Here is a 60948-nt window from a genome sequence, read left to right as displayed (position 1 = left end):
CACTAATAGAATCCGAATCAGCTAAAGCAACAAAGGATGAAGTGTCCCCATGGAAAATCTCAACCTCATCGCCGATCCACTAAACAAGAAATTGATGCAAGGTAGAAGGAACGCACTGATTTGCATGAATCCAATCCCTCCCAAGAATCAAATTGTAGTTACCTTGCACTTCTGAGATGAAGAAAGCTGTAGCAAGCGTCTTACTCCCAATGGTGAGCTCCATGGAAGCAACTCCTTTGGCGCTAAGGGGCTCGCTCCCTCCAACGCCGCTGACTGTCATGTTCGTCTTGATCAAGTCTTCGTCTTGGCCGCCGAGCTTCTTGTACAATGAGTAGGGCATAAGATTTACAATAGCCCCACCATCCACTAGCATGCGAGTCACCGGCTTTCCGTTAATGTGTCCCCTCATGTAAAGAGCCTTGAGGTGATTGTCTTTCTCGCTTGGCTTCTGGAACACAGCTTCACGGGGACCAAACTGAAGATGAGCCATGTCTTCCTTCGGAACCACAAAATAATCCAAAGACAAGTGCACCACATTAATATCGAAATTGGTGCGCTCCGGAGACGCTTCATAATCCACCAATTCCTCGTCTTCGGCCGTCGGAGGAACTTCTGGGGCATCGTCAACAGAAGAAACCGAAACGAGCGGCGCCGATTCGGCTGCTGGCTCTGCAGAAGGCTCGACCGGTCTGACCGGTTGGTCAGAGCGGTCTGACCGGCCTGTCTGACCGGTCTGACCGGTCGGCTGCAGCGGTCCGACCGGTCTGGCTGGCTGATCAGCTGTCTTGGCCTTCCAAACCTTGCTCTGAGAGAACATGGGCATGTATCTGTTGAAGTCCTCATCCCTCTTCTTCTCTTTCTCCTGCTCCTTCTTTTCTTTGTTGCGAAGGCACTGCAATTTCCTCTTTTGTGTATGAGTTAAACCCGAAGGGCACCACCTAGGCTGATGGTATTTGTCCGCCGCGCTCTTGCTGCTACCGGCCTCATGATCATTGGCCATGACTAGCTTTTGTGAAGGAACGTCAACCGATGTATCTATATCCATCAGTTTCTTGCCCGTATCTTTTATGGGCACCTTGATTTCACCGATTTGAACCACAACATCGGCTTTAAGCTTCTCTGGGTCGGCCACAGGCTTCTGCTCCCCTTTCTTCTCCTTGATGCGATACTCGAACCTCGGAACAGGAGCTTGGTCCGGCCTCTGATGAGACCGGTCTGACCGGTCGGAGGTGACCGGTCTGACTGGTGCAGCCTGTTGCACTGGACCAGATTGGCGTGGTCCCAATCGGTCATGTACTGGTACTCTGGAGCTTTCCCCCTGATATGTGGAGGATAAGGCATCGAAAAACACTGCATCCATATCCCTTCATGCTCCCACACCGGATTTGTTGCATTTGACGCCGGTGGCATCCATGGCATGGTAGAATACATCTTCTGAGGAGGATACAATGTGACAACATCACCTTTGCGCCTGCTGAACTCCCTCCTCGGGGACGCTAGACGATCTTGGCGCGGTGGTGATCGCGGTCTCTTTTTGAGCGGCCGATTGTTTTGAATGGCCTTTGTGTACTTGTTCAACAACTGGTTGAAGATGGGCTTCTGATTAGTAGCTCTTCCCTGCACCTTCACCTCATTGGTCTTCCAAGTACCCACTTCCGGACATTTTGGCTTAACAGTCCGGGGACGGTCACTAGGGCTGTCAGACCGGCTGGAAGAACCGGTTTGACCGGTCGGAGACACCGGTCTGACCGGTTGCACCTGATCAGCAGACCGATTTTCTGGTGGAGAGCTTCCTTGCCCCCCCCCCCGAGTCTGGGATTTCTGACAATGATCTTCAAAGTATCCTTGCCATCATCAGCTTCTCTTTGATAACTTCCCGGGCAAGGATCTTGTCACTTGTATTCATCGGTCTTGGATCACCGATGACAACATGCTTCCCCTTAGCTCCTTCGGCTTGTTCCGGCCGAATGAGCACCTTTGGATTGTTCAATTCCAGCGTATGGACAGGGAAAGGAGCTTTGTCAATTTGCATCTCAGAAAGTACCAATCGTCCTTCATTAATGGCCGATTGTACCTGTCGATGAAAAACATTACAATCAGTAGTAGCATGAGATGTAGAGTTATGCCACTTACAATATGCATGTCGTTTAAGTTCGTCGGGAGATGGAATAGCATGTGACAATCGGATGTTACTATTCTTAAGCAATTCATCAAAAATCCGATCACACTTAGAAACATCAAAAATAAAATTTCAGCTCCTCTTGCCGATTCTTTTGAATCGGCTTGAGAGACGGAACCGAACCGGGTTTGGCCTTTGATGGCCAAACAAATTCAGCAGCATATACTTCCTTACTATCATCGTCCGAACTATCCGAATCATGATCAAGAACATGTGTGTTGGACTAATGAGGCTTGAAAGTATCTTTAGAATTTTTGTACTTAAATTCGGTGCCAATAGCTCGCATTTGCAAATGATTAATCGTAATGTAATCAAAACCTTCAAGTTTCTCCTTCAAATAAGAACGCAAGCCATTAAACGCTAAATCCGCCAAATCCTTCTCTGAAAGAGATGAATTAAAACACCGATTTTTTAAAGCTTTAAATCTTTGGAAGTAATCCAAAACCGATTCATCTCGGTTTTGTTTAATCGACGTCAAATCTAACAATCGAATTTCGGCTTCCCCACTATAGAAGTGACCATGAAATTTGCACTATAATTGATTCCAATTTAAAATAGATCCCGGTGCAAGCGAGGAAAACCAAGAGAAAGCGGTTCCAGTCAAAGACAAAGAAAACAAACGAACCCGCAAAGCATCATTAAGACCCGCTTCTTCCAATTGCAAGACATATTGGCTAACATGCTCCCAAGTCGTGCGAGAATCTTCACCATTGAATTTGACAAACTCGGGAACGCGCCAACCAGCAGGATATGAAATAAAATCAAACTCAGGAGGATATGGCTTTTGATATAAACGCGACCCACCTATATCAATCTCGAGTTTAGATTTAAGTACACCGGCCAAATCTTCTTTAAATCTATTAAAATCGGCCTGAGAAATACCATTGGCCGAAGTATACGAAGAGGATGAAACACGTTGAATGGTAAGACCGAAGTAAGCCACGTTAGTGTTAGGAATCGGTCCTCGATGAGGTCCAGATCCCTGCTGTGATGTAACATGGGGCCTGTATACATCACCATCTCATTAGTTCGGCTAGGGACGACCGAACTAGGGTTGGACGTGTGCGGCATAGAGGGCACTGGCTGCTGTCCCGTCAGACCGGTCTGACCGGTCGTGTAACCGGTCTGACCGCCAGCACCGGTCTGACCAGTCGAGGAGACCGGTGGGACCGGTGGCGCATGAACAGTAGATGGCGACGGAGTTTGCCCTGGGAACGAGTTCGGCGGCATCCCATAGAATTGATCTTGGGTAAAAGACGTGCCAGTCGAATCTGCTTCTGTGAATTGAGCGCCACTCTCGACAGTTTTACCCTTTTTAAGTGCTGCAATTTCATCATTAAGCCCAGCAAGAGTCTCTCCCGCAGCTACTTGCGCAGCAGATATTTTCGAATCTACCATGAGAGAGAATTGTTTAACTAATTCAGAGGGATCATTAGGAAGTACCTCGACCTTGTCTTGGTTTAACTTGAACGATGGCATCACGAACTCCCCGACCCTCTTGAATAGACCTCCTCGCTCCTTCTTGAAACCCTGAAGAAACTGCTCCTTCAGGTGCTCTTCAGCGATGAGGTAGGCCTTGCGCTCCTCTTCAGTGAGCTCCTCCATGGTTGCCTTGATGACATTGTCGTTGTGGATTTCACCATGAGTACCCATCTTCTCGGAGAATCTAGATTAGATCGGTTTTAAAACAAGATTAATCTGAATCCCCAGCGGAGTCACCAAAAAGTGTGTTGACACAGATTTGCGCCAACACACTCGAATGCGCTAGAATGCGCGACGATCGTCAAAACGATCAACACAGTGAAAACCCTGGGCGGACCGGTCTGACCGGTTTCGCCGACCGGTCTGACCGGTGTAGGCAGGGAACTCGCGAAAAACCTAGAACAGCGAGCTCAGGAGGGACCCCGTCGGAGCTCGTGATCGTAGGGTTGCTCTGAGGTCGGCAGGCCACTCAGAACGTCTTCAAATACCGCCGGGACGAAGGAAGAAAGCAATCTAGGGTTGGAAAAGGCTAGGGTTTGAGAGATAAAAGTAATGCGATTTTTTGTATTGATTCGATTGGGAATAACCTCAATCGGCTTTAGCCTTTATATTTATAGGCCGGGGAAGATGTACCCATTTACGAGTAGGATTACATGAGGACTCTTTATAAAAACCCTAATTCTACTCGGACTGTTCAGACCAGACCGGTCTGACCGGTCGGTCCGACCGGTCAGACCGGTCGACCTCAGCAGGTGCCAAATTTGCCTGTCAACAGCAGCTCCGGACCCCCCCGGCGGTATGTTGGTTCTACCCGCGTGGGAGGTCCGGATGGACGCGGGAGGCCCCGGACCCCTATGGGGGTCCGCTCCCTCGGCTGTTGGTTCGGAGCTTCCCTTCCTCAGGGACATGTGGCGTCACCGGACCCGTCCCAGAGCGGGGAGCGGGTCCGGGGCCGCTGGCCCGGTGAGGTAAGAGCCTGACCCGTGGGGCCCGGCTGCTCCGCCCCTTATGGCGTAGTTACGGATGATTACGCGAGTCCTGTCTTGCTGCAGTAAGAGTGGGTATCCCTACTACAGAGTACCGACATAACTGAATATATTAATTTTGTGGCTTATTTAAGGGATTTTAACTTAGCGGACGAAAGGGATACTATTTCTTGGAAACTACATAATAATTAATGGACAATTTTTAGTCCGTTCTATGTACCAAAAATTGATTAATCAACAGGTCCCGTTCTGACATAAATATATCTGGAAGTTGAAAATCCCGCTAAAAATTAAGATCTTCCTTTGGTACCTCTTGAAGAGGGTGTTGTTGACAAAGGATAACTTAGCTAAAAAGAATTGAGATGGTAGTCACAAATGTTACTTTTGTAATTGTAACGAGACGATCCAACACATTTTCTTTGATTGTCATCATGCCAAAATTCTTTGGAGAGTGGTGGCAGTAGCCACAGGCTTACCTCCTCCTAGTTCAGTTGCACATATGTCGTCTACCTGGTTGTTAGACATAGATCCTACACAGCGCAAACTTATCTTAGTGGGGGTTGCTGCCCTTTGTTGGGTAATTTGGCGCTGTAGGAATGACATTTGTTTTAATAATGTTAGATATACTTTTTTCTGCAGGCTTTATTTAGAGGGGCATACTCGTTGCGGTTCTGGGCGCTCTTGCAACCGGTAGGAACACAGGAGTTACTCCGATCTGTGAGCAAAAATTTAGAGACAATGGTGTTGGAGTTGTTTTCTAGATTTGGTTGGAAGTTTAATAACAGTCTGGGTTCCTAGTAGTCTTTTTTATTTGCTCCTTTGATGTCAGTCGGTAGACTGACGTTTATGTAATAAGATCAAAATACTGGCTGTGTGCGGTTGTAGAGGCCGGAACGTGGTTTCCATTATCTAATTTTTTTTTGCAATATCAACACTGTCCAAATGTGACCGCATTACTGTGAAGTTGAGTAAGGATCTCGCAGTGTAGTAGCAATATGATTCTTTCCAATGAACTGCACATTTTTTGTACCAAGTGTTTTAACCAATAGCAGCATCCATCATGCTTGACCAAATGTACCTGGACCGCATTACTAATGCACAAGTACTTCAACCAGAAACAACATCCATCATGCTTACCATTTTACCAAGTGTAGCTGGACCAGTTTCTCTATAGTCTATCCCAGCGGATGCAGAATTACCATGTCATTCAGACGGGCGAATAGAACACACATGGGTTCCGACGCACATCTAACAATTACATGTCCACATTTCAGCAGCTTCATACTATTTCCAATTAATGTGCATTCACTTTTCAGCAGCTTCATACTATTTCCAATTAATGTACATTCACTGAGCTTATTATTCATCTCATAATTTTACAAGCACAAGCATATCTGGCACTTGAGCAGCTGCCATTCTACAACATGGGACATCTGCCAATCTAATGGGATGATACAAAGAAAGCTAACAAACTAGCCACTATGCTACACTTTGCAATGAAAGGAGGACAACCTACAACCTCGTCAACAAAATTGTCTTGAATGGAGAAGCTCTGATTCTGGAGCACCTTATCATGGAGGAAGCTCCCATGCTTGACCATCTCACTGCACCCATTTCATCTTGGAACAAGAAAAATCTTCTACAGATACAGATTGTTTAGTTTACAGCAGATGCAGATGCTGAATGACGCAGCCAATGTACACAATTCGCCATTCCATCTTCATAGTAGTCCTGATCTCAATAACCACTTTCTTGTTCTTGCCGGCTTGTTGCGTTTGGGCTGTCCTCACTTTCTTGCCCCAATCTTTACATGTGAGGACTTCACTGGCATTGTTGCTGCAGCACTGATGCTGTAAGGAGTCACGGAATGCCATCGCCGGCACCGACAATCAAATCCCTAATTGATCTCAATCACCACTTTCTTATTCTTGCTGCCTTTGGGCCGCCCTCGCTTCCTTGCTTCAACCTTTTGATGTGAGGAATTCACTGGCTTTGCCACCGTCGGCGCTGGCGCTGTTACTGCAGGGGTGACCGGCACTGGCGCTGTCATGGTGGGGGTGACGGGAATGCCACTGCTGGCACCAACTGGCGAGTTGCCTTCCACAATGCCACCTTGTCCCGGCAATGGCAAGTATGGCCCCATTGGATAAAATCCTAGAGCAGAAGGGGCCTGATGCCCCGGGGAACTGACGGGTCCGGCGAATGCAGGGCCACCAGGGAACCCCATCGGGAAGAAACCCCATGAGCAGTAGTACATGTCGGTGCCAGGCACGATGGGCGGCGGTGTGGCCATTGCCGTGGCGGCGAACGGCCGGCCGCAGCTGGGGCAGAGCAGCGTTTGCGCCTCGTAGGAACGGTCGTACTGGTGTAGGTGGCAGCAGGAGGGGCAAGCCGTCCAGAACGCAGGCTGCGTTTTGGCAGCACGCGGCGGCCGGCCGCGCTTTGACGGCGGTGTGGCCGACACGGTCGGCCGGGGCTGGGGTGCAGGCGGTGGCGAGGTTGGTTGAGGAGGCGGCGGCTGTGGCTGCAGCTGATGCTGCTTCTCTGGAGAGGGAGCTGCGGGTACACGACCTGCTGCTGCTGAGGCCGCGGCGGCGGCTTTGGCGGTTGCAGCTGCGTTAGCGGCGGCGTCAAGGTCGGAGTCGAGGGAGGCTTTGCGAAGAGGATCCGACAGGAAGGCCCAGGCGTCGGCGACGAGGCGGGCGGCGTCGGCGAAGGCGAGCGAGCAGGGGCGGTCGGGGTGGGAGCGGTTGAGCAGGAGGGAGAGGCGGCGGTAGTGGGCGTGGACGACGTCGGGGTCGCGGGAGGCTGGGACGGCGGAGTCGAGGCCAAGGACGGCGTAGGGTTCGGGGGCCCCGGACGGGAGGCGCCGGCGCTGGGCGGCGAGGAGGGCGTCGGCGGCGGCGAAGAGGTCGGCGGCGCCCGGTGCGCGAGGGTCGGCGGAGAGGGCCTCCGCGACGAACTGCTTGCAGCCCTCGAGGTCGCGCGCCATCAGGAGCTTCTCAGCGATGCTCATGGACCGCTCCGCCTCCCGCCGCTGGGCGGCGGATGGATCCATTGGCTCGCCGGCGGGGGCTGAGCACAGTGGAGGCCGGGGATTTGACTGGGAGGAGGGGAACGGATCGGAGTTGTGGGAGTTGTGGCCTGAGGGGTTGTGGTCTGTGGGGTGCGTAAATAATAAGGTGGGCCCAATTATAAGGTCGGCCCTTATAGGCCCACCAGGCCTTCCAACCCATAGGTCGGTCCCACCAGTAGCGCTGAGCAATTCAGGTCCGGTCCAGTCTGTGGGAAGCGGGCCGAAAGACCTGAGTCCTGCCCACTGGTCACCCCAACCTCCTCCTCCCCGCCGGCGGCCACGGCAGCGACGGCGAGGAAGGCGGCATGAGCGTGTTCGGCGGCGACAGCTGGGCGCGTGATGCGCAGCAGCGGAAGCGCCGCCTCGACGACCTCATGCTACCGGCCCCGGCGTCCTCATCTCCCTCGACGCCCGAATCCTTCAGGAGGCTCCCCAACGGCAAGCTCGCCTGCCTCGTGTGCCCCAACCGCCCGGTCCTCGACTCCCCCCTTATGCTCTCCGTAAGCCAGCATCCCCATCCCTCAATTCCTCCTGTAATAGATTCTCCCTTTTAATGGGCTGATGAATTCCCTATCCCTATGTTTGCGTGAATGGTTGTTGGCCAATGCATTAGAGAGAATGAGCCTGTGTAACACCTTCTATTTCCCTTATCATTTGTTTATCTGGCTTGGAATATCATGAATCGGGTGTCCTGTCACGGAAAAGGTTTGGTGATTTGAGAGGGGAGGGGGGTAGATTGATTGGAGACATATGTGAGCTGGTGGGCGGTGGCTGTACCACCTGATTGGAGTAAATGCATTGCTCATATCAGTGGTCAAAACTGAATATCGGTTGTCAAAAACTCAAAATTGAAAAACTATATTGCATCTTGTCCAAAACGACATACATTTCTAAACGGAGGTAGTTTATCATGGAATACCAGTGGTTCATCTATCGATGTTGCGGCAGTTGTTTTATAAACTTTTGCCATAAATCTAGTTATGTACTAGGTCTCTTCTCTAGGAATATGTTTCTTATCAGAAAGCTAGCTCTCATTCTTAAGTATTTCTTCTTTTTTGTGCTTTGTCTTGTTAGACATTGTAGCTGTGCTTCTTCTGTTATTATTGCTTTTCTAATACCAACAATTTGGCAGATGCATAATAAAGGTGCACGGCACATCGCAGCAGAATCTAGGCTGAGGGAGAAAGAACTATCTAAGAAGCACGAAATTAACAAGAGAATGGCTCTCTCATCAGATGCTTCCCATTCAAATTCTGGTAATGCACACTCCAGTAGTAAGCCTACCAATATGAAAGAAAAGCCACTAATTGAGCAGACACGGAGGGCAATCCTGGAATCACAATCAAGCAGGTTCCATGATTTCAATGCCAAGAAGGTATCTCATGATTTGAAGTGGACAACAAATACTTCATCCTCTGATCCCCATGTTGCTCCTTCTGACGTTCCGATGGAAAAATTGACTGGAAATACTAGATCAATACAGTGTAACAGCAGTAAAGGAGAATCTTTTGCTGGAAATCAGATTCAAGGCAAGTTACCTTCAGATTGGCAAACAGAAGCCCGAAAACGCCAGGAGCAAGAACTTCAGTTCACGGCTTCTGGCTGGAAACGAGATGGCCATGGAAGATGGTACAGAGATGAAAATGTGCGTTACATAATTTTTGCACTATCCTGTGAACCTATTGCTATTAGACAGTATCATGAAGATTGGTTCTGCTTCTCTAATTCTCTGTATTATTGTGCCCCAATTTTAAACTGATTTTATCCATCAGGTGTGGATGTGCTGTGCTGTTCTGAAACTACACTTATCTACACTTGAAGTCTCCTAGTCTTAACATTAGTATACATTTTTCATGTTGACATAGAAGGTGGCATCAGTAGATTTACCATGTTACTTTATGACATGATGCCCCCACAAAAAGTGGCTCCTCCTTTACGGCAATGGTGTTATGCTTTATTTTATTGAAATTTGAATCAGTTTTTCTGTGCAAAGTACGAAGTGTTGTCCATTCACCATCCTATGCTGGATAGCAGGTTGAATTTGACTCGGATGAAGATGATCCTAACATCTGTCTCTGCTGATCATTTAAGAAGACATTCTGAATTGATTCAATCTAATGGCTCAACTGGGAAGATTGAATTCATCACAATGAGGCCCCTCTAAAAATGGTAGAATTGATTGTCAGTCTGTCAAGTTTTTGGTAAATGGCGACGGCACATTATGTCCCTGTTGAACTGATATTTGTTTTATTATGAACCAAACCTGTATAATGATACTTGAGAAAAAGTGTGTATTTATGTTGTTACTAATTACTTGGAGATCAAAGAATTTTTAAAGATGTCCATGCCTAGACCTTGCTATTGGCACTGTAAAGATAGGTGAGACATTTTTGTTTTGGAGCTTATTTTCAGACTTCCCTTTTTGGCAAGTGGCTTATGCTTGATCTTGGTATTGATTTGTGTAGTATGATGATACTTTCAGGACAATTTGTAAGGAAAAGAATGACAAGGAAGCAAAACATTTGCTGGGGCACCTACTTACAGAACAGATAGATTTTTAAAACTGGATTAAATGACAAATGTCATACCTCTTCATCTACCATGCATGAATTGCGTGTTACATAAACAAAAACAGGAAAACAAGGTCTGCAATAAGATTTCTCTTCCTTACACTCAACAGCCAGCCTAGATCTCATCCACTTTCTTGTCAACACACCCTGGTTCAGAGAAGTCAACGGACAGCACACATGCATATCTTCTTCAGTTTGGAAATCATTACAAATAAAAATCTTGACTTCTTCCTAAAATTTAGGAGAACTACATATCTGTAATTTGTTCCTTGTTTTCTTCTTACAAGCTTTTGAAGATAATGATAACAAAGGGTTGGATAATAGCAGACAGTAGTGTGGGTCTCGTCTATGTTTATTTTAGATTAGCTGGAAGATATGACTTCTACGTTCTTGCGAGCCACGTGTTACTCCAGCTTATTATGATTTCCAAACTTGCTGTTTTCTCTCTTTTTAGAACCATGATACGTATTCCTGATAATGGATAAGGATCTCTGTTTGTGTTTGTTTTTGTAATAATAAAATATCTCCCTGTATGCTGTACCTGTAGAGAATTGGGAAAACACTACACACCCAAAGGAGGGGGGTGACCTCTATTATATATTGCCGTATGGCTTGGAGTATAAGTAAACTCAATAAAAGGAAATACAACAATATATCTCTAATACCCGCCCGTAGTCGTAGGCGGAGCTAAACGAAGACCAAGACTAGTCCTAAAATCAGTGTACAACTGGACAGGAAGTCCTTTAGTCATGATGTCAGCATACTGATGAGAAGACGGGACATGCAAGACCCGAATCTCTCCCAAAGCCACCTTCTTGCGAACAAAATGAATATCAATCTCTATGTGCTTTGTGCGACGATGATGGACGGGATTAGAAGTCATATATACAGCACTAACGTTGTCACAATAAACAACGGTAGCCTTGGCGAGGGGAACATGAAGCTCCTGAAGCAACTGTCGGAGCCAACAACACTCAGCAACAATGTGCGCCACTGCCTGATACTCAGCCTCAGCACTGGAACGAGAAACTGTAGTCTGGCGTTTAGAGGATCAAGACACCAGATTATCTCCAAGATATACACAGTAGCCTGAGGTGGATCGTCCGGAATCAGGACATCCAGCCCAATCAGCATCAGAATATGCGGTGAGTGTGTCGACAGAGCCAACTCCCAAAGAAAGACCAGCGTCCAGAGTGCCCTTGACATAACGCAAAATCCGCTTGACGAGTGCAAGATGTGGTTCCCTCGGATCATGCATAAACAAGCAGACTTGCTGAACAGCATAGGCCAAATTAGGACGAGTCAAAGTGAGATACTGCAGTGCACCAACAATACTCCTGTACTCTGAAGGATTCGCAACCGGAGGACCATCTGTAGCAGACAGCTTGGACTTGCTATCAACTGGCGTCAAGGTAGAGTGACACTCGCTCATACCGGCGCGCTGTAGCACATCCGAGGCGTACTGTCGCTGGAACAAGAATAAACCCTCTGAAGTAAGGGTGACAGAAATCCCCAGAAAGTGATGTAGATCACCCAGATCAGTCATAGCAAACTCTGCATGAAGGCGACCAATAATGGAGAGAAGCAAATCTGTCGACGAAGCAGTAAGAACAATGTCATCGACATAGAGAAGCAGGTAAGCAGTGCTGGCGCCATCCTTGTAAACAAACAAGGAAGTGTCGGAGACTGATGGAACAAACCCCAACTGACGAATATATATAGCGAATCGCTGGTACCATGCCCGAGGAGCCTGCTTCAACCCATAAAGCGACTTCTGCAGAAGACAAACATAATCTGAATGTGAAGGATCAGCAAAACCAGGAGGCTGCTGGCAGTACACTGTCTCATCTAGATGTCCATGCAGAAATGCATTCTTCACATCGAGCTGACGAATAGGCCAATGACGAGATACAGCAAGGCTAAGAACAGTACGAATGGTGGCAGGCTTGACCACAGGACTGCAGGTCTCATCATAATCTATGCCATGCTGCTGAGAAAATCCACGGACAACCCATCTAGCTTTATGGCGTGCAAGAGAACCATCTGAATGAAATTTATGCTTGAAAATCCACTTGCCAGTAACCACATTAGCTCCAGGAGGCCGAGGAATAAGGCGCCAAGTACCATTATCAACCAGAGCCTGAAACTCATCTGCCATAGCTGCTCGCCAATTAGGATCCGCAAGTGCACTGCGATAATTGGCCGGAACGGGAGAAGCAACAACATGATCAGCAGACAAATTCTTGTAACTAACTGGCTGAATTGTACCGGACTGGAGTCGAGTAATGCGGCGAAGGACCAGCGGTGGAGGAGAACCACTCATCGGACATCGGGGAGGCTCAAGTGGAGGAAGCTCTCTAGGAGGAGCTTCTGAAGACCGCGCCGGAAGAGGGCCTAGGTAGTGGCCCTGCAGCTGTGGTAGAGGGAGCTCGCGAAGAGGGCGACCAGGCTGCGAAGAGGGCACCGTAGCAGCAGCTGGTCGGCGGCTGTACACTTGATCGAAGCGTCCAGGAACAGATGTAGTAGTAGGAGCAGCAGTTGGTCGGCGAGTGTAGACTTGACCGAAGCGCCCGCTAGGTACAGCACCACCAGGAGGCGCTCCAGGAGCAGGAACAGCAGAACCAGACATCCCAAAAGAAGCACCAGCAGGCGCACCAGAAGCAGCACCAGGCGCTCCAGGAGGCGCAGGTGGATCAGCTGTTGTTGTTGGCGCGGGAAGTGGGCTGGAATCCGTCCCGCCCGTAGAAGAAGACGCCGAAGGACCGGACGGGGGCACGAAACCACACCCGCCCGGAGAAGAAGACGCCGAGGGCCCTAGTGGGGGTTGAACACCGCTCCCACCAAGTGCCGAGCACGGTTGCTCAACGTCTATGGAAGACGGAGCAGCCGTAGGAGAGCCACCAGTTGCATGATTAGTAAACAAAGGTGCAATATCCAAGTCGCGACCGAGTAAGAAATCAAAGGAGCTGGTGGTGGGTGGAGGAGTCTCACGAGCGAAAGGAAAGGTGGACTCATCAAACACAACGTGTCTAGATATAATGATGCGACGCGTTGTAAGATCAAACCAGCGATAACCCTTATGATCAGGCGGATATCCCAAAAAGACACATGCGGTCGAGCGTGGAACGAGCTTGTGTGAAGAGGTGGCTTGTAGGTTAGGATAACACAAGCAACCAAAGACACGCAAGTGATCATAAGAGGGATAAGCATTATATAGGCGAAAATAGGGAATCACATTACTAATGGAGGAGGAGGGGCGCCGGTTAAGCAGATAGGTGGCTGCTGCTAGCGCCTCAGCCCAATACTTGGGCGGCATAGAGGCATGGATGAGGAGGGTTCGCATTGAATTGTTAAGAGTTCGAAGGATGCGTTCGGCCTTGCCATTCTGTGGAGAGGTGTAAGGGCATGAGAGGTGAAAGATAACACCATTTGCGCACATGGTGGTGTGCATGGCGTGGTTAAAAAACTCAGTTCCATTATCGGCTTGAAAGCACTTAACGGGAATGCCGAACTGAGTGCGAGCATAAGCAATAAAATCAACGATATGCTGATGTACATCGAACTTGTGCTTAAGCGGGAACGTCCAACAATAGTGCGAAAAATCATCCAACAAAACCAAGTAGTAGGAACAACCAGAAATACTAGCAACCGGCGAGGTCCAGACATCACAGTGAACTATCTCAAAAGGTGAAGTAGTTTGAGAAGTAGAAGTAGCAAACGGAAGACGTGCATGCTTGCCAAGCTGACATGCATGACAAAGCGAGCGATCTACTTTATTACATGAAACTAAATTGTTCTGTTTTAAAGTAGCTAAAACTGCTGGACCAGGATGACCAAGGCGACGATGCCACAAGGATGAAGAGGCGGCAAGCATGGCTTTTGCGGCTGCGGGGGCGACTGATGGGATGGTGTAGAGGTCGCCTGTACTATCGCAGCGAAGGATCACTCGTCCCGTCCGGATGTCCTTAACAGAAAAACCAGAGGCGTCAAATTCAATGGAACAACGATTATCGCGAGTGAATTGGCGAACAGAAAGTAAGTTGCGAATAATGGATGGAACGATAAGCACGTTGTTCAGAATGAATCTAGACGTATCTGTGGCTAGAACGGAAGAATCTCGGGACATGACAGGGATATGTGCACCATTGCCTACGGTAATCGAAGAGGAAGCAGCTGGGAGGCGAGAGAGAAGTATACCTTCCGAGGAGTGCATGTGAGTAGAAGCTCCAGTATCCATCACCCATGCATTGCCTTCGAGCGCCATCTGCTGGAGGGCAGCGATCAGGCCAGCCTGATCCCACGAAGGGGACTGAGTTGGCGCCTGAGGGGAGGTGATCGCCACGTGAGCCTGAGGAGGGGCGCCCAAAATGCCTTGACTGCCGCGCTGGAATTGTGCGCCATTGCTGCTACCTTGCGCACCCTGGAAAGCAGCCCATGGGTTGATGCAGACCCAAGGACCGCTAGGGTTAGGTGTGCGAGGCGACTGCTGCTGCTGCTGCTGGCCGCCGTTGGAGCGTCTGCCCCTCCTGCGATGTTGCTGCTGCTGACCGCCCTGCTGAGGAGGGCGCTGCTGCTGCGTGACGGAGGTCGAAGATGATGCAGATTGGCAGGAGGAGCCGCATCCAGCCGAGGAGGAGGCGATCATGGCGGAGGAGGCAGCCACCTTTGACTGATTTGCTAGGCGGAGCTCATGGAGGGCAAGCCGATCTACAGCCCTGGAGAAGGTCATGGTCGCGTCTCCTGCGATGATCTCTCCAGTGGTGCTGTAGCGAGAATCAGCCCCAGCGAGAAGGGCGAGAACCATCTCAGAATCGGCAACAGGCTTGTCGACGTCGCGAAGAGCATCAGCGGCCTTCTTGAGGGCTTGGGCATACTCGTGGACAGATATATCCCCTTGAGTTATTGCGTGGAACGCATGACTCAAGAAGATGGCACGAGGAGCTTTGTTCGTCTGGAAGTGGTTGGAGATGGCGACCCAAAGGTCCCGTGCTGTCTGGTTGGCGGCCATGGTGAAGTCGAGGACGTCCTCGGTGACGGAGCCATAGAGCCAGCTGCGGACGGCACAGTCGGCCTCGTTCCATGCATCAGTGCGCGGATCAGGGGGAGGGGCGCTGTTGATGTGGCTGAGGAGGCCGAACTTGCCGCACATGGCCTTGAAGAAGCTGCTCCACTTGGTGTAATTGGAGGAGCGGAGTTCCAGCTTGATCGGGACGTGCGCCTGGACGGAGACGGCGGCGTACGCAGCCATGGGGATCGGCGGCGGCTGGGTGTCGTCGACGAAGAGGGAGGAGATGCCGTCGAGGAGAGAGTCACCGTCGTCGATGGTGTCACCGGCGTTGGTGGAGGTGCTGGTGACACAGGACATAAACAGATTGATCTGTTGAGGGGAAGGGGGGGTGCGCCCTAGGAGGGGAGGGCGCAACAGGGAGGGGGCTGCAGCGAGAGGCGGCGGCCGGTGGTGTGGGTGGCGCCCTAGGGTGGGGCGCAGGGAAGGGGGAGGCGCCCTAGGGTTAGGGCGCAGGGAGGGGTGGCGCCGATGGGTGGAATCCCGGACGGCGGCTAGGGCAGCGGAGGAGAGGGAGGTGCACGGCAGGGCAGGAGGAGGGCCTGGACTCGTGATACCATGTAGAGAATTGGGAAAACACCACACACTCAAAGGAGGGGGGTGACCTCTATTATATATTGTCGTATGGCTTGGAGTACAAGTAAACTCAATAAAAGGAAATACAACAATATATCTCTAATAGTACCCATACTGAGTGTCAACCACAAAATTTTGTTTTATAAATATAAAACATAACTGCATTTATAAAACACTAACATCATTATATTTTCCATTCTAGAAGCGTAAGTTCTTACCTATTAGAAGCTGCAGGTGCATGCGAAGCTAATATGATGAAGAGGTAACATCATTATATTTTTTATTTGTATTTCAGACTATTTAAATTTTTTTCTTTTGTCTATTCTCTCACTTTAGTTCTTTGGAAACTTAGGTCAGGTACATTTCATGTCTTGTAAAGTAGCAGTTACGTTATTGCTTAATGCCATAGGCACCTTCCACTTGTGGTAAATATCCAAACAAATGCCATGATCCTTCGCAATGATCCATGTTGAGAACTAATAAATTGAGATGGCATAGGGATTTTGATACACAGGCTACTGGACAGCCACAATGGTCAAGGTTAGATGCAATTGCAAAGAACACATTGGATGGGGTGTTGTTTCTCTGCAGCAGAGTTTAAGGTTATTGAGTAAAATTATCGTGTCTGATGCCTCAAAATTGGTGAAATTTTACTGGAAGGTGTGCTATCTGCTATACATAATTTGTTGGAGATGTTGCCCTTTTAGTTGTATATTGAACATGCTAGTTTTGAATACAACTTTAAATATTGTATGCTGAATACACATGGCATTAATGTCATCTAACTAGAAGAAATTGAAAGGAATGACGACTTTGCTCGAGGATTAAATTAATCAGATTAGTTGGCTTTCCCCCATTAATTTGACCATGTGGAGGCAGCGTTGTTGCTTCTTCCTTGATTAATCCAGAGTCCTCGATATATCTCTATAAAAACCTTAATGGTCTGCTTGCTAGTACTACCTCCACAACATTCTGTTCCTTTTCATAACTCAGAAGTGCAGAGCTTGCTTTGTGCCATCTAAATCAAAAGATGGCAAACACTAATTCTGCAGAAGGGGCACAGCAGACCAACCCTGAAAAGGTCAAGCTGGTCACTGTTCTGAGCATCGACGGTGGCGGTGTTAGAGGAATCATCCCGGCCGTCATCCTTGCCTTCCTCGAAGAGAAGCTCCAAGTAAGTGACAAGTTCTTGCTCATGCATATAAGGTGCACTTGTACTCCATCATGTGGAACACTGCCATGGTATACTGTTCCTTCTTCATGCATATCAGGAGCTGATGTCTCTGAGTTCTTGGGATTTACCTGTGCAGGAACTGGATGGACCAGATGCTAGGATTGCTGACTACTTCGACGTTGTTGCCGGCACGAGCACCGGCGGTCTCTTGACGGCGATGCTCACAGCCCCGGGCAAGAACGGACGACCACTCTTCAACGCCAAGGATTTGGCGCAGTTCTACATCGACCACTCGCCCAAAATCTTCCCACAGAAGTAGTAACCATACATGCATGACAACTGCATTAGACTTGTTTTTCTTTACAGTTCAGAATGAAGAGACATTTACTCAGTACTACTACTGTGACATAAAGGATTTGTAATCAGTTTATTAATGTGAGCTACTAGATGATCGCCGGGCATTTTGCAGGAACTGGATCCTATCCAAAATCTTTAGCATGTTGAGGATGGTAAGGGGCCCCAAGTATGATGGCAAGTACCTTCATGCGCTGCTTCGTCAGTACCTTGGCGACTTGAGGTTGGACAAGACGCTAACTAATGTGATCATCCCAACCTACGACATCGCCATCCTGCAGCCCACGATTTTCTCAAGCTTTGAGGTAACTTAATGGTTCCTCCTGTGTATTGGCAGTAGTATCCTACCCCTACTATGCTCCTGAGCTCATCACCCAGAATTAAGCACCAGGCCTGAACAGCTACTAAATTGTCACTACCGCAAATGGAAATAATGTGAGGATAATCAGTTACACTAGAGCGATGGTTACCCCTAAAAGAGGGCAACAGGGATTAGGAAGGAGATTTAAAGGAAGATCTCAAAGCAAACCAGCGTGGAAAAGAGCTGTAGTCTCGTAGAATCATGCATAATAGGATCCCGGAAGAAGCAATTTTCTCTTCAGACTAACTCATTCAACTAGACAAGCCAGTGACTTGTTGACGCAGTCAGTATATAAAATAAAATACATGTTCATAATAAGCATGATAGGTTGAACCTCCTTTCCCCTCTCTAAACTACACATTTTGATGGTTGCCCATTTATGTGAATTCATAGAAATTATCGCATCTATATCACTGTCTGCTACTGTATGCAATTTGGTTATTCTGTCTGTCCATTCTCTGTAGCTTGCACTTTGGGAAAACCCAAGACATGATTTGATGGGTTTTTAACCAACTAACTAGTAGTTTTCTACATACCTTGGTCAGCCCTTATGATCAGATCCTATGTTACACGGATACTAGTACGGGTACCGGATACGATACGTATCGGATACGTAGATACGCACTTTTCCAAAAAACACTGATACGGGGATACGGCTATGATAATTAATAATTATATATAAATATCACATAGATATTCAGCAAGTGAGATTTTACTCTTGAGTAATTTCCCCTATACTCAGATGTGCAATACTTGCATGTCCATATAACATTACCTCTATAACTAGCCTTCTCTAAAAGCACAACTGATTCCACAAGGGGTTTTTCAGTTGCTGCTCATCTAGTTCTATTGCAGCAAGTTCATCATTTTGTATCATCTCTTACTACCAAAACAACATTTGGGTGGGCTGATTACTGCTTTGGGCTGTATCCCATCTGGCCCAAAAGTATTGGATACGCGTATCCAAGCAAATATGTATATGTTTTTTCAGAATACGGCTAGAAACATATCCGAGGCGTATCCGGGGCGTATCCGTATCCGATACGTATCGGATACGGATACGCTACCTCCTAGGAGTATCCACGTAACAGAGATCAGATCACCGTCATTAACAGCTAATGCTTATCTTCTATAGTCGCAATAATGTCAAATGGGGAATCTTTTTTTGGTGATTTCTCAATTATTAACTCGTTGCATGTGCGCTGCCTCTGCCCTGGTTTAATTTGATCAGCTTAAGCACCGGCCATATAAAAATGCACTGCTGTCTGACATCACAATCAGCACCTCCGCCGCTCCAACCTTCTTCCCGGCACACTACTTCGAGACAAAAGACGCGGATGGCAGTACCAGGGCCTTCAACCTCGTCGATGGAGGCCTCGCCGCTAACAATCCCGTAAGCACCTTGTTCGCAGCAGCATCACGCGCGCGTCGCTCGTGCCATGCTTTCACTGATCTCATGAACTGGCCTGCGTGTGCACAGACCCTGAGTGCGATGAGCCAGGTGTCGAAGGACATCATCCTTGGGGACCCCGACTTCTTCCCCGTGAAGCCGGTGGATTACGGCAAGTTCATGGTGATCTCCCTCGGCTGCGGGTCGAACCGGACGCGCAAGTACAGTGCCAAGGCCGCGGCCAAATGGGGCATCTTCAACTGGCTCATCATGGACGGCACGGCCCCCATCATCGACATGTTCAACGGAGCCAGCGCTGACATGGTCGATATCCACCTCTGCGTCCTCTTCAGGGCCCTGCACTCCAGTCACAACTACCTGCGCATTCAGGTACGCATTGGAAAGATCTTTTTTTTTCATTTGTTTTCTCCACATGCTGTGAGCATGTGACTAAAGAATGTATAAGAGCTGGCAATTTGTCGTGTAAATTATTGCAGTATGATCAGTTGACGGGCAGCGCGGGCTCCGTCGACGACTGCTCCAAGGAGAACATGGACAAGCTGGTGAAGATTGGGAAGGACCTCCTCACCAAGAACGTCTCCCGGGTGGACCTGGAGACGGGCCGGATCGTGGACATTCCCGGCGAGGGCACCAACGCCGAGAAGCTCGCCAAGTTCGCGAAGCAGCTCTCCGACGAGCGACGCCGGCGCCAGAATCTTCCCAAGTAGAACTAAATCTAATGCACAGCACAGTTGACTGCGTTTACAACGTTATCTAGATAGCTGCACGCGTTTTCGTGATTTTGTCGGCATTTGCATTCCATTCATTTCCCCGTGTTGTCGTCACGTACTAGTTTGATATGTATTGTAAATAAGCAGAAGAACGGGTTTATTTTACTTGTAATAAAGCAACTCTGGACGAACGTCTCGAATGTTGTTTTGAAAGATCTCATCATGCTTATATATTTTTTTTCACAAATCTGTGTACTAATAAACTCTCAAGTTCCAGCAAATTCCGAGTAGAGGACGGGCTGACACGTTCATTCATAGTCGTATTCTTTGCCAATTTTGATTGCCAGGTCAGTTTCAGTTTCAATGGGAATTTCATGAAAAATTTCATTGTATTAAATATCATTATTTTTGCTGATATGGTAAAGAGAAGGATAGTGTTTCATGGGATGTGAGGAGAGTTTCATCACCATAAAACTCCCACTGAGACTGGCCTAAGATCGCTTGGCCGGTACATAATAATGTAGCTGTGAAGCCTGTGATGCACATGTCTAATTAAACAAAGCTACATCCACGTCATTAGGGGAGTAATATAGTAGTTGCATGTAGCTAGTCGTGCAAAAGTCATTCTGCGCTCTTGGTGTGGTTGTCTCGTCGTCATCCACGGAAAGCTAGCACGTTCACGCCATTGATTATATTCTGGAACCTGGACTAATAATGGTATTATTACTATGCAGACCTTGATCCAGTTGATTACAGGCTGATGTGTCGAAACCTACTCATGTATTATCCAATCCTGATTGGTTTGACGTGGTAGCTGCACGATGCGTGGCAAACTAAGGCACATGATGACATGATACCTTCCCACGCAAGATTTGGAAAATGTGCTAGCTATAGAAGTCAAATATAAGCAGTGGTATATAGTATACAAAAAAGACTTATTTATGGGCTTCTATGGATGATCAGTATGGATCAATACTCTTTTGTCTTTTCGTTCAAGAGGGAAGAAGATACGCATCCGGAACAACAAGCGTTTAATATGGCATGGATATTGGATTTTAGTGTAATTATTATGCATATTCATTATATCACTATTTCCTTATGTGATGTTATGTAGACAGGTGAAGTGTGTTCCAATATTTGAGCATCAAGGTTTTATGGAGGGATATTTGAACATCAAGTTTGTATTTAAAAAATATGTGGTCCCTGTCTGTGTTTTTTTAGAATCGTCTCGCCTCAATTGCCACAGGCCGAAGAGTCGGTTTTGTCTTTAGCTCGGCCCAATTACTAGTTCAGCGGACCTAAGAGCCCAGCCCATGTAGACCAGGCAGATTACGCGCAATGCGAAAATCTAATCATCCGGATCCGGTCCAGATCAAGGCCATGGGTCAAATAGGGGTGGTAAAGAGCTCAACATTTTGAACTAGAAAATCTAAGGATCGGACCCTAAAAAAGCCGAGCTTTAAATATATATATTTTTGAACTAAAAATAAATTTTAAGGACTTTATTGGACTGTGAAAAAACCATTAGGGCTATGGCCCATTACCACCCCTGGGGCCAAACCACCAGTCCACCACCCCTCCTCGGCTCCTCCCGGCGGCTGCGGGAGCGGCGGCGGGGTAGCCGGCATGAGCGTGCTCGGCTGCGAGAGCTGGGCACTCCACGTCTCCGCGCCCAGAAGGTGGAGCGCCACCTCGACGAGCACGCCTGGGCTTCCTCGTCGCGCTCGACGCTTGATTCCGGCAAGTTCGTCTCCATCCCCAACCATCCTTTGCTACACTCACGTAGTCGCCTGCTGATTAGGGATTGCCTGTGCTAGGGTTAGTGGGAATGCTCGCTTTGAGGTATTCCAATTCGTCATCTATTATTTGTCTCTCTGGCTCTGATTGTCGTTATTGGGTAATGGGTATCAGGTCATGGCATATATCATTCTAACTATTGAGAAGGGAGGTTTTGGTGATTTGAGACATCGGTGGCTGTGTGCAACTACCAAGTACCAATGCGGGTTGGAGTTGATGTTTTCGCAGTGCGCAGCTGTCTCTCTCATACTGAGTTTTTTCTTTTCGTGCCACAATCGCTGTATCGTGCTGCATCTTGGTAAAATCCGATGAAACAATTATGTTGCTTGTAAATATTGTTATGTGCCACCTTTATCTTGTAAGTAGTATGCAGGAAGCTGCTTTATGTAGCTTCGTTTGGATTGTGGTACTGGTGAACATGTAGTGCACCTCTCGTCCACAACTTCTCATTCTGAACATGGCAAGTTCTACAAGAGAGAACTTTAGTTACTAATTTTTAACACAACAGTATTAATTTTACTCAATTTATATGCTGCTAATAATTGTGTTTGAATTCTAAAATATTTGAATGCATTTTGTCCACATCAACATCCATTTATATACAGACAAAGTATATGATACCAGCGCTTCACGTATCCATGTTATCTTTCAGTCATTTAATCTTTTTTTTTCCATAAATGTTGTCATATAGAATTATAGATCCTTTGTTCACCATGTGCGTGAATTTAATGTTGAATACTTCTTTCACAAATGTATTCTATAAGCGGATCGGAAACCTTGCAGGTTATGCTCTTTTGTTGTTTCACATATTGCCATGGTTGTTCATTTTTTTTATAATTTTCTAATGACAATAAATTAACAAATGTATAATAAAGGCACAAGACACATGGTAATAGATTCTAGGCTGAGTGATGAAGAATTGTCAAATCAGGACGAAATTAACAAGTCTGGCTCTTTCTTCAGATGCTTGTTCTGGTTATCCATGTGCTGGTGCTATACCTGGTAAACGACAGGAAAACCAATAATTGAGCATACCTGAATGTTTGTTCTGGAGGCGGACAACCACATCGAACTATTTCAGTGCTAACAAGTATCTTGTGATCAGAAAGAGGATATAGTTCAAAAAAAGAGAGGATATAGCAAATAGTTCATCCTGCAACTCTCATATTTCTGCTGGTTATCCGATGTAAACATGACTGGAAATACAGGATTAACCTAACAATAGGAGAGATTTTCCATTAGATATCAAACTATTAGAGATATATTGTTGTATTTCCTTGTATTGAGTTTACTTGTACTCCAAGCCATACTGCAATATATAATAGAGGTCACCCCCCTCCTAAGGGTGTGTGGTGTTTTCCCTAATACAAACTCCTAGGAAAAAGAAATTAAGTTAACTGCTTTGGGCTCGAAACATGGCTTCCACAGCAAACTTTATGAGATGGAAACGTGAGTTACATGTTTTTGTTTTTCTTTTCTGAAGAAAGTGCCATAGATTATATATTCAGAACTTATTCATTTGCTGTTATTGTTCTCTATATTACTTTGACAATTTAGGTTGATAGTATCAATAAAATGTGCACAGTTATCATATTTGTGTACACTCGAATCTTTATATTCTTAAGTATAGTGCACATTACATTTTCATTCAGACAAAGTGGTATTACAGTGTCAGTAAACGTAATATGTTATCAACTTTCTGACATGATGGTCCACAAAGAATAGCTCCTTCAACATCGTAAAAATATTCATGCTTCATCATGTGATCCAGATCTGTATCAGTTTCTTTAGTTTTATTTCTCAGTCATGCTATCCATTAAACATTGTATGCTGCTTGGCAGGATGAATTTGACTCATGAGGGTCGTCCTAATATCTGTCTCAGGAAATCATTGATACGACATTCTGAATCGATGCAGTAAGCAGGAAACTTCTAATTGTTTCATTGCCAGATGAAATGCAGCCAAGGCCCTCTCAACTTTGCAAACCTTTGCCGGCAAATCTGTCTGATTTGCATTATTTGGAATCAGCCAGTCAGCATAAGTAAAGAGACACCTGATGGCTCTGGTGTTTTGGAGCTTATATTTGTAGACGTCATGTTTGTTGACTGGCTTATTGCTTGATTTGGGAATCCTGTTTTGCCAGTCAATGTGAAGAAGCTTTATGAGCAAATCATTTGTAAAGGAAAAGAAGGTAAACCAAACTTTTACAGTTTTACCCTTGAAACTTGAAAGTAGCAGCCACAAACTTTTTATGTCGTGAGTGTAAGCATGACTGCTTTTGTTTACACTGACATCATTGTATACCCCTTCCTTGATGCATGGGCTGTTGCAGCCCGTTTAGAAGTTGCAGGTTCATGCAAAACTGATGATATGAACAGTTTGTTGCTTGTGTCGTCTTTGCATTCCGGATTCTCATCAGGTCATGGAATTAGTGGCGACACCAAATGTAGTGGTGGTTGCATATTGGATTCATGTGCAATTGGTGGTTCAACTTGCTGTGATTATTTGTTGTATATTGATGTGCAATTAATTGGTGGTTGCATATTGAATTGATGGTCCACATTGATGTGGAAAAGTTGGTTGCATACTGAATTGATTGGTGTGCAATTGGTGTTCTTGATGTCTGCTACTCAGGTCATGGATTTTTTTTTCTCGAATGCGCAGGAGAACTGCGCATCAATATATTAAGAAGAATGAAAAGGGGGGTAAAGAGCCCCCAAAAACAAAACTGTTACAAGATTGGGAGGGCCTGTAACATGCCCACAATACAAAACCTAAGGTGTTTGTTAAGAACAAAAACTAGGTAGGACCAGACCACAAGACCACAAGATTAGGATGCAGAAGCCAGGGCAAGGAGATGAGATACTCCTCTAGCCCCTGACACTGCCCAAAGATGTGCTTCCTCCTTAAAGGTCGAGATGACATGGGCCAAGTTAGGTCTTCCTCCATCAAAGAGACACGAATTCTGATGCTTCCAAATTAGCCAAGCCCCCAAGATAATGATGGAGTCGAAGCCTTTCTTTTCTTGACCAGAGAATCTGCTGCTTGCTTTCACCCACCAATCCACGAAGGTCAGATCGTCTAGCTGTGGAGCAGCGGCATCTAGCCCAAAAAGTTGGAGAATGCTGAACCATAATTGCCTGCTGAACACACATGATACCAATAAGTGATCCATTGTTTCACCAACCTGATCACATAGTGGACATCTTGGTGGATGATCAAGACCCCGACGTGCTAGTCTGTCAGCTGTCCAACATCTATTGTGAGTTGCGGTCCACATGAAGAATTTGCACTTCCCTGGAGCCCAACTCTTCCAGATCTCTTCCCAAGGCTTAAAATAGGTGGCCCCAATAAACAAGGCTTCATAGGCTGATTTAGTGGAATACGAGCCAGAAGCTGAGAATTTCCAAATATGTGTATCTTCCACATCAGGCTGCAGTACCACATTAGAAAGAAGTTCCCAAAGATGCAGGTATTCAACTAGAACAGGCACAGTCAATGCACCTTTTATATCTGAGATCCATCTCCCACCAATGATGGCATCAAAAACTGACCTTTTTCTTGCTCTAACTGTTATACAACTAAACAAGTGTGGCGGGGTCTGTTCCAAGCTCTGATCTAACAACCACCTATCTTTCCAGAAATGAGTGTTTTTCCCATTTCCAACCACTGTCTTAACAGCCATATTAAAGAAAGCTTGGACTTGAGCCTGAGCTTGGATGGGGAAGAAAGCCCAAGCTTTGTTAGGTTCAGTTTTCTGCAGCCACAACCATCTGAGCTTCAGAGCATACCCCAAATTTTGAAGATTAGAAATACCTAAGCCCCCCAGATTCCTTGACTCAGGTCATGGAATTAGTGGCGACACCAAATGTAGTGGTGGTTGCATATTGGATTCATGTGCAATTGGTGGTTCAACTTGCTGTGATTATTTGTTGTATATTGATGTGCAATTAATTGGTGGTTGCATATTGAATTGATGGTCCACATTGATGTGGAAAAGTTGGTTGCATACTGAATTGATTGGTGTGCAACTGCTACTGATTACTTTTTCTAACTACAGGCCATTGAAAACAAAAATGCTTCAGCTCGGTGCATAACTTACTGGCTTTATAAAAACCTTAATGGCCCCTTTCCTAGTACTACCTTGACTCCTGAGTGCATAGCTTGCTTTGTGCCACCAAAAAGAATCCGAGATGTCAAGTGCCAGTTCAGCAGAAGGTGCACGCTGGACATCCCCTGACAAGCTCAAGTTGGTCACCATCCTGAGCATCGACGGCGGTGGCATCAGAGGGATCATCCCGGCCACCATCCTCGCCTTCCTTGAAGCAAAACTCCAAGTAATTAAGAGATAAGTTCATCTGGTGTTTCTTATGTCAGGTGATGGTGTCTCCAGCCGACTCCATCCATTGTGCCTATGTGTAGGAACTGGATGGGCCAGATGCTCGGATTGCAGACTACTTCGATGTCGTCGCTGGCACTAGCACCGGTGGCCTCCTGACTGCGATGCTTGCAGCCCCAGACGCTAATGGACGACCACTGTTCGCCGCCAAGGACCTGGCGCGGTTCTACATTACCCACTCCCCCAAAATCTTCCGGCGGAGGTAGCCAAACATGCATGAAAAAATATACTTGACAACAGTTTGCTCATACACATGGTGGTGACTGTTCTAAGGATGTGGCTGTGGTCACCGTGCATTTTGCAGGAACCAAATCCAGTCCAAGATCGCCAACAAGCTGAAGATGGTGTGCGGGCCCAAGTACGATGGCAAGTACCTCCATGCGCTGCTCCGTCGGTATCTCGGCGACACGAGGCTGGACAGGACGCTGACCAACGTTGTCATCCCGACCTTCGACATTGCATACATGCAACCAACGATTTTCTCCACCTTTGAGGTAACTGAAGTATTGAGCAGGCTCCATCTGTTTGGTTACCTCGTTTTTTTTTTGAACTTTGTTGAGGGTACCACTAATCTAAGTTTACTTGAGGAATTTTTTTATGGAGTCACAAGGGAAAACATTTTGTTTGTTGGTCTAGTGTAGTACTGAGGGAAATTAAACTTACCTTGTTGATTCCTTCAGAACTTAAGGAAAATGTAAATTGACTTGCCAGTTTTGTTTAAACTCTCCTGTAGATAAAATTGGACATTTTTTTACGGCTACAACCATTAATATAATCAATCTTTTTTGTTGATGGGCTCAGTACCGACACGTAATAATATTAAACCTGAGGGGTGTTCCCAGATGGGTAAATCATCCCCTTTTTCTGATAGGTAATACTGAGGGTAGAGGTCACAAATACTTTTACACTGCAAAGTTTCCTTAATGACCACCCTCAGAAACTGCCATCACGAATATTTTTTTAGGGCTACCAGTTGTTAGTGGTTCTCAAAAGAGATTTTGTTTGTGCGTTAGTTAACTCGTTGCTTTCATGCTACCTATCCTGTTTTATGATCAGTTGAGGCACCAGCCGTCGAAAAATGCGCTCCTGTCGGACATATCAATGAGTACCTCGGCGGCACCAACCTTCTTCCCGCCACACTACTTCGAGACGAAGGACAAGGATGGCAGGAGGAGGGCCTTCAACCTCGTTGATGGTGGCCTCGCCGCGAACAACCCTGTAAGCTAGCTAGCGCCTTGCAGCATGCACCGTAGCTCACGTATACACGGTGCGCACCTGAAGTCCTGAACATTATTTGTGCTCGTGATCTCACGCCACGAGTGAACCGGTCACGCGCAGACTCTGTGCGCGATGAACCAGGTGTCCCAGGACATCATCCTGGGGAACGAGCACTTCTTCCCGGTGAAGCCGACAGACTACGGAAAATTCATGGTGATCTCCCTCGGCTGCGGGTCGAACCGGAACCGCAGGTACTGCGCCAAGGCCGCGGCCAGGTGGGGCATCTTCAACTGGCTCATCAAGGGCGGCACTGCCCCCATCGTCGACATGTTCAACTCGGCCAGCGCCGACATGGTCGACATCCACCTTTGCGTCCTCTTCCGCGCCCTGCGCTCCAGCCAAAACTACCTGCGGATTCAGGCACACGGACATAGATGAACTCCATCTCCACTTCGAGGTTTTCACTGCTGCTCGATCATGTCTAGCTTTTACATGACTGGCTGTCGTGCAAATGCAGTACGATCAATTGACGGGCAGCGCGGGCTCTGTAGACGACTGCTCCAAGGAGAACATGGATAGACTGGTGTGGATTGGGAAGAGGCTCTTGGACATGAACGTCTCCCGGGTAGACCTGGAGACCGGCCGGATCAAGGAGGTGCCTGGCGTGGGCACCAATGCCGAGCAGCTCACCAAGTTTGCAAAGCAGCTCTCCGACGAGCGGCGCCGGCGGCAGGAAGAGCTTATTTATTCCGAAGCAGGATTCCAAAATCATGCTTGGTGACAGTTGAAATGCATGCTGGTCAATAGATTTTCGACGTTATCTAGCTGTTTGCGTTTCGTGCTTTGGCCTATGTATTCCATTTATCGTGTGATATGTTATTATCAACAAGCTAAACGTGTTGTTTTACTTCGTTCTCGAAAGCAATTCTTTGGATTCCTGAAAGATGAACTGAGTAGCTAAGGACTGAAAGTTTGAAACGCCCTCCTACCCTCAACCTGAGAATACGAGGTAATTGTAATTTCAGACATGTACTCCTTGTGGGCAAGAATCAGGGGCCTTCGGAAGAGCACCCATAGGGCAGTGGCCGCGCCTCCGTTGACCAGGCCTTTCAGAGGCTTATTGTATCTGTCAGGGTGGTGCTGTCCGCTTGATCCTTTTACCTTTGAGATCCTAGGTCCTAGTCCAAGGGTCTTCGCTCTTCAGGCCAAGTTCCGTAGTCATAAGGTCTCAGTAAGCTCTTATTTCTTCATGAGCAATTCCTTTGGCCCAACAAGGCACCCCTTGGTATCCCGCGGGGATGCATATAGATAGATAGCCAGATGGGCGGCCCGACCCAGCACAGCGTGAGCCCGATTGGGCACGGCTACGACAAGGCACGGTCGGCGATTTGTGCCGTGCCATGCTGGCACACCGTCCCACCGCCGGGCGTGCCGCCGCCGCGGCTAGACACAATATGAAATGCGCGTGCCGGCACGATGCCACAGTCCGCCTGCGCGAGTCGTGCCGCCCGAGCTCGATGGCAGCTGCAGCAGGAGCGGGGGAGAAGGAAGAGGTGATGGCGAGGCGCGCAAGGGCCAGTGACAGCAGGGAGGCGCGCACGGGTAGGAGCCTGCGGTGGCGGCTCGCGTGATTTGGGGCGGCCGGTGGTGGCGACGGTGGGGGCGAGCCATGCAGGAAGGTTGGCGGTGGCGGCACGCATGCGGGGAGGTGAAGCGGCAGCCGCTGTGTCATTGAGGGAGGCCCGCGTGCGGCGACGGCGAGGCACACGGCGGCACCACCGGTGAGGCGTGGCGTGCAGGCACTCGGGCCAGATGAGAGAGAGAGCGAGAGAGAGAGGCTGGTTGCCTGGTTGGATAGAGGGGAAAAATGATTAGGACTAAGATAGGTGGATATATAGAGAGTATTTATATGAGGAGTGTACGGAATGAAAGTTGGTAATTGGCTGAATCGTGCCAGGCTATTTAGTCATGTTATGTCCGGATTGGCACTATGTGCCGAGGTCCTGGCCCAGACACGGCCCGATGCATCGGATCGATTTGGCACTGACCCTATTAATCATGGGCTAGGTTGGATTAGGGTTGGATTTTTTCATATTGTGCCTCGTGCGGTCCACTGGACCCCGGCCCATGTGTCCATCTATAGGGGTGCATGCCGTTGCCACATTGAGGTGTTGTGGCTACAATGATTTCTTGGTACTTTCCTCTGCAGCCTCATTTCCCTCTCTAAAGCTACTCATGTTTTCTCCATCTTTATTTTGAAGTGGTACACACACGACACTCGTGGCAAAATCAACCAAATCCAAGACACGTGGGAAGTGAAATTCCACTCAAGGAAATGTGTCCACATGATAGAGAGGTCAGAGAAGTTATCTGAACCCAGGAGCAGCCAGTAGAAATACTAAGCATGTGCCTTTTCAAATGTTAATTGTTAATCCATGGGTTATTCAGCATTCTATACCCTTTCTATGGTTTATCAATGCTGCCTTTTGAAATGTTAATTGTTAATCCATGGGTTATTCAGCTTTCTATACCCTTTCTATGGTTTATCAATGCTGCCTTTTGAATTGTTAATCCATGCATGCATTGTGATGGTGCTTAGCTACGTGTTGGACCAGGGTTATCTTTGCCTTTTTACAAGAAATGCCATCTTGGTAGTAGAATGCTTGGCTTGGAAAGATGCGAAGGAATGTTCCCCGAACCGAACGGTGTAGATTAGTCTGAAAAAGACAAGCTTTTCCGTGCAAAACAATGTGTCGCAGGCGGCGAGCTTTTAGGCTGCTAGTCACAATCACGCCTTGCATTGTCAAATACTAAAATCTTGCAGACAGCAAGCACGCACACGCGTGATGGCCAAACTAACCCCAATAGAACAAGGGTAACGACAATAAGGTCGTGCTGATGATTACTGATTACTGAAGCGTAGAACCAAGATCAAAGGCGAAGCCTCCTACCACATTCCTGAAAATAAAAAGGCAATAAAAGTGTAACAACTAGCTGTATAAGACCAGAGACAGAGCAATGAAAAATCAGCGGTCAGAGTTCAGGACTCCAAACTGTACCCCAAGACCGAAGCAAAATTGGACAGACGGATCGTCATCTGAAGCAACTAGTTCGTCGTCCCCATTCGCAGGGAGAGCATGGCACCAAGAGACTTCCAGCCGCTTTCGCGGCGCGTATTTCATCACTCGCCGGTCGCCGCTCGGCGCGCCTGCCCATACGTCCACCCATGTATACCGCCACCCACTGGCGGCGAGGGGCGGCCACACACAGCGGCTAAGTGGCCAACCATGCTGTAGCGTGGCGGCTGTTGATATAGGCGGCTGTTGACATAGAATTGCGCCAACACACTCGAATGCGCTAGAACGCGCAGGAGATCGTCAAAACGATCTGAACCAGCAGTGCCCAGGGCCCTGGGCGGACCGGTCGGGTGCAGAACGCTGCAATGACCTAGAAACACAAGCTCGGGAGGGACCCCGTCGGAGCTCGCGCGGCTAGGGTTGCCCTGAGGTCGGCAAGGCCACTCAGAACGCCTTCGAACGTCGCCGGGACGTGAGAAGAACAGCAAATTAGGGTTTGGAAAAGCTAGGGTTTGAGAGGAACAAAAAGTAGATGTATTTTGTATTGATTCAATTGGGAATACCTCAATCGGCCTTAGCCTTTATATTTATAGGCCGGAGAAGTCGTACCCCTTCTCCAAGTCGGATTACACAAAGTTTCCAAAAATAAAACAACTCCTACTCGGACTAAAACTAGCAGACCGGTCGGCCTCTGACTTGCCAAATTTGGCTGTCAACAGCGGCCTCAGCAGCCTCGCCGCACTTGCAACTCCCAAGCGAAAACAAATGTTCCTGGCCCACCCGTCGAAGCACGCCAGACTCCAAGTTAAGAAATTGGTGCGCGATCTTTTGATCCAACCGTTGCCATTTAGCTGCCGAGCTCACCATGGTTGATTGTAGGTAGGGTTTCGCCGAGGTCTGGAATAGATGGTGCAAGAACACAAAGATTTAAACAAGTTCGGTCTGCCGAGAGCGTAATACCCTAAGTTCTGTTAATGGTTTGTATTACCTTAGATGTAAGTTATCATCCGAGAGGGTCTCTACCCACCCTTATATAGGCTGGGGGATATGATTACATGGAAATCGTAACCAAACACTATCAAAGGAGTCCTACCCGATAACTATCAGGTAGTTTCCTTCTATATATTCGACTAATTCTACTCTTGTACGGGTAGTTACAATAGGGTAAGGTACATATCATCCGCTATCCCTTATTCTACAACTTTCTATGCCTGTGAGCAGTCCCACTGCCCCCGAGTCTGACAATACCCGAGCTTTTGGTAGCCGAGTATTGCAAGCATCGAGTACTTCTGAAAGCGTTTTCGAGTGCTTCTAGGGTCCTTTGAGTGCTCCATCGAGTAGTCTTATGAGTACTTCTTGGCTGCATCGAGGCTGTGAGGTACTCAAGCTCCAAAAACCTTCTTTTATATGGCATGTGATGAACTCGTGCTCCATATGGAGTAGCCCCCGATCCTTAGGTTGAATAACAGAATCAGGCTGAGGGTCAAATTAGTCTTTTCACCTTATCTTTCAAAAAATTGGAAAATTATGGAAGATGTATGTGCCATAGGCACGTATTTAATTTTTCTTCCATCAAGCAATGATGTTATTTATTTTCTTTCCAAAAATAATACACATCTTTTTTCTTCCATAAAACAATGATGTCAATTAATATCCTTCCAAAACCATCAAACAATGATGCCATTTATTTTTCTTCTAAAAATAATACACGTCTTTCTTTTCCTTCCATAAACAATGATGTCAATTACTATCCTTCCAAAAGAAAAAATAACGTGAATTATGTGTTAAAGTATGTGCAAAGGAAAGTGTGTATACTAAAGGAAAGTAATATGTTAATACACATTTTTCTTTTCCTTCCATAAACAATGATGTTAATTATTATCCTTCCAAAAGAAAAAATGACGTGAATTATGAGTCAATTTATGTGCAAAGGAAAGTATGTGTGTGCTAAAGGAAAGTAATACGTTGGTACAAGAGGTGGGTATAGGAAATTGCTAGTGTAAAAAATAATAGGATTTTGTGGAAAACATTAATGAAATCAATCTCCCCCTCCCTTTCGTCAAACATTTTGGCCTAACAAGTGGGGCCTTCATGAGCGGTATGGTGGGTCTAATCTTCGTAGAAAATGGTTTCAATTTTTATAGTATAGATAAACCACTGATGACACGTGCCCCGCAGCGCCCGAGCCTTGAATCGAAGTCCCAAGTTCTAGAATTACAGATCCAAAGTTGTGGCATATGGAAAGAATTTATTTTAATGGCATATATGGGTAGATTAATTCTGAAATCTTGAACTCTCCTTTTTCGGAATATAATCTAAAAAAATGGTCAAACAGACAACATCCTCAAAAATCCCTGAATTACCTCTCAAAAATAAATCAATATGGAGAGTAACGCTTGGTCCTCCGAGTTTTTACCAAAGTACCACCGTCCCTGATTTATTTAACCGTTCAGCAACTCCACTAACCTTCGCTTCTTGTTTTCTTACTTTCTCCACCTTTGTGAAAATAGATTTATTCTTATTTTATCCTGCCATTTCCACTTGGATCTGCTTCATAATCCCTCTCTAGGTAGATCCACTCTTCCTAAGTGCGCATCCAGTAGGCCCCGAGCATATGTGCGAGAAGCGGCCCATGAGACCAAGAATGGCACCGAAGAAATCGTCTAGCATGGGGAAGGAGAAAGAGGTTGCGAGTACTGAGGCCACACTTGATATTGTAATTTTTTCACTTGGAGATGGATGGAAAGCCAGTAAGTGCTAAGAATCCAACATCCTTTCTCTTGTCAAAGAATGCATTCTTCATCCTAGCGAGATAGTGCAGTGGTGTCCCTCTTTAGGCCAGACTGACCGTATGAGTCAACCAATCAGATTGTTACTTGCGTCTCGTTTATTTTTTCACGGTTTTCTTTTCACTGCAGGATTCAAGCACACCACTTGACCCCAAACTCTATTCTTCATATTGCCATCTTCGTCCACTTGTGCGTAGCTTTTTTGGGCATCGAGCACCATTTCAATTTGTTCCAGCATTTGTTTCATCTCAAGCCCCAACCCAGTGCCAATGAAATCACCGAATTTGTTTATCGAGTTTCTCTATTTTTCCTCTCTTTTTTGTCTCAGCCCAAAACAAACAAAGCAAAGGGTTGAGGCTAACAGGGATGATGATGGGGCAGGTACTGATGTACCCTCTGCCCCAGTGGTCCTGTCAAGTGGTACCGAAGCCACCCAACCGCAACCGAGCACACCATCGAGTGGTCAAGTTATGACACCGCAACCGCAGTCTGAGCTGGTGAGTGGTGTTGATGAAGCCTCCACACAGCACAAAATGCCTGGAGGAGGCAAGGGAGATGAAAGCGCCAAGCAAGGGCAATCAGCACCCTCTGCTGGCGGAAAGGCAACATCGAGTGCCTTGGTAGCCTTATTGGTACCAAGATTGCTCAAAACAAGGAAAATAACAGTGAGGAAGTCCAACTGGTAAACCTTCCATCTATTTCCAACTCCTTTGTTGCTTGAATTCATCTCGAAATCTTGCGTTAATGCTTAACTTTGCTGTGTTGAATTGTAGCAAAGCAGCCGATTTTGGGTTGGGGGAGCCGAGCAAGGCCACCGCTGCCCCATCCCCCAATCCTGTACCAGCACATCAGGCGCCAATATCGCAGGACCAGGTTGAAACTAATCGTAGTCGACTTGATGATTCTGCGACCATGGTGGAGGGGCCTCACCAAGGAGAAGCAATGGCAGCACCTGAAGGGGGTGATGCTTTGTTAATGGTTAAAGGACCAAAAATCCCAACATGTAAGCCCATTTTGCCGCCTCCTTTGGATTGCAGCCATATCCCACTTACTCGACTTGTGCACCTAGATGGGATATCAGGCGTATGAGGAATATGAGGAATGCCATAAATTCCTAGCTGTAAGTTTCTTTATCGAGTACTTATCTTTATGATTGACTGGTTAACAAGTGTGTTCCCTTGTATGCAGGAACTGGCCAACCAAGCAGCAACAAAAACCCAGGAACTAAAAGCAGTTGAAGAGGGACTCCTGCTAGTGGTCGACAAGGAGCTCCAACTTGATCTGGAGATGCAAGAAGTCATTGCTCTCTGCAGTGAACTTGAAAAGATTAAGCTTGAGCACGACCGAGAGAACCAGCTCTTGAAAGAGGAAGTATCGAAACTTGCAAAGGACAAGAAGACTCTCGAAGAGAGAAACAAGTCGTTGTAGGAGAAAAACAAATCGATTGCAAAGAATCACAAAGGTAAGTTTGTTAGCTTGTTTTCCCTAGCCTTGAAATAGTCGAATAGTATTCCTTTCATCTGTTCAGTTACTTATACTTGTCGTATGCACTCAGAGCTCAAAAAGTTATTAGTAATTAAAGAAAAGCTGGTAACTGATTTAAAGATACTTATATACTGTCACACAGATGAATTGGAGAATTTTGACAAGATGCTGAGAGATGCTGACAAACAGCTCATCGAGTCCATGCAACAAATCAAGACCATGGCCGAGGCTCGAGGAGAAGGATCTTCGGGACAAGGAACTTGACAAGCCGAAGGCTGTTGCACAGGCTATTGTCGACATGGTGGATCCACCCGAGAATGGCGTGGGGCAGGCCAAGACTCTGTTGGAGCGGCTGCAAGGAACTCCACAGAAGATCGTTAGTATTTCTCGGACACCACCCGGCAATATGTGTCACATGTACTAGGACTGGTAAAGACCTATTGGCTGCATGCGATCTTGACTCCGCTAGGAGAAGACATGGCATTGAATGCACTGAAGAGAAATTTGACGAGCTCCTAGAGGAGGTGAAACCTGTGGCCAATAGGATAGTTGACAGCCTGAAGCAGGATGCCGAAGCATGAATAGTTTGGTCGGACCAACTGTGAACTAGTAAACAATGATCTTATTGTACCATGTTTGTGTATACATGAATACAGTTTTTATGATTGTAGTAAACTCCTGTCGATGTGTGCAAAGGCCTATTTTGAATAAGTAGTATCTGCAATCGTAGGATGTAGAAGAATATTCATGTGTTATGACCAATCGTCGTAGGATGTTAGGATCCTTAGATAATGACCAAACACTTGATATAAATTTTGGGCGAATTAGTACTTTTGCGCATGTCGCAATGTACTGGAGTGCCCTAGGCCGGCAGGCCAAGGAGACTACTTGTTTTTTCTTTGTACCTTTTGACTTTGCAAAGCATAGAAAGGTTGAAAGATTCGAAGTAGTTGATAGGAGAATGTCCTAATAGGCGTGATAGCCTAATACTACTCGAGTTACCCCATGCCTTGACTTTGCGTGACAAAGAAAGTTTGGGTATTTGGGTACAGTGTCTTTCGCAAAGGCTCGAGTGAATCACATAGGACTACCCGGGATAGGCGTGGGAACCTAAGACTACTTGATTTATCCACGCCTTTGACTTTGCAAAGCGAAGAAAGGTTGGGCACTCGAGTTGTTTGATCTAACTCGTGCCTTTGACTCTGTGAGGTAGGGAAAGGTTGAGTACACAAAATGGACAATAGGGTGACACCCTGCCAGGCGAGGGAGCCTGGACCTTGAATAACAAAGAAAGGCTGGGCATTCGAATAATTTGAGGTATCTATAAAGCAGGTGTAGGTCACGTTTAAGAGGGGACTCAGGACCATAAACCCAAGAAAACAAAGGACTCGATTTCTGACAGGAATCAACTCTTTATTGATGATAGTCTTTGCGAGTACAAGATACGTAAAGGGTAACAACATATGAATACAATGTACCAGGGGTTTAAAACCTCCTAGTCATCGTAGTACACAAGACAAGTAAGCCCTGTTCTTGTAGATATGCGGTAAAGGGCTCTTAACTATGACCTACCCCTTGTTTAGAGTGGTATACTCTAAACAATGCTTATTTTGCATAGAGCAATAAAACATAGGTTAAAGTAATGTATGATAGATCTTTACTCCTGGCGAGAGCCATCATGCTTGAGATGGCGAGATGCGTTGTCGGGAAGAGGTGCTCCGAGGGCCCTGTGCAAGGCACGACACTCGAACGTCGAGTGCATGCCCTTTGGATGCCACCTACAACGTTCATGAAGGGTTTGGTTGAAGTGTTCTTGAATGAGAGCTTCCTTCTCGAGTTGCTAATTGCGGAAAATCGGCTGGTAACTAGTGCTAGTATGCAATCGCTTCCATGGCAGCTTCGAGTAGTTGATGTGGATGTAGTAGTTGGATGTGGGCCTGTAAGCCTCTGTCTCCTCCCGCTGCTGCCTTTTGGAGATGATCATGTAGTGTCGCGACCAATGTTGATGATGTGAGGTTGCTGTTGGAATATTTGTACGAGTTGCCTCCTATGTCTTGGTGACATTCTGCCACACGGTGACGCCATATGATTATGGATCTTCCAGAGTTCTCTCTGGTTGTCTTCCACATCAGCCTCTAGCTGAACGGTGACTGTGACACTTGGATGAGTGAATGGGGGGAGGGGTCGTGGTTGACATTGGTCTTAATCTCCATCATTACTATTGGGTCTGTATCCATGTTGTGTCGGAGAGGTACTCATCGATATCATTTGAGTTGTAATCGTCGAGGTTGACTCACTCTATGGAGTCATCATTCAATTCATGGATTCCTATGATGCGCACAATGAGGATTTCTTGGCAAAGATCGCCAATGTCTTGTGTTTCTTCATCTTTCGAGGGAGTTATCGGCGTGCCTTCCTGGAATGGGAGCTCGTTGCTCTGGAGGTTAGGGACCTCGAGAGATCGATTGTGGAGCCCCTTCTCTTCCAATGCACTGTCCTACACTGTTATGTTTATCTTATAGTCAGTGTAAGAGGGGAGTCCTGAGAGATTTGGTCTTCCTTGTCCGAGTTGGAGTTGACTTGAGCGGATGTAGGAGGCCTTTTGCAGTCCTCCCATTTTCCGAGTAAAAGTAGATCATCCAAGTCCTATTCCCAGTTGGAGAAGGAATCAAATTTGGTAGCTTCCCATCGGGGAGTCGTAGGATTGGAGAATCCACACCTTGATCGGAGAACCGCCTTCGATGGCGGAGGTGAGTCTGGGATTGGCAATCCCATCTCTACCCGAAGGGCAACGTCGGTCATCCACTGCATGTATTCTTCAGCTGGATTTGAGACATCGTGTCCATCCATGAAGTTGTCAAAATCCTCATTGAATACTGAGTTACCAGCACCTTGTGGTTGGAGAGTCATTCTTGCTGTGTTGTTGTAACCAACCCGATCGAACCCAGATAGGGAGCCGTCCGAACAATCAAGTCATGGGCTAGCCTTCTCGAGTTTCCGATGGGTATTCGAACTCGGTCGAGAACTTTCCTGCTTTTTGTTTTTTACTTGTTGCCAGAGGTCATCGACCAGATGTGGGTTGCATAATCCTTCCATGAATAAGTCATGTCATTTGACCACTCTTCGAGGTCGTCGAGTGGTTCCCGATGGTCCGGCCCATTGTCAAATTCACGATCAAACAATAGATCTGAATTTTGTAGTTCCTCAAAGTGTTGTTGTTGAAGAGTAGATTTTGACAACTTGATGCGGTGGGCAAGCGAAGAACCAACCCAATCAATCTCAGAGAAGATGTCGCCCGAGCGATCGAGTCGGGGGCTGGACTTCTCGGGTATCTGATGGGTCTTACTGTCGTGACATTAGAGAGCCGATTTAGTGAGTTCAATGCACCCAACGAAATTGCGTGAAACATGATCCACTCCATCGAGTAGTTCGGTATTGCCTATCCTTAGGCGCTTGATTGACTTGAGTTCCTTAGCGTAGTTTCTGATTAGATCGGAAAGTTGAAGTTCATCGACATTAGGGGTCATAGCTAGCTCGACTAACCCCAACAATGCGGGTTGGAGCTAGCTCATCCCCAGTGGCGGCTGAGTGGACCTGCTTCTCCTTCAGTGCTGAGCGAGATGCAAATGCAGCGATCCTCTGGTAAACAGAGGCCATATTGCGCAACCCGAACGAGAATTCGGTGCGCAGATTCTTGGCTCGGGTGGAATCTAAACCGGGAATGGGTGAAGCATGAGTCAAATTCGTGTCGGGGATGGACTCCTTCTTGCCTCCTTTGGGGGAAGCAGGAGGCATCGTCTTGTTGAGATTGTCGTCGCAATGGTCGATAGGGCGATCCTCCTTTGTCGAAGAGGTCTCTAGCTCACTAAGGTGGGCTAGTTGGCTAGTGTAGCCACTCGAGCCGTTGGCGGTGCAGACCCGGGAACCGAAGATGAATGTTGTGCCCTCAGACATGGTGTTGCGGTTGTTGAAACTTGTCATCAAGTTCGCTAGATGACCTTCGTTGAAGGCCCCTACTTGGCATGCCAGCTATCGGTGTTTAGCCGCCAAGCCTACAGAGGGATACCCCCGAGGTGGTTGATTGTAGGTAGGATTTCGCCGAGGTCTGGAACCGATGGTCCAAAGAACACAAAACTTTAGACAGATTTGGGCCATCAAGAGCGTAATACCCTACATCCTGTTAGTGGTTTGTATTGACTTAGATGTGAGTTATGACCTGAGGAGGTCCCTGCCCACCCTTATATAGCCTGGGGGCACAGAATTACATGAAAATCGTAACCAAACACTACCAACCATACACTACCAAAGGAGTCATACCCAATGATTTCAGGTAGTTTACTTCTATTAACTAATTCTACTCCTCTACAGATATTACAATAGGACTTTCTATAACTTTGAGCAGTTCCACTCCTCATGTGTGACACCCACCCCGGCCGATCCGATAATGGATGATCGTCTCCACGCCACCGCGTGCTCGGCGCCTCGGACGGACTCGGCTGCTGCTCTGCTCTGCTTGCCCTCGCGTTGGCCCCTTCAACATTTGACCCTTCGACCCGCCTGCCCGTACCGTACCCTCCCACTCCCTTCCCATCAGCTCCGTTCCGGGCACGGCGTCCTGCAGCCTTTCTTATATATAGAGCTAGCGCGCGTGCGCCACCAGAGCACAACACAGCCAGGGACAAGCAAACGAACGGGAGGCCAAGCAGGCATCTTACAAACAAAACAACTAGTCTTTGTTTAGCCCTAGTACGTACCACACTAGCTCTCGAGGCCCAAGGTCGGAGGTCGGTGGTGGTAGCAGGTTGCCGGTTACTGCTTGAGCTAGCTAGCCGCAGCCAGCCTTTGATCGAGGCCGTGCCCATGGCGTCCGCGTCGTGCACGCCCAGGTCGCCGGCGGCGGCGTGCGGGAGCATCGTCACTGTGCTCAGCATCGACGGCGGTGGCGTGCGCGGGATCATCCCGGGCACCATCCTCACCTTCCTCGAGGCGAAGCTGCAGGAGCTGGACGGGCCGTACGTGAGGATCGCGGACTACTTCGACATTGTCGCCGGGACAAGCACCGGTGGGCTGGTCACCGCCATGCTCACGGCGCCCGACAAGGAGGGCCGCCCTTTCTTCGCCGCCAAGGACATCAACGACTTCTACCTCCGGCACAGCCCCAAGATCTTCCCTGTCAAAAGGTGATTGACCGAGAATTTTTTGCTTTGGTTTGTAGCCATTGCGGACGTACACAAGATCAGTCCAGGCAGGCGTGATGAATGATCTGATCTGAATGCTGTGTCTCGTGCGCGTCGTGCAGGGGCGGCCTTCTGGGTCTCATCAAGAGCCTCGTTCTGGGGCCCAAGTACGACGGCAAGTACCTCCGCTCCATCGTCCGGGAGCTCCTCGGCAACACCAAGGTCAGCCAGGCGCTCCAGAACATCGTCATCCCCACCTTCGACATCAAGCTCCTCCAGCCAACCATCTTCTCCAGATACGACGTACGTATGAGCACACACATTTTTCTAAAAAATACACATAAGAGCTGCATATTAAGAATGAAAAAATGACTCACAACGTGACTGTGATTCCACGCAGGCCATGAACGATGTCTCCAAGGACGCTCTGCTCTCCGACGTGTGCATCGGCACCTCCGCCGCGCCGACCTACCTCCCTGGGCACCAGTTCGAGACCAAGGACAAGGACGGCAAGCCCCGGGCCTTCAACCTCATCGATGGAGCGGTCGCCGCAAACAATCCGGTGAGTGGCCCGCTGACCATGCTACGTGCTAACGGTAGCAACCTGCATATTGATCAACACAAAGAACACGAAACCTTGCCTAAATCAAGGCAAAATGGTCGTTGTCATTGTGCCGTGAAGTCCACGTCGTTGCACCACAATTGGATCAGCAGACGTTGAGCCTAGACTGATGACTTATTCAATTTGCTCGTAGACCAAAAAAAAAACTATGCATGGCTGCTGACTTTCTATGAAAATTGTGACCCTGATGGTGTGCACAAAAACTTGACAAAATCTCAGACGCTGCTGGCGATGACGCACAGCAAGCAGATCCTGTTGGCCATGGGCAACAAGAACCCCATCAAGCCGGCGGACTATGGCAAGTTCATGGTGCTGTCGCTGGGCACCGGCTCCGCCAAGGTCGAGGAGAAGTTTGACGCCGTGGAGTCCAGCAAGTGGGGGCTCCTGGGGTGGCTCTACAACAAGGGCGCCAGGCCCATCATCGACAGCTTCACCCAGGCCAGCTCCGACCTCGTGGACATCCACGCCTCCGTGCTCTTCCAGGCGCTGCGCTCCGAGAACAGCTACTACCTCCGGATCCAGGACGACGAGCTCACGGGCAACACCGCGTCTGTCGACGTCGCCACCAGGGAGAACATGCACCGCCTCGTCGGCGTCGGCAGGGCGCTGCTGAGGAGGCCGGCGTGCAGGGTGAACGTGGAGACCGGCAAGAACGAGCCGGACGACGACAGGGGCACCAACGAGGAGGAGCTCAACGATTTCGCCAAGATGCTGGTGGCTGAGCGCCGGGCCAGGCTCAAGAAGAAAGCCGACACGTCACAGTAAACACGGATGGGCCGGGGTACTAAATTAGGTCAAATTATTTGTGTGGGTAATATAAACATGAATACATGATAGCCTAATATATAAGCATGCTCTGTAATACGTCCAAAGTGTCTGCCTCTACAATACGGAGTACATGTAATACGCAATGAACTTAATTCATCATGTTGTTTTTCTGCCTGCAAAAAAATCATGGGATTTTTCTTTGCCGCCACTTAGCTTCATTTTTGTTGCAATGGGATCGGAGGTGGGGAAGTGAGAAGCCCGCATAAGGTTTGATTTTGTTATTTATTGTAACTACAATTGTATATGTCTATAAATAGGTGTATACATATTTTTTTCTGTAATGCCAGCGGTGAGTAATTTTAAAATAAAATATAGAGGTAGTTTAATTAACTTTTACACCAGTGGTGGGTAATTTATTAATCAGATAGAGGTATTTTGGATGTTTTCTCTTTTCATGATAGTGGTGGGTAACTGAGTATTTGTTTTTTCTTCAATTAATGTGATAAATATTTCTATAATTTAAATTTTCTGTCACTGCCATTATAAAAATAATTAACCTAAACTCTATTAACATGCATTTAATTTTTGAGTTAAAAGTTGCAACCCAAATATAATACACTTTTTATATAGAATATACAAAATATATAATGGCAACCGCTTTGACTAAGAGATGCTACCCCGTTCTATAACTGTGGAGGATGGGTGGATGGCAGCATGCATGGGAAAACATTGACACTAGGGATGTCACAAAAAAAGGTCAAGTAATCACTTCCTAGTTATTATATATAGTATCCAGGCCATTTGATAAAAATTTGGGATGGTTATCCTACTCTCAAAGATGGCGTCATTCATCATTAATTTATACAAGCTATCACGTTCATTTGATTATGGACTATGCAAACCTTTGGTCTTGTTGGTGGAAAGCTACTAATCCTCCCAGCAGCCAAGTCCTAACCAGCTACCATTGCAGCGCTAATTACTCGGCGGCACCATCGCCCCCTCCCTGACCCTTCCCATTCGGATCTCCATCACCACCCGCGGCCGGCGGCTCTCGCCGCCTCATCATAACGCCCCCAACCCACCGCTGCCACCCCTCTCAGCTTCTATTCTTCTAGTCGCTTGAAATCTTGAAGATTTCAGGCGAATCTTAAAGATTTCAGGCGACTAAAGAATTATTGGAGACGTGGTTTAATATTACCGCGTCCATGTTTAGTTTCTCTATGAATTGAATTTGATACCCTACTGACAACGCGATTAAATTATTTGATATAGTTAACAGGTTGGCCTACTGTTTGTCCGACAACGCTTGGTGGCCTGGGGATTTTGGACCTGAGCCATGCTAGCATTGCACTCCAATTCAAATGGCTCTGGCTGCAGAAAGTTGACCATGATCGAGCGTGGGCGTGGGCGGCGCTAGAGATTCATGTTGATCTAGATGTGTCCAAACTTTCTTCAAAGCCTCTATCTCGGTTTCCATTGGCAATGGAGAGTCAAGCTCTTTTCTGGACGGATGGGTGGTGTCTGGGAACATCAATCGACTGCCAGGCACCAAACATTGTGCGTATCGTGCTGACTAGATTCAGAAAATCGCGCACAGTCATCGCACATGCATTGCATGAGCAACGCTGGCTTCAAGACATCACCGGTGTTCTCTTTAGGGTATTATCGATGATCAGTTTTTTGGCGCTGGAGTACTGACGGTCAGTTCTCGGCCTCCTCGGCATCAGCAGGTCGGCCTGGGCATTCGGTTTAACCGAACCGAACCGATCGGTTCTTCGGTTTTTTAGCAAACTTCGGTTCTCCAGAAATGAGAACCGTTCGGTTCCTAGAAAATCTGAGAACCGAGCAATTCGGTTTCGGTTTTTTTCGGTTTCGGTTCCGGTTCCTACCGAAAGAACCGAGCGTCCTCGTCGTCGTAGCTTAGGCGGAGTCCGCCGTCGTCGCGCATCCTCGCCCACCGGCCGCCGCGGAGTCCGCCGTCACCGCGCATCCCCTCCTGCAGTGCATCCTCCTCTGCAGGGAACCAGGGACGGCTGGAGCCGCCGTCGTCTCCCTCGCCAAGGATTGGAGTGGAGGAGCCGCTGCCACCGGATCCCGATGGAATTGGAGGAGGAGGAGCCGCCGCGGATTTGAGGAAGGGACGACCCCGGCATGCATGCTGTAGCGGGGAAGCCTCGAGGCGGCACAAGCTTGCGAGGGACGAGGGGCGGAGCCGGCGTGGCCGTGTGGGTGGGACCGAGGGAGGCGACGGCGGCCGTGCATGGTGCCGCCGCACTGGTAGGGAGGGAGGGGGACGGGGGCGGGGCAGGGCGCCGCCGCGCCGAGACTCCGAGAGGGAGGGAGGAAGACTGGGGCGGGGCGGGGCGCCGCCGGCTGCCGCGCCGCGAGGGAGGGAGACGGGGCCGGGGCAGGGGCGCCACCGCGCCGGGAGGGAGGGAGGAAGACTGGGGTAGGGGACCACCGCGGCGTCGCCGCCTGGCCTGCCGGGGAGCTTGTCCGGCGCGCCGTGGCCTCCTGTGATGCGTCGTGGGCGTGGACGCGTGGTGCTACTGTAGGGGAACTCCAAGGGCGGCGGCGGGGGCCTGGGGCGGGGCGAGGGCTACTGGGCTAGGGCGGGAGCGAGGAAGGCCCGCGGCGGGGGAGGGGCCGTCGGCGGTGGCCGGGGCCGAGCGCTGGCCAGGGGTGGGGGCGGCGGCCGGGGCTCGGGACCAGCGCTCGCTGGGGCGGCGCTACGGATTGGGGGGGATTTGGGGGGGGGGGGCGGCGTGGGGGCGGGGTGGTCTGGTGGGGGGCGGCGGCAACGGGGCTGGGTGGGCCGGGCTGGGGATGCCGCGGGCGGGGGTGGGGTGTTTTTTGCTAGGGTTTGACTGTTGGGTTTTAGTGGGCCAAATGTCTACATGGGCTAAATGTTTAACAAGCTCGGTTCCTCGGTTAACCGAGTAAAGAACCGAAACCGAACCGAGTACTTCGGTTCCTGAGAATCAGGAACCGAAGAGGAACCGAAATTCTCGGTTTCGGTTCGGTTCGGCTCCGGTTCTCGGTTTTTTCAGTTCGGTCCTCGGTTCTCGGTTTTTTATGCCCAGGGCTATCAGCAGGATCACTGCCCTTTGAAGGAGCCAACCTGCTTTGGAAGACCTAGGCACTCATGAAAGTTAAGTTGTTTCTCTAGCTTACTACTTGTCAGAGATTATTGAATTATTGACTGCGACCGTCCTATTCACGCATTTACCACTTGCAAACTCTGCAATCAAGAAGATGAAGATGAGACCTACGACCACATTATATTCTTTTCCGGTGCTCCTCATCAATGCAGGTTTGGTGGCCACTCCTAAACAACCTGGGAATCAGAGGTACATGTATACATCTGCAGCTGCCGGCATGACCACAATGGTGCACTACCGGACTGGCATGGTTTGCCGAGTGTCGAATACACTCGGCAAAGGCCCTTTTGCACTCGGCAAAGGGTTTGCCGAGTGTGGCACTCGGCAAACCGCACTCGGTAAAAAAAGTGACGGCGAAAGCACCTTTGCCGAGTGTCAAAAAGCACTCGGCAAACTTTTCGAAACCAGATTAGAAAAACAACGTTTAAAAATAGCAAAACATTTTATTTTCACCCAATAATTAAATCGCGCGCTACGCGGCTGCCTTGATTCGAACCCGTGACCTCTTGCTTCGCGTGTAGCCTCCTCTACCACTCCAACCCTGTATTACATATGTCTAGATTCTGTTTTGATTCTCCACATATTATACTAATTCGAGATAAAATTGCTTGTTTGATGCCCTAAACGTGTTCAAATAAAAAACTTTTGAACTACAAAGTTCCATAACTTTTCGAGATCTACAACTTTGATGTTGTAAGTTTTTTGATCTGAGGTCGTTTGCAAAATTTGAATTTCAAATTTGAGAAATTCAAACACATATTTGAAATCCTAAATGCATTCAAATAAAAAAGTTGTGAACTACAAAGTTTCTTAACTTTTCGAGATCTACAACTTTGATGTTGTGAGTTTCTTCATCCGAGGTCATTTGAAATACTCCAAAAATTCTAATTCAAAATTCATCCGAGACGCTTTGCCGAGTGTATTTTTATGGCACTCGGCAAAGCCTCTTTTTGCCGAGTGCCAATAAAATACACTCGGCAAAAAAATTAAGTAAAAAAAAATTAAAAATACTAAATGGACTTGAAAAATTACCAAAATTTCACATTAAGCAATCTATGTTATCTATTGCCTATACAAAAAGTTTTGAACTCAAACAACAATTCGACCATCAATTTGACTCCAATTCTTATCGGATCATTCTCAACTCTATGATTTTTCTTCGGAGATGTATCGGTTTGTAAGCACGTACATGACAAAAGCGTGCGAAACTTTCTCAACTTTTTCTCACAACATACACATATGGTATTATGACATTTTGTCAAATCTCATAATTTTTAGACTTTGTTTGCTATTTTTAAAATTTTGCCGAGTGCCAACCTCTAGGCACTCGGCAAACAACCTTGTGTTACCGAGTGCCTTTTTTTGCCGAGTGTTTTCTCGATGGCACTTGGCAAATAGATTGTTTGCCGAGTGCTCGAAAAATTGTACTCGGCAAACCCCTTGGCACTCGGCAATGTTCGGGTTTCCGGTAGTGGTGGTGGGCTTCGCTGCATGGACAGCCGCCACCCTCGAAGCGCAAGGTTTCACACTCTCTTCGCTTTGGTACCTCGAGCTCGAAGGAACGCAACTAAGGATCAATGATGGTCACCTTTTAGATTATTAGTGATTAACAACGCTGGGTGGATTTGATGTATCCTTGTGATATGCAGGTGTCAGATGTGATGTGACAGTCGACGGCATGCTATGAAGGACGAGCTCCAGCTTGGATGCAATGGAACATGCGGTGATGACGAGCATGCAATAGGCTTGGCGCCAAGAGACCCGAGAAGTTCAGATGGAGTTATGGATGATTCACATGGTGCAAGATTAGAGCAAGAGTACATGAATGGCGAGATGTTGATGAAGACGGTGTTGGTCAACTAAAGAAGGAAGGCGATGGCAAGCTAGAATAGACTGCCCATGTAGCGGGAGCGTGAAAGACATGAATCATCAAAGCTTGGCCTGGAGCAGGCCCAGTATGTATCAAAGGTACTAGGCAGATAGGCGCGCTTACGCTGCGCCCGTTCTGAAGCAACAATTGTTTTTACTCGTCGATTACAATGAAAAAATATTACATGTAAATCGACTCACCATCGCTGTTCTTCGGCACTGTCTATCATCTCGCTCCCGATAGAGGTTTGGAAGTTGGGGCTTACGTGACCTCGTTGTTGTTGGTCGAATTGAGAACAACATCCAGTGAAAGAGGACCAAGTGACTGAGCTAGGAACGGCGCCAGCGGCGAGAGTGCGGCAGCCATCCGTCAGAGCCGCGAGGGCGTGGATGGGAACGGGCGACCTGCACGGAGAAGCAACGCGCAGGCCTGGTGTTTTCTTCCACGAGATCAAGGATGGCCGAAACGTTGGCGAGACACGGGCTACGCACATGATGGCCCAAGCCTAGCGATACAACCATCTAATGGGCCACAACACTAGAGAGGAAAAGTTTGGGCCCACAATAGGACACGTGTAGGTGAGTGATATGGTTAGAACGGTGAGTTACTCCCGTCGGACCTTTTTCTTCCGGCATAAGAGTAGACATATATATTCAGTTGAGTACCTATTTTTTTAAGCAAAAGATTTTGTATATGTAGTATATTTATTAAATATATGAAGAGTAAACAAAAAATGAACAACATGTCAGCACAATAGACTTGAATCAGTAAAGCAGAGCCCACCTCCCTACTAACAGCCCACGTTGCCCCCTCCCCCAGCCGGCCCACCTGCGGCCCATCCGGCCAACCCCGCTATGCCCCCTGCCCCGTGAGCTCAGGCCGACAGGCCATCACCCACCCTGCAGGCAGCCAGGATCGCTGCTCGCAGTCGCAGCCGGAACCCTACCGGCGGCGGCGCGCGGCACAGTGGCCGGAGGCGAGGGCGAACGCAGGCGGCGGCAGGGGCGCAGCCGCACAGCCGCGCAGGACGTAGGGGAGCCGCGGTCTACGGAGGCAGCCAGCAGGCAGGGGCTGAAGGCGCGGGCAACGGGCGGCGCGGCCGGTGGCGAGGGCAGATTGGCAGCGGCGCAGCCGTGCAGGCCTCAGGGGAGCCACGGTCCGCGGGCCGCGGGCCGCGGGCCGCGGGCAACGGGCGGCGGCAAGGCGGGTTGCCGGATGCGGGTGGAGGCTAGGCGCCTGAGGCGCAGGCAGGCAGCGCCGCGGCGGGTGGCGAGCCAGTGGCAGGAGCGGCAGGCGGCATCAGGGTACAGGGAGCAGGCGCAGGGGCTAACGTGACCAGCTGAGTGAGGATCAAGACTAATTGAGGTTAGTGAAAAGTTTTAGTTAGTCCATTTTTCCCTAATAAATTATCATTGCAATTTACAAAATTAATGAACAATTCACAACAATGCAATATGATGATGAGGAAAGTATTTTTTAATCGTAACTGATTATAATGTTATCTTGTAGTTTGTAAGCATCCTTATTAGTGACATTTGTTGTTTTAGAATTTTATCCTCTGTTTATTTTATATATTCTCACTTTGATGATCATTTAATACGTCTATTATATATATGTTGAACTTTGAGGTATAAAAAAAATTAGTACTACTTGAAATTTTAAATACCCGTACTCTTAAATCCTAGGTCCGCCAGTAGCCTCACATGTTCCGAATCGATTGCCGTGGTGAGCGATATCGGCGAGCTTAGCGGCGGGGAAATGCCTCAGCGAGCTCTGCAACCTACAGTTCGTACATATGGCATCCGTGAGGTTGCTCGGCTTGCTCAGATCAACCCTGATTGCATGCTTTGTTCACTGGACTTCCACGGCTGTTTGCTTGTGTTGGAGGGAAGAGCAGAAGAGGTAAGGGGAGGGGGAAATGACTTCAGTTCTGTTTTGTGTAATAATATACATGAGGAATATGAACTCAGTTTAGTTTTCAAAAAGAATGTGAATTCAGTTTGATGTCCAGTGTCAACAATCTTCTACCTTGAAGCCTGCAGTTCGTACTCAAGCATCCGCGAGGTTGCTTAGCTTGCTCAGATCATATGACCCTGATTGCATGCTTTTGTTCAGTGAATTTCCATGGAAGCTTGCATGTGTGTGGGGAAGAGCAGAACAAGGAAGGAAAAGGGGGAAGGCTTCATCTCTCTCAATGCCCACGATGGCACGGAGTGTTGTTGCACAACTTATATCAGTCTGTTCAGCTAATCCTACTCTATTTGCATCGAATGGAAGAACAAATTAATATTTTTCTTCATAGAAACTGTTATAGACAGTATGCATTGGAGAGGTAGTATTTACATGCATATTTATTACACTCTCTTTCCTCTAGACACCATCCATAGACGCCATGGGCCATCGATTCACACTAGCAGCTAACACGTCCACGCCACTGATAATAGACCGGAACTGTTACATACTATGCCAAACATCGATCCTGCTAGCAGTTGGCTACAGCAAGCAGCCATGACTTTTGGAAAGCTGCTCATGTTTTCTCCATCCTTATTTTGAAGTGGTACACGTACACACGACACTCGTGGCAAAATCAACCAAGTCCAAGACACGTGGGAAGTCAGTTTCCACTCAAGGAAATGTGTACGCATGATAGAGATGTCAGAGAAGTTATCTGAACCCAGGAGCAGCCAGCACAAATACTAAGCATGGTGCCTTTTGAAATGTTAATTGTTAATCCATGGGTTATTCAGCTTTCTATACCCTTCCTATGGTTTATTAATGCTGCCTTTTGAAATGTTAATTGTTAATCCATGCATGGTACGGTGACGGTGCTTAATTAACTTGTGGTACTCTCAGTCTCTCATAACGTGTCGGATACTTGGATAGCTTTCTATACCCTTCCTATGGTTTATTAATGCTGACTTTTGAAATGTTAATTGTTAATCCATGCATGGTGACGGTGCTTAATTAACTTGTGGTACTCTCTCAGTCTCTCATAACGTGTCGGATACTTGGATCAGGGTTATCTTTGCCTTTTTTATAAGAGAAAATGCCATCTTGGTAGTAGAACGCTTGGCTTGCAAAGATGCGAAGGAATGTTCCCCGAACCGCACGAGGTAGGCTGCTAGACATCACGCCTCGTCAAATACTCCCTCCATTTCAAATTGTAGGTCGTTTTGTCAAATCTAGATACATAATTTTTGTTATGTATCTAGATGCATAGTAAAAATTATGCATCTAGATTTATCAAAACAACCTACAATTTGGAACGGATGGCGTACTAAAATATGGCAGACAGCAAGCACGCACGCGCGTGATGCCCAAACTAACCCCAATAGAACAAGGGCTGGGTAACGACGACAATAAGGTCGTGTATGCTGATGATTACTGAAGCGTAGAACCAAGATCAAAGGCGAAACCTCCTACCACATTCCTGAAAAATAAGGAGGCAATGAAAGGGAAAATGCCTGAGGTCTGTATGCAGAAGTCGAACTCATTTTCCTAAACATTTGATCAAGCATGTGGGTGTGCGTACTCGGCACTTCAGTAGTGTGTATGTTCTTCATTCTCTTGTTTGAGTTGGCCTCCGGTTACCTGCATGTAGTCCATGCATGATTTCAGAACAAAAAAAGAAAACAAAGTCTAACAGCTAGCTATATATGACCAGAGCCAGAGCAATGAAAAATATATCAGCGGTCAGAGTTCAGGACTCCAAACTGCACCCCGAGACAGGAGCAAAATCCCACGAACCGATCTTTATCTGATGCAACTAGTTCGCTGTCCCCATTCGCAGGGAGCATTGCACCAAGAGACTTCTAGCCGCTTTCGCGGCGTGAATTTCCTCTCTCACCGGTCGCCGCTCGGCGCGTCTGCCCATACGTCCACCCGTGTATACCGGCGAGCCGCCGGCCGGCGGCTACCACAACCCACTGGCGGCGAGGGCGCGGCCAAGTGGCCAACGCCCAGTCGCAAGCGAAAACAAAATGTTCCCGGCCCATCCCGCCGAAGCGGAGGAGAACGGATTGGGGCCGGATGGCGGTTATGCTCTCACCCCACGAGAGCTCTCCACCGCCGCCGGGCACGTCGCCGACGTGCTCACCGGGGCTCCCTCGGAAGCCGGGGGAGGAGGAGTCACGGTGCTCCCTCAACAAGACACGTGTCGAACCGGTCGCTCCACGCGGCGTGCCAGGATCGTCACGAGTCTATGGTGAGCCGGGAGCATCTTCCTCATCCACCCCCTTGCTTTTCCCTTCCCTGTTCCCTGGGCCATGGAGGTCAGAGTCACCAGGTGAGGGAGCTGGGAGGCCCCAAGCCCAACCACCACCCCCAAATCATCCGAGTGGCGGCGTATCTCCGAACCCTAGTCACCCCCAAAGGAGCCCTCGGTGCTCTTCGCGGGGCGACACCACCAAATTTCCGTAGCAATTCGAGAACCCTTTGAGTTCTCGAATTGGGGGCGGAGATCCTGATCTAGAGGAGCGAGTCCGCCACATTTGGAGGCATAGCGAGGAGGCAGGGGTTTGCGAAGAAGTTGCAGTTCCATTCTCTCCCAAGTTCGCAGACCAATCCAGATCAACAAGACAGTGGTCAACACTTGGAGGAGATTCACGATCCTTTGCTCAGGTAACGAAATCAATCCCTCCTCAGATGGCTGATCGCGGTAGTTTCGGGAGTCAGAGGGCCCTGATTGGAGGAGATCGTAATGGGCGAGGCCCTGGAAATGGGAGATCTGGAGATTCTCGGGGGTTTTATCCTTATCCTCGCTACCCGAATCATAGACAGTGAGAGTTCAGGGGGAGAGGAAACACATATCCCCAGTGGAGACCAAGAGGATTTGGGAGGGGCAACCATCAAAGTCATAGTAGGGAGAACAAATTCGATCTCAGAGAGAATCTTAATCAAAACATAAAGAACATGGAAGGAAGGGAGGCAAACCCAGAGGGCAGTAAAACAGCTGATGAAACTTTCATGAAGGACACAGCATAGTCTGATACTTCAGATAAAGTCGGTGCTAATCAAGAGCAGATGCCTAACCCTGAAAAGTTGGAAATCAAGAAGGATGCTGATGATAAGAGGGGATTCAATTCCAGAGGGATTTGTAACAGGTGTGGTATTGTTGGCCACAAGCCAGATGACTGCATTAAGCCGGTGATTTGTAGTAGATGCAAAAAAGAAGGACATGTTCCTAGAGTCTGTGATGAGGTCTTACCCTGGGAATGTATAGCCCCCTTTGTGGGCCTTGCATCATCTAGCCAAGGATTCCATGTAATACAAAGTGAGGGAATGGATGATAGCAACAGAGAAATGGCTAATTGTGCTCTGATTAGAATTATTACTGGAACAGTCACTGCAAGGCAGCTAGAAAATGAGTTCAAAGCACAATCAGGCCCTCAGTCCACATGGAGGTGGTATGCTAAAAAAGTGTCAGAAAATACTTTTCCGATGAGATTCCCAATTGCTAAAAAAGTAGAGGAACTTTCTTTCTTTACTGGTATGCAAATGGGCACTGTTCCAGATGTCACTTTCAAGGGGGAACCCTGGAATGCAAATGTGGGGGCAAAAAGCAAACTGGAAACTACCTGGTTCAGGATATTTGGTCTACCAATGGAGAAGAGGTCTGAAAAGAAAACTTGTATGGTAGCCTCCCCAGTGGGATTGCCCTTGGAAGTGGACAAGAACAACTTGAAGAGATGGGATTTTGTAAGAGTAAAGATTGGCTGTAGGGATGTGAGGAAGGTGCCAGCCCTGGTAGAGGGACTGTTGGACTTTCATTTCTATGACTTCACATTTCAGAGAGAAGTGCCCATAGAAGGAATTACCAATGTAGCAGGAACCAAATAGACAAGAAACTCTGAGAGACAGGAGGATGACAGCCCTTCTCCTAAAAAACCAAAGAGAACTGATGCACAGAAAGAGGACCAAAATCCAGGACAATCCAGAGGAGGTAGTGGTAAAGTGAAAGGAAATGAGGTGGTGACACCCATGGATAATACGGAACAGGAACTGACAGGTCAAGACCAACAGCAAGGGAGTGAACTAGGGGAGATCCTAGAGAATAAGACCACCCAATTTGAACTGGAGCATCAAATCCAAACATTCTTAGAGAAAAGTAAGGACATTACAAGTGAGATTGATAATTCTGATCAAGGGCTAAGTTTTGATGACTGTATTTCACCAGGAGGTGAACACTTCACCTGTGGTTCCTTTCAAAATGTGGAGATTAAGAATCTTTGGAAAGTGGAGACCGGAGACAACTCTTCTACAGTCATCAATGAGTATGGCTCCAACCTGTTTAAGTCCAAGTCTGATCCACTGGTGGCTGTGGAAGCAAAAAATGCTTTGCTAAGTGGCCAGCACTCTCCTCTGAAACATACTCCTGAAACTAATCTAGTTCTGGAGAAGCCACAAGAGGTTCAAGTTCCTTTAGTGGATGAGCAATCTCCAGGAAAAGTTTCTATCCCAAGCTCTTACAACAGCACTCAGGAAACTGTGGAATGGTCAAGTCAGGAAATGTCATAACAAGAACAACCTATCATGGAGTCTCAGCCAACCTTAATTGGACAGAGACAGAGCAGCAGATTGAAGGATCAAGGAAATGACATCAAGAAGATTGCAGAGAAGGCTGAAGCACATATCTCAAGGAAGAATCTAGAAGGTAATTCTCTTTACTCTAAGAACTCCTTTGCAGTTCTACAAAACTCTGATATTATTGTTAGAGCTGGTAAATTAGGAATTGATTCTCAGAATCTTGATTATGAAAAGGTAGATCTGTTAAGAGAACTTGAGAGAGCTAGAGCCGAGTTAATTGACAAAAAGAAAGTTAGTGCAGTAAATGAGGAAGTTAGTGCAGTAAATGAGGAAGTTGAGGATATGATTTCTCACCCCTCTGAGGAGAAAAAGCTTTTGGAATGGCATTCTGAAAATTCTGAAGAGGATGGATTCCAAGTAGTTTCTAATAGAAAAACTAAAAAGAAAAAAAGAGCCTGGTGCTCAGGCCAAGAAAGAGAATTGAGAGTGGTAATGTCACACCCGGTTTTAAGGACAAAATCGAATGCATAGCTATATGTATGCCAGGATCAAGTTTCATACATATAGAGACATCATAAGTGAATAATCAGTAACAGTACCACGAAAAAGAGAACTAAAACACCATAACTTTCTCCTTCTGAGCAGCAGTAAGCAAGGGTGAGTACACTTATGGTTGGTACTCAGCAAGGCCACAAGAAATAACCAGAAAATGATTTAAATCCATCTTTAAGTTTATTAATCATGTGAGGGTCCAAGCCGCTCTTGACCGTGAGCACGGCTAACTGGTTAGTTTTAACTCTGCAGAGGTTGTACACTTTCACCACAATTCGCGTAAAAGTTCCGAAGAACTTTGAACACAACCACGCATATGTGCTGATCAGGCACAATACCACACTTCCGAGGTGTGATTGCATATGGACGCTACGAGGCCTTTACAAAGAATTCCTATATGTATGTGTTGGTCCCTGCCGTGCGGTCCCTCAGAAGACGCAGCTTCCTTCACCCGCTCCACAACACAAACTCATAACCACCAAGCGGAACAACCCCAACACAACATATAGTTTATCTAATTACTCAGCCAAGACCAGAGCCCATTAGTATTGTGGTTGTACGGTTTTCTTGGATGGTTCTCCATGTTCCAATTAGATCATCATAATACTCTTGTAAATAAGCATAGACAGAAAGATGGTTAGGGTCTCTTGCCTTTCTCCAATGAAAAGTTACTCTTACTGCTCTTCAGCTCTTGCTCACTTGGAACTCTTGATCTTCAATCGTTGAACGGCGATACTTCTACTCGGAGCAATCAACGAGCAACCATACAAAGCAAACAAAAAGATACAACTAAGAACAATACACCAAAACAAAAGAAAGGCTTAAAAAGAACATATAGAAAGATAGGGCTCGTTGCTACGGTTACGAGAGCGTAAGAAACACGGAAAACGGAGCTAAAACGGCGATTCTATGGAATAAACGGTGCTTCAGGGATTTAGTCGCGATTAACTAAAAGGTTAAGGACTAACAGAAAAGATTCATAAGACACAACAAAGTGTGCTCACAGAGGATAAAAAGGTTATAAAGCTATTGCACACGTCACAAGGATCACGTGAGCGCAAGAATCGCTGAAAACGGAGTTGAAACGTGAAAGATATGGCTAAAACAAGGTTCTAGGGACTTGTTTATGATAGATTTAAATTTCCAGGGGTTAGATTTGAAGAAAACAGGGACTAACTCTAAAGAAACCAGGGACTTATACATAATTAAACCTTAATCGCAGGGGCTAACATGCAAAAACTCGAGCTCTGGACGGCGGGTTGGATTTTAGAAAAGCTCAGGGGTTAAAACATAAAAGGGAGGGCCATTTTGTAATTATTTTTGAACTAGAAGGGACCGCGGGTTGATTTCAGAAAAAGTGGAGGGCTCTTTTGCAAAAATACCATGGCTGACCGGTATTTGGTAGGTTTGACTCAGGATGGATCTAATCTCGGCCGTCGGATGGAAATTGGACGGCCAGGGAGATTTGGGGCGGATTCGATGGCGCTGGGCGCGGCCGGCGGCGAGGTCTGCGGCGGCGGGGTCGCCGGACTTCGTCGAAATCGACCGCCCGGGCACGATTTTGAATGTTGGTTGGCCTGGAAGAGAGAGAGCGAGATGGGTAACGCATCTAGTGGTCTGCGCAGGACTTCGACGGGCAAAGCGAAGCGCTCCGCGGCGGCGCGTGGGTGCCTAGCTCCGGCGAGCTCGCCCCAGCAAAGCAGAGCGAAAAGTAGAGGGAAAAACAGGACAAGGAGGTGCTTTACCACTCGGCGGAGCTACAGTGGCGCCCAAACGGCGGAGAAGAGCGGCGTGGCGGCGGCTCCGCGGAGCTCCGAGCGAGCCCAACAATGGCGGCGGCTGCGGCTAGGGTTGTGCGAAGACTAGAAGGCGGCGGCTCGAGTCGATAGGGTTCAGGGGGTGCGGCACCTTAAATAGGGGTGGAGCAGGGCTCCTTGGCGTGCAGGCCAAGACCGCAGGGCTCGGACGGCGCGTGACTTGCGGCGGCCGGACTCCTTGAGTCCGTGTCGTTCACGCGAGAGAGACGACCCCGACAGGCGGGGCCCGCGTGTCGGCGGCAGAGAAAGGAAAGGGAGGGGGCGTCGGGCTGGGCTTCGCGGGAGAGGAAAGGTGGGCCGGCGGGAGGGGGAGTTTGGGCCGGAGGAAAAAAAACGGGCTGGGCTGCTGGTTGGGCTGAAGAGAGGGGTTTCGGGTTTTTTTTCTTTTGCAAAAGCCTTCAAACAAATTCAATTTGAATTCAAATTCAAAGAATTTAAATTCAAATTGAACAACAAACATTAAAACAATGCAAGGGTAGCATGAGTGCAACACACAACCAACTTCATTTTAATTTTTTTTAATTCAAACAAACTTTATTTACTTTTTACTAAATTCCCTGTGAAGAAAAGAAAATGTTGCGAAAATTTTAAAATTATGAGAAAATTATTGTTTTATTTTTAATTTTGTTCACATCTTGAAATTTAAAAATTTCAAGGTGTGACAGAACTACCTCCCTTAAAAGGAATCTCGTCCCGAGATTCACAAGGCTAGCATGAGACAAAGGTTTAGGTGGGTAGCATCCAACACATATAACTTTCTTCTCGATTATTCCATCTTACAAAATCTTCTCAAACATACTTCTTTATTCTCCGCAACTCATGCCAAACACTTCATGTATACTCAATCTAATTCCACCTTTAACTATCCATTCTTTTTCTCAACTTTGTTGGCCCATCCATCGATGAACTTCCATCGTACCTTGAGTGTGTGATTTGAATAGAGCTTGATTGTTTCTTTCTGGCTTGGGGTCTCGTATCACCTCTCAAGTCTTCATGTACTTTTGTCACGGAGTTAATTATCATTTTTCATTTTTTTACACCAACTTGCAAGGTGTCCATCTTCTCCACACTTGAGACAGTATAGTCCAATATCATGGAATCTAGTCTTCTTACGCTTTGTTGGACATCCATTGGTATAGTGCCACATACAGAATACATTCTCTTAGCATACTCATCCTAGCTTCATCGTTTTGTGGAACATCTGTTGGCATAGTGCCCTTTTCCACCACATTTATAGCACAACACTCTTTTAATACGTCCATCTCGATTACCTTTATGCTGCATCTCCACTCTTGGTGGAATGGCTTGTGCACTAGGATTCTTCTTGATAGAGTTGTCATATGGAGGTTGAACAGCTTTAGGCTGTGGTTGGTTGAAACTGGATTGAGTACGGCTACCTGCCAATGGTTGCGGTAACTCCAACTTTTCTTGGCTTGCTTTACTAATTTGTTTCTTAGGCTGCTTGCTTTTTTTTAAGCTGATATTCTTTGAAAGTGATAGTCCAATCCTCGAGGTTTATAGTCGGATTTCTATCTTCAGCTTGAGTAACTCCTTCTAGTACTGGATCTTGGGCAGGTAACTTTCTGTTGATCTCTGAAGGGTAACGTTGTCTTGCTTCCGTTGTCATTAAGCTATCTTCTTGGAGACACAGATGACCATAATGCTCCCAGCATTGACATGTTCCTAGAGTCTTACTAATCTCATGTTGTTCTTTTTGGAGTGGCTTTGGTGCTTCATAGTTTCTCTTACATTTTTCATTATTCCATGCTTCAACAACTTTCATTTGTTGACGACCATTGCAGATGCTTGGAGGTTGCTAGTATTGCTGTTAGCATCACCATAAACTTCCTTCTTAACATCCTCGAAAGGATTAGGTAGAAAGACGGAGGATAACAAGGAGGGGGAGGTATAAAAGAACCCATCTAGGCAACTGATGTCATTGTAGATAGAAGACCCACAATACACCAACAATCATTACAAAGAAACGAATCAGACAAGGTCATAAAGACAAGCATCATCATATAAACACCGAATTCCACCAGTCAACATGGTCAAAGAACGATGCTAAACATTATTAATAGAGTTAGAAGGGGTACTCCTAAGCTTGATTATATCTTCCAGCTTCGTCATGGATGACTCGTGTACCCTTTAGCTTGTCCAGTGTTAATTCACCATCGTGATTGCAGTAGTAGTGATAGCGTCACCATGTGGCTCAAGCTTGATTCTTTGGTAGTGCTTTGAATTTTCCATCCAACATGAGTAGGAAGGTGAGCAGGTGGTATTATTTCTAATTCAACTCGACTCCTTAAGATGAACTAGCAGCTCTATTCTTAAGATGACTTGGATCTCAGATGACTTGGACAGGCATTAGTATACATGGCGCGGATCATCTAATTTTCTTGAATCATGAAAGATACTTTGGAATATAAAAAAAATCAAGGGATGATTCCAGAGCGGTATTGTTGTTATTATTATTATTTTGGAAAGAAGAGGCACAATGTGAAAACTGAGCACATTGTAAACAAATTAAAAGAAAATAGGCTCAAGAAAGATAAGTTAAAAGAAATTCAAGGATGGAATTTGTATAATCATACATCAAGGAGGATTAAAATCAAGGAGTGATCCAGAAGGAGAAATTAGACCAACCAGAATTGAGGGTCTAACGTTTGCAAAATAATAAGGTGCAAATGAGAAAGGGGTCAGACGAGAAAGGTGAGTTATCAAAGCGGATTGAGAGAAGAAAAAGCTGAGTGAGAATATTCAATGGAGGGGGTCAAGGAATAAGTATGAATGGATTTGATATCAAAAGAAACCTTAGAACACGGCCATTGCTATCTAGGCTTACGTCCTACAGTCGATACAGCTCTGATACCACTTCTGTCACACCCAGTTTTAAGAACAAAACCGAATGCATAGCTATATGTATGCCAGGATCAAGTTTCATACATATAGAGACATCATAAGTGAATAATCAGTAACAGTATCACGAAAAAGAGAACTAAAACAAATAAAAGACTATCAGAGTTATACAGCTTATCCTGGAAACGGAGGTTTCAAACTTCACAGGCAATCGACTAGGGGTTGCGTACGCCTAGAACTCAGCATCATCTTCAATAAACTCCACCATAACTTTCTCCTTTTGAGCAGCAGTAACCAAGGGTGAGTACACTTATGGTTGGTACTCAGCAAGGCCACAAGAAATAACCAGAAAATGATTTAAATCCATCTTTAAGTTTATTAATCATGTGAGGGTCCAAGCCGCTCTTGACCGTGAGCACGGCTAACCGGTTGGTTTTAACTCTGCAGAGGTTGTACACTTTCACCACAATTCGCGTAAAAGTTCCGAAGAACTTTGAACCCAACCACGCATATGTGCTGATCAGGCACAATACCACACTTTCAAGGTGTGATTGCATATGGACGCTACGAGGCCTTTACAAAGAATTCCTATATGTATGTGTTGGTCCCTGCCGTGTGGTCCCTCAGAAGACGCAGCTTCCTTCACCCGCTCCACAACACAAACTCATAACCACCAAGCGGAACAACCCCAACACAACATATAGTTCATCTAATTACTCAGCCAAGACCAGAGCCCATTAGTATTGTGGTTGTACGGTTTTCTTGGGTGGTTCTCCATGTTCCAATTAGATCATCATAATACTCTTGTAAATAAGCATAGACAGAAAGATGGTTAGGGTCTCTTGCCTTTCTCCAACGAAAAGTTACTCTTACTGCTCTTCAGCTCTTGCTCACTTGGAACTCTTGATCTTCAATCGTTGAACGGCGATACTTCTACTCGGAGCAATCAACGAGCAACCATACAAAGCAAACAAAAAGATACAACTAAGAACAATACACCAAAACAAAAGAAAGGCTTAAAAAGAATATACAAAAAGATAGGGCTCGTTGCTACGGTTACGAGAGCGCAAGAAACATGGAAAACGGAGCTAAAACGGCGATTCTATGGGATAAACGGTGCTTCAGGGATTTAGTCGCGATTAACTAAAAGGTTAAGGACTAACAGAAAAGATTCGTAAGACACAACAAAGTGTGCTCACAAAGGATAAAAAGGTTATAAAGCTATTGCACACGTCACAAGGATCACGTGAGCGCAAGAATCGCTGAAAACGGAGTTGAAACGTGAAAGATATGGCTAAAACAAGGTTCTAGGGACTTGTTTATGATATATTTAAATTTCCAGGGGCTAGATTTGAAGAAAACAGGGACTAACTCTAAAGAAACCAGGGACTTATACATTATTAAACCTTAATCGCAGGGGCTAACATGCAAAAACTCGAGCTCTGGACGGCGGGTTGGATTTTTAGAAAAGCTCAGGGGTTAAAACATAAAAGGGAGGGTCGTTTTGTAATTATTTTTGAACTAGAAGGGACCGCGGGTTGATTTCAGAAAAAGTGGAGGGCTCTTTTGCAAAAATACCATGGCTGACCGGTATTTGGTAGGTTTGACTCAGGATGGATCTAATCTCGGCCGTCGGATGGAAATTGGACGGCCAGGGAGATTTGGGGCGGATTCGATGGCGCTGGGCGCGGCCGGCGGCGAGGTCTGCGGTGGTGGGGTCGCCGGACTTCGTCGAAATCGACCGCCCGGGCACGATTTCGAACGTTGGTTGGCCTGGGAGAGAGAGAGCGAGACGGGTAACACATCTAGTGGTCTGCGCAGGACTTCGACGGGCAAGGCGTAGCGCTCCGCGGCGGCGCGTGGGTGCCTAGCTCCGGCGAGCTCGCCCCAGCAAAGCAGAGCAAAAAGGAGAGGGAAAAATGGGACAAGGAGGTGCTTTACCACTCGGCGGAGCTACAGTGGTGCCCAAACGGCGGAGAAGAGCGGTGGGGCGGCGGCTCCGCGGAGCTCCGAGCGAGCCCAACAATGGCGGCGGCTGCGGCTAGGGTTGTGCGAAGACTAGAAGGCGGCGGCTCGATTCGATAGGGTTCAGGGGGTGCGGCGCCTTAAATAGGGGTGGAGCAGGGCTCCTTGGCGTGCGGGCCAAGACCGCAAGGCTCGGACGGCGCGTGACTTACGGCGGCCGGACTCCTTGAGTCCGTGTCGCTCACGCGAGAGAGACGACACCGACAGGCGGGGCCCCCCTGTCGGCGGCAGAGAAAGGAAAGGGAGGGGGCGTCGGGCTGGGCTTCGCGGGAGAGGAAAGGTGGGCCGGCGGGAGGGGGAGTTTGGGCCGGAAGAAAGAAAAAAAACGGGCTGGGCTGCTGGTTGGGCTGAAGAGAGGGGTTTCGGGTTTTTTTTCTTTTGCAAAAGCCTTCAAACAAATTCAATTTGAATTCAAATTTAAAGAATTTAAATTCAAATTGAACAACAAACATTAAAACAATGCAAGGGTAGCATGAGTGCAACACACAACCAACTTCATTTTAATTTTTTTAATTCAAACAAACTTTATTTATTTTTACTAAATTCCCTGTGAAGAAAAGAAAATGTTGTGAAAAATTTAAAATTATGAGAAAATTATTGTTTTATTTTTAATTTTGTTCACATCTTGAAATTTAAAAATTTCAAGGTGTGACAGGTAACCTCCCACCTCAGAGGGGAGATTACACTCTTAATGAGGGAATATCCAAGATTAGCTCTGGATACAACCTCAGAGAAAAGAAGACTCCAAAATGCAAACGTTTCCCATGATGGGTCTATTATGGAACTGCAGAGGAGTGTCCAAAAAGGGCAAGTCTAGTATGTTAAAGGATATGTTGGCTGAAAATGAATTAGACTTTGTGGGT

General features: G+C 47.3%; 5 protein-coding genes and 2 long non-coding RNA genes across 14 annotated transcripts; 6 read left to right on the top strand and 1 right to left on the bottom strand.

Annotated features, from left to right (window-relative positions):
• Window positions 1-5954: 5954 nt before the first annotated feature.
• LOC120679613 (protein transport protein sec31-like) lies at window positions 5955-7803 on the bottom strand. Its single transcript, XM_039961249.1, has one exon. The coding sequence runs from the start codon at window positions 7703-7705 to the stop codon at window positions 6545-6547; it is 1161 nt and encodes a 386-aa protein (XP_039817183.1). The 5' UTR covers window positions 7706-7803; the 3' UTR covers window positions 5955-6544.
• A 110-nt stretch (window positions 7804-7913) lies between these two features.
• Window positions 7914-20162, top strand: LOC120679612 (patatin-like protein 2). 2 transcript variants are annotated; one of them, XM_039961247.1, is made up of 9 exons: window positions 7914-8223; window positions 8856-9368; window positions 16137-16196; window positions 16987-17108; window positions 17245-17423; window positions 17578-17767; window positions 19055-19216; window positions 19304-19603; window positions 19711-20162. In XM_039961247.1, the coding sequence occupies exons 5-9, from the start codon at window positions 17326-17328 to the stop codon at window positions 19939-19941; spliced, it is 981 nt and encodes a 326-aa protein (XP_039817181.1). In that variant the 5' UTR covers window positions 7914-8223; window positions 8856-9368; window positions 16137-16196; window positions 16987-17108; window positions 17245-17325; the 3' UTR covers window positions 19942-20162. The 2 variants fall into 2 exon arrangements, with proteins under 2 accessions (XP_039817181.1, XP_039817180.1); XM_039961246.1 differs by having other exon boundaries at window positions 16137-17108.
• On the top strand, window positions 8029-9552 carry LOC120678200 (sodium channel modifier 1-like). The gene is made up of 3 exons (XM_039959349.1): window positions 8029-8223; window positions 8856-9098; window positions 9496-9552. Exons 1-3 carry the CDS (start codon window positions 8029-8031, stop codon window positions 9550-9552), a joined length of 495 nt encoding a protein of 164 aa, XP_039815283.1.
• A 1327-nt stretch (window positions 20163-21489) lies between the features above and the next one.
• LOC120679611 (patatin-like protein 2) lies at window positions 21490-28301 on the top strand. 7 transcript variants are annotated; one of them, XM_039961241.1, is made up of 9 exons: window positions 21490-21688; window positions 21856-21968; window positions 23583-23932; window positions 25905-26078; window positions 26164-26342; window positions 26445-26634; window positions 27197-27358; window positions 27479-27778; window positions 27876-28301. In XM_039961241.1, exons 3-9 carry the CDS (start codon window positions 23903-23905, stop codon window positions 28137-28139), a joined length of 1299 nt encoding a protein of 432 aa, XP_039817175.1. In that variant the 5' UTR covers window positions 21490-21688; window positions 21856-21968; window positions 23583-23902; the 3' UTR covers window positions 28140-28301. The 7 variants fall into 7 exon arrangements, with proteins under 7 accessions (XP_039817175.1, XP_039817174.1, XP_039817176.1 ...); XM_039961240.1 differs by having other exon boundaries at window positions 21490-21762; XM_039961242.1 differs by lacking the exon at window positions 21856-21968 and having other exon boundaries at window positions 23625-23932.
• Window positions 28302-33167: 4866 nt separating this feature from the next.
• LOC120680010 lies at window positions 33168-35404 on the top strand. Its single transcript, XR_005677427.1, has 4 exons — window positions 33168-33906; window positions 33998-34344; window positions 34413-34686; window positions 34852-35404. It is a non-coding gene; the product is annotated as an uncharacterized LOC120680010 (long non-coding RNA).
• Window positions 35405-39569: 4165 nt separating this feature from the next.
• Window positions 39570-41273, top strand: LOC120678199 (patatin-like protein 1). Its single transcript, XM_039959348.1, has 4 exons — window positions 39570-39889; window positions 40009-40150; window positions 40284-40448; window positions 40728-41273. The coding sequence occupies exons 1-4, from the start codon at window positions 39570-39572 to the stop codon at window positions 41271-41273; spliced, it is 1173 nt and encodes a 390-aa protein (XP_039815282.1).
• A 5915-nt stretch (window positions 41274-47188) lies between these two features.
• Window positions 47189-48669, top strand: LOC120677478. The gene is made up of 3 exons (XR_005676341.1): window positions 47189-47672; window positions 47993-48209; window positions 48423-48669. It is a non-coding gene; the product is annotated as an uncharacterized LOC120677478 (long non-coding RNA).
• The last annotated feature ends 12279 nt before the right edge of the window (window positions 48670-60948 follow it).

Source organism: Panicum virgatum, chromosome 6N (assembly GCF_016808335.1).
Source record: "Panicum virgatum strain AP13 chromosome 6N, P.virgatum_v5, whole genome shotgun sequence".
NCBI lineage: Eukaryota > Viridiplantae > Streptophyta > Magnoliopsida > Poales > Poaceae > Panicum > Panicum virgatum.
Note: the sequence above shows the minus strand (reverse complement) of the source record. Positions and strands in the feature narration are given on the sequence as shown.

What these genes read in the sequence shown, in the direction of transcription:
- LOC120679613 (XM_039961249.1), bottom strand. Translation starts at nt 7,705, where the DNA reads ATGGATCCATCCGCCGCCCAGCGGCGGGAGGCGGAGCGGTCCATGAGC.
- LOC120678200 (XM_039959349.1), top strand. Translation starts at nt 8,029, where the DNA reads ATGAGCGTGTTCGGCGGCGACAGCTGGGCGCGTGATGCGCAGCAGCGG. An exon ending in ACTCCCCCCTTATGCTCTCC is followed by an intron (nt 8,224 to 8,855) that starts GTAAGCCAGCAT and finishes ACAATTTGGCAG; the next exon opens with ATGCATAATAAAGGTGCACG. An exon ending in ATGATTTCAATGCCAAGAAG is followed by an intron (nt 9,099 to 9,495) that starts GTATCTCATGAT and finishes TTTATCCATCAG; the next exon opens with GTGTGGATGTGCTGTGCTGT.
- LOC120679612 (XM_039961246.1), top strand. Translation starts at nt 16,965, where the DNA reads ATGGCAAACACTAATTCTGCAGAAGGGGCACAGCAGACCAACCCTGAA. An exon ending in CGATTTTCTCAAGCTTTGAG is followed by an intron (nt 17,768 to 19,054) that starts GTAACTTAATGG and finishes TAATTTGATCAG; the next exon opens with CTTAAGCACCGGCCATATAA. An exon ending in ACAACTACCTGCGCATTCAG is followed by an intron (nt 19,604 to 19,710) that starts GTACGCATTGGA and finishes AAATTATTGCAG; the next exon opens with TATGATCAGTTGACGGGCAG.
- LOC120679611 (XM_039961242.1), top strand. Translation starts at nt 23,903, where the DNA reads ATGAGCAAATCATTTGTAAAGGAAAAGAAG. An exon ending in CCCAAAATCTTCCGGCGGAG is followed by an intron (nt 26,343 to 26,444) that starts GTAGCCAAACAT and finishes TGCATTTTGCAG; the next exon opens with GAACCAAATCCAGTCCAAGA. An exon ending in CGATTTTCTCCACCTTTGAG is followed by an intron (nt 26,635 to 27,196) that starts GTAACTGAAGTA and finishes TTTTATGATCAG; the next exon opens with TTGAGGCACCAGCCGTCGAA.
- LOC120678199 (XM_039959348.1), top strand. Translation starts at nt 39,570, where the DNA reads ATGGCGTCCGCGTCGTGCACGCCCAGGTCGCCGGCGGCGGCGTGCGGG. An exon ending in AAGATCTTCCCTGTCAAAAG is followed by an intron (nt 39,890 to 40,008) that starts GTGATTGACCGA and finishes CGCGTCGTGCAG; the next exon opens with GGGCGGCCTTCTGGGTCTCA. An exon ending in CGGTCGCCGCAAACAATCCG is followed by an intron (nt 40,449 to 40,727) that starts GTGAGTGGCCCG and finishes ACAAAATCTCAG; the next exon opens with ACGCTGCTGGCGATGACGCA.